Source organism: Diabrotica undecimpunctata, chromosome 8 (assembly GCF_040954645.1).
Source record: "Diabrotica undecimpunctata isolate CICGRU chromosome 8, icDiaUnde3, whole genome shotgun sequence".
Classification (NCBI taxonomy): Eukaryota; Metazoa; Arthropoda; class Insecta; order Coleoptera; family Chrysomelidae; genus Diabrotica; species Diabrotica undecimpunctata.
The window spans coordinates 113,615,646-113,687,734 of NC_092810.1; the positions used below are offsets into that span (position 1 = coordinate 113,615,646).

Below are 72,089 nucleotides of genomic sequence, written 5' to 3' on the forward strand. Positions count from 1 at the left end.
ATACAGAGTTATCAATAACCCTGTACCGCATCAAAGATATACTTTAAAAATAAAACTCCCTTTATTTTATATTAAATTTAAAATCCACTTCAGTACCTCATTACAAGAATACAAAGTTGTTTTAAAGGGTTTTTAAAAAGTTCACCAAAAGACAAAAAGAAAGACCATATTGCAATGAAGTCATGTTCTAATCAAGTTCGACGCCCTGTATAATTATAGAGAGATACAAATGCAAAGACTTGTTGTACTCACAGTTTTTAAATAATTATCAACATTCATAAAAATTATTGATGTTGCTAATATTTTTAAATTTAATACAGGGTATGTCAAAAAACAAATTCATTATTTGCTCCGTATTTTGAAATGCATCACCATTACAAACTTAATTCAACGTAGTTTAATTTTCTATGATCATACTTATTAGTTTTGGAGATATTTTAAGGTATTATAAAGCCATTATAAAAAACTGATGTGACACTAATGACCCGAGCAAAAGGACAACTGGGACATCCATGTCCCATTACATAAATTGTGTGAAATCAATGACGGAAAAATGGATTTTATTAAAAATTTTACTTACTTTTAACAACAAACGTTTTCAGGATTGTTTTGTAGTTTTATTTTGCAGGCAAAAACACTCAATAAGTATCATAGCAACAAAATACAGAACCACGTTGTAAAAAAACACCTATTTCTGGAAAATTTAGGGTTATTTATAATCGAATTGTTGTTTACAAAATGTAACATAACAAAATGTTTCGTAATACGGTTGTATTTGAGTTAAGTGAATTAAGGGGACAAATAGGCACCACTAGAACCTTTTTAAAGTTCGTGGGACGTATAGGTCCCCACAGTACTGAAAGGTATAACTTAATCCACAATTAAGATGCAACGATCAAACTTAAAGTTCGATTTTGACTTTTAAATCTTTGTTTTTGAGCTGAAAATGTATGCAAATTATTGTATTATGACAGGGTGATTTATAAATAAAAGGCGAAAAATGTATTATACGGAGTATATTTATTACATAAAATAAAACACACTAGCTCATTATATACAACAAACATCTACATCAGTAATATTACAAGCGCAAAATAAGAACAACATCAAACACGTATCATTTGGCATAGCGGTCGAGTTCAAAATATATCCCAAAACGTCAAAATAAATAATAATAAATAAAAATAAACAGTATTCAGGCAATAATTTTAGCATTTCATTGTACAATTTACATTACTCAAGTTCTTGCTTTAATGTAAGGCCAAAAATTAAATAATGTAATACAGTAGAAACAAGCATACAAGTATTTATGGCAGTCGGAGTGCTATGGTCCTACTGCAACCGTTAAGTAAGTGTACAAAGTGGATACATAGTAGCGGTAAGGTTTAATAAAGTTTTCCTAGGCCATAACCATGTCCTGAAAAAAAAAAAACAAATCGGTTAAATATTTTTTTCTGTTATAAGTTTACTGTTATAAAAATATAAATACATTATTTAAAAACAGGCATTAAACAAACAGATATTTTTCTAGGTTCACCAAACCCTAGTCCTTGCGAACTGGTAGAATTAGATGAAGCTAATACAGCCCTTTCAAATGGAGCCTTTAGACTAGTAATTAATAAAGAGCACTATGCAAATAGACAAATATCATCATCATTATTCTGGCTTTACAACCCTGCCTGTGTCCTAGCTTCCTCAAGAACTTCTTTCCAGTCATCCCTATCCATCGCCTTCCTCTGATATTTCTGATGTCTTCATCGATGTTATCAAGGAACCTTGTCCTGTATCTTTCTCTTCTTCTCTGACCAATGGATATATCAAGGAGCGTTTTTCTAGTTAAGTCATTTTGTTTTATCCATGCTTTACACACCTCAGTTTTGTATCGTCTAACACTCATAGAAAATTTAGCAATACCAATTTAGTTGGAATCTGGCGAGAACCGAGCAAATAAGAATATCGAAGACTTATGACAATTCGCAACCTTTAACAACCTAAAACCGACAAATACTTTGTTCCGCAAAAAGATATAAACAAATATATTTGGAGCTCAAGATGTCAATGATTCTTTGTAGGATATACCATTGGTAATTATATAATAAAAAATTCTATAAAGACACGTGAGTCGATAGAGTCAGCGATATACACTCAGACAATTTATTTCTGCACGTGCACCTAATCCAAGAAAGAAGCATAAGAGGTCTACATAGACACATATTAAGTCAACATCTATTACAAGTTCCCACTAAAAGTAACATTAATACAGAATGCGAAAACATTACAATTTTATTGGAAAATATAGCAAAGGAAGCGATGAGGAAAAAGAAAAAAACCATGAGAACAAAATACTACGATAATAAAAGAAATAATTAAAAAAGTGATAAATAAAAAATGGAATGCATTTTTAAAACTGGTACATAAAATATAGAATGAGCAAAAGACATATATAATTAAAAAAAAAAATTGTTACACAAGTAACACGACAAGCGACAAGTATAAGTTTATGACAGATATCGAACATGATAAACATAGAAGACAAACATAAGCATATAAAGTATATAAAGTCGTAAGACGTTTAAATCAGATAGAAAAAGAAGACCAATGGATAAACCACTACAAAGCACTCTAGAGAAAATAAGTAGCAGTCCAAAGAAATAAAACAGATTTACACGACAAGAGCGAAATCGAAGGAGTCGATGAGAAAACTATCTGCTCGCTGGTCTTCAACTATCAGGAGTACTTGTGGTAGTTTGAACTGAAATGAAATGCTCTCAACCATGTGGCCCTCATAGTAACATAATATACCAGAGTAACAATTTACCAAATTTACTAGAAAAGTAAATTTGTCGATAATATGCTTTGATGAATTCTGTGCTAGAAAGTCTTTATTTTATCTATGATTCGTCTATTTGGTTTGATGGGATTCACGTTTTACTTTTGGGTACATTAAATAGTTGAGTTATTAATGGTAAATCTACTGTAATAATCAGCTCATACTGTTGGTTAATAGTCTAAGAAAACAGAAAAAAAAAGTTTAATCATGATAAAAAGAAAGCACTTATAAGATATACCTAATATGCAGTCCGCGTATATGATAAGAATATCACATATATGTTGAAAAAGTCTTTGCGAATAAAGAAAAAATGAAAAGACCATGTACTGGACAACTACTACATACTGATCATAAAGAAATAATTTAAACGAAATAATGAGATGTCACATTCATGGAATTGATTTAAGAGATTATTGGAGATTAATCTAACTGTTGAGGTCGTCTGCAGAAAAAAACAAAAGATGATGATGACAAATAATTGACTGCAAACAGAGTCTGGTATATCTCAGCAATTTTAAGGATAACATATTGAATATTCTACCAACTTAAATTCTTCATCAGCAAATATTGTTGATACAAATAAAGTGTCATATATTTACCTAAACCAATTGCCGGAGCAGCTACATGAGCGACCGCTGGAGCAGCAATGACTTTCTGTGCAACTACGGGAGTAGCTGGATGAGCGGCGTGTCCAGATCGTGTTACTACAGCATTGAAACCATTGTGATCATCGGCAGTATATTGTACGGTACGTACAGTACCATCTGGTTCTACTACGGAGTATTGTCCCTTGACTACGTCACCATCACGAATTTCTGATTGGCTCTTCTGGTCTCCTGTATGGCCGTCAGCGACGCCATAGTTAAATTGGTATTTGGGATAAGCCTAAAATTAAACCCAAAAATATTTAATCTAGTCGATGATACATAAATCAGTGAATACGTTTAAGAATATGAATATCTTTTATAAAAAGTTTTCTTAAAATATGTTGAGGTTAGGAAATATATGTACATAATATGTTTAGGCTACTAGGTTTTTTTTATCGAATATAATAAACCGGCATATTAATGCTTCGTTCACCTAAAAAACTTTCAATATTATCCAAGTCAATAGTATCAATAAGTCTTATATCTTATACAACCCTTCGAAAACATCTACACTCTGGTAATATTATGCAAGCAAATCTAAATAGAAAACTGCCTTAGCTTATGCCAGTACAAAGCTGAATTAGACAAGGTAATTCGTTAAGCCCTGCTATTTAATATAATAGTGGAAGAAATAAACCAAGCAATATATCAGGGTCATGGTTATAGAATGGGAATGGAAAACAGAGATACAATTAATGTGCCATGCAGACGACGCTGCACTACTTTCCTAGACCAAAGATTATTTCCAAAGATTAGCGTATATTTACAATACAACAAGCAAAAACTACTAATTTGTTAATTTCAGCAGAAAAAAACCAAATGCATGACAATATTGATACACCTTCTAAGATGTATAACTATCGTATTTTAACTGTAGAATTTTAATTCCTTTTCATCTTTCCATTAATTACTTCATTTCTTTCACATTTCTGATTTTTCTTCTTATTGTTATATTTATTTATTGATTTATATCTGTCCGGATAATATTTGGCATTTCTTCTTTCGTCCATCAGCTTCAGGTTTTCATATGTCATCCATGTTTTTGATTTTTTGATTAACTTATCTGCCTTAAGTGTTTTTTCTTCATATTTTAAACTATTTCTGTAATATTGTAATATATCTCATATATATAGAGGACCCATATATATCTCATATATATGGGTCCTCACTTTTGTGTTAAAACTCGATGTCTTTTAAAAGATCTTTTGCCGATTTTGGTGGTGTATAACTGGGTTCATCATAGTTCTCTAACGAAGCAGAACTGCTGCTGCTGCTTTATCTTTTTCTGCAATGAAAACGGCTTCAGAAACTATAATTCTATTAAAAGGTCAAATGCCAATGACCTTGAAGCCTTTAACTACAATTTCACCTCCGTTTGACATTTAAGAAACGCTTTACTAAGCAACTCTACCAAATCATACTGTATTAAAGCTTTTTGATTTTCATTAAGCCATACACGTATCTCTTAGCTATAATAGATTTTAAAAGCGCCCACGAATTTTTTTCTAAGGGTTGGAACTTATAAGTCGTGTAAAACGGCAATGAAATGATTACTACATGATGTTCTCCAGCCAAGTTAATAATGTCTAAATTGCGTGTGTGACTGTAATTTCCATCCAGTACGAGAAGAATTAGCGCCTCTTTACTTGGTTTAACAAATTTGAGAAAATGCTGAAACCATTGATAGCATTCATAAATTGATCAAGCTGGAGCTCCCCACGCATCAGTTGACTGTTTCTAATTTTCTTAGGAAAAAATAACATTTGTGTAATATATTGCACATATATTATAATTAAAGTAACAAAAGACCGATGGCTACAAGAATCCTGTTTAGAAATTGAGAAACTGGAGCAACAACACGACAGCTTCCATTTGCATAAAAAACTAAAAGAATTAACAGGAAAAAGCAGAACTTATGGGCAAAATATATTACAAGACTCAGGTGGTAGAATTTTAAGTGATAAAAAAGAGCACTGTACCGAATAGGAAAATTACATAATAGAATTATTTAACGATGACCAAAGAATCTACCAAGAAATAACATCTAACCGAGATACTGGCCCACCGATTCTAATCTCAGAAGTTCAGAAGGCTATCGACCAAGCGAAACGAAGGAAGGCTTCTGGTCCTGACGAAATACCTGCAGAATTGTTAAAACTATTAGATAATGAGAGTGTTGCGATTATCACATCCTTCTTTAATAAGATATACAGCAGCGGCAAATTACCAGACAATTGGTTAGAATCGATATTTATAACTATTCCCAAGAAAAAGAATGCTAGACAGTGTAGCAACTATCGACTAATGAGTCACACGCTCAAAATTTTTATGAAAATATTGCATTGTCGCATATATAAACTTTGTGAGGGGATAACTGGTGATGAGCAGTTTGGTTTCCGAAACGGTATGGGTACTCTAGAAGCTCTTTTTTGCCTGCGAATACTCTTACAAAAGAGCATTGAGTTTAGGAAAAATATTTACGTTTGTTTTATATATTTCGAAAAAGCCTTTGATAGAGTACCACATACATTATTATTTCAATGCTTAGACTCAGTTAGTCTGGACACGTATGACATTAGATTGCTTAAAAATCTTTACTACAATCAGATCGCTTGTGTTAAGGTGGACCAAGAGGTTTCAGCTAAAGTTTCTATTAAGCGTGGTGTCAGACAGGGATGTGTTATGTCACCGATGTTGTTTAATGCCTACACTGAACCAGTTTTTGAAATAGCGTTAAATAATCGCCGAGAAGGTGTTAAGATCGGTGGTGAAATTATTAACAACATCAGATACGCCGATGACACCGCAATAATGGCAGAGAGTCTAGAAGATCTTCAAACCCTGTTGAATGCTGTAAACAACGAATGCACTGAAAAGGGCTTAACAATCCAAAAAAAAAAACAAAATGGATGGTGGTCAGAAAAATTAATATCGAAGACTCAGTACTAAGATTAGATAACAAAATCCTGGAAAGGGTGGAACACTTTAGATATCTGGGTAGCTGGATTGACTGCAGGGTTAAAAGTGACGAGGAAATTTCGACCAGAATAGAACTCGCACGAAAAAACTTTATTAACTGGCGTTCTGTATTATGCAGTAGAAGTCTGTCGTTGACCACACGTCTAAGAGTATTGAAATGCTACGTCTGGTCCACTTTGTTCTATGGATGTGAAACCTGGACAACAAAAATAAAAAATCCCCTGTCATTGCTCATAGTGTATCTGCAAGAAAACATTATGATCATTATCAAATGATCATAATATAGTCCGGGTCCATATTGACAATACATGTTTGAAGGTTTTATGTATATAGACGAAACCATGTAAGCGTCCCGATACTGGATAACACAACTGGTATCAGAGAATTACTGGGAGACCACTTTATGTGCCGGGTCCATATTCAGACCATTTCCTCTAATAATAGATTCAAGATCATTGAAATAATAATAGAATTAAAGCTATCTAATATTTTTAATAAAGATATATAGTCCAAGACGTTTATACTATAAAAAACGGGATGTGGCACTCCGGTAGTGACCGAAGAGGGGAAGCATAGCTTTCTTATCGGGGTCTACATACGATATCACTGATTTTTTTATTGGCGAAACTGAGTATTGACGAATCTTGAAACTATACATTTTTATCTTGATTATATACATCACTATCGCTATTACTATTTACCATGATTTTATCAATCAGCCTTCAAGTCACAATAAAAATATTTGGTCGAGAAGAAGGGTGGTTAAGCGCTCACTCAAATTCACCTTAATCTAACCTCTTCGTTTTGATAGTGTCTCATTATTTATTAATGCTATTATGTGTAAATAAGGGCATATTAATAAATGTTCATTTAGTCAGTTCTGGGTGCGAATTTTCTTAGTTTTTCTGTATCGTATTTGCTTAATGTTTGATAAAGATATCTATTATTTCTTGTACTGGTAAATCTCGTACACCAGCTTTTGTATTCCGAAACTTAGGACTAAGATCTTTTGTGTTATCATTTCATCATGGAATATGTATATATATCATAATAGTTCTCAAAAATATTCAGAAATATTTTCAAATTTAAGTGATTGCTTTATTGCTAATAAAATCATTAAAGATAGACAGGTCATAAATTTTGGAAACGTGTAAAATAAGAAATTAAGAAATTAATAATTATCTATTAACGTAATGTAGAGATTAAGTTTTAAACTTGCATAATAACGCTTGCTTATCGTATTCTAATAAATATTAGTGGATAGAAATCAAACGCATTCGTTTTTATTATATAGAGGTGGCCACATACGCAATATTTAAATCTCAATTCATTTTATATTTTCTATTACAAAGAAAATATGTTTTTTTTCTTGTCGGATAACTAACTTAATTATTAAATGATTTATCACTACAAACGAAAATACATAATTCTAAAGTAATCAATCTCCCAATCTTATTGACATTAATTTCTTATACAATACGTTCTTCTACCTCGGCTATCTTGACTACGTTTTCCTTTAATTCTTCTAAATTTTATTCATAACATGGTCAAAATATTCTAATCTTCTCCTCATTAAGGCGTCTATATTTGTAGTTCGATTACTTATTTGAATTATATGTACATACCTATTCATTTTGCTGGTTGGTCCAAAGGGTATTTAATGTTGTCCTATATATACAAAAGCTTCTAGTTTTTACACATGACACCAGCTTAAGCCCACGCCTTAATAACGTCTAGTACAAAAAAGTAGACAATTCTTTTTTTTTTTTCAAACTCCACCTTTGTTCTACACGTGTTTCGAGTTATGCAACTCTCATCAGAAACACTTGTGGTAGTTGAAACTAAAATAAAATGTAATATATTTGACCGTTGTGGTAACATACCATGCCTGAATATGCTAGCAGTGACCTCTATAAGAATTCAGAAGACTTTTCTGTGATAGCGAATTAGGTGAACGGTAAATCCAAGCTTACTAGAAGCTATTGGACAATGTTAGGAATAATCTTCAATTTCGACAATACATTTACAGTTTATCCTTGAAAAACACTATCTCTTGCACTCTTTACGTAAAGAAAAGACGGTAAAATGGCAGTAGACGATTGCATTTTTTTTTTGTTTCGATTCGATAAATTCTTTTGGTGCATAACCTTCCTTATGTCGACGTTACGGCAATTGCAACTTTGTATAAAAAATGCAATATGTGTTAAATAAAATAAATAACATCGGAAAATAGTACGAGATTTTTATAAATATAAAGAAAACAGTAAAGATAATAGTACTGATGATAGAAGAACAAAAACAAAACAGAAAAGAAGTCAAACCGAGAGCAACAATGTATGGAGATAAAGAGAGTAATATATTGACAGAAGAGTAAGAAATACTAAAAAGACAGACAAAAGTTTTAAGGTAAAGTTAAAGGGAGTTAGGAAAAAAGCAAACCCAGAGATATCATTAGACCAAACAGACAACAGAGAAAAAAGTCCACCAATAATAGCCGAGATTCGAGCAGCAGTAAACAAATTCAAGAATAATAAATCATCGGGATCGGATCAAATTGCACCAGATCAACTAAAGGAAGAAGAAGAAAAATTAGTAAAAACACAACATGGGCTGATATAGCTGGTCAAAAATATGGTTTAGTACGCCGGGGCGTAGGAGTGTTAAACATTTTTGCATATTTTTGTGGTCCCAATGAATATTTTCAGCAAAATTCAGCTTGTTCGTATAATTTTTAGAAGTTCAATAGTATTTTGATCTGTGGCGATTGGAGTACTGAAAAAATGAAAAATTGAATCTGTAGGACTCATATAACGTTTAGATATGTAGAACAAATAATATAACAACTTCTACTAAGGAAAGTAATGCACAACACAAAGTCCCGTTGAGTTTGGGATACAGGTTATTACAAGTTATGTTTGGTCAATAATATTATATGGTGCAGTAATCTAGTTAAGAAAGAAAAAAACATTAAATCTTATTAATAAATTTGAGATATAGATTCTTCACAAGTACTAAAATTACATGAACATGTCACAATAGAAGATATTAAAAAAAAGACACATAGAAAATACATTAAATACCGTAAAACCAAGAAAGGTGTCATGCTTTCAACTCTTTGAGAGGTATGAATAACTATATATTGGTCGAGAACGGTATAGAATTTGAAACGTAGCTGAAAAATGTCAACAGACAGTAAATAACACCCTTATATTGAAAAGTCAATGATCAAGAAGATGAATAGGTAATCCCAATATACTGGAGGAATATGGAAATACAAGAGAATGAAGAATTGATTCAAAAGTTTTTATTTTCATAGACAGTAGTATCAGTATTTGATTATGTCATTAGATTACCGTATGGTTTTCTACCACTAGTTTCCTATTTCCTATTTTCGTACACCAAATTGTTCCATTGGTTTTGGTCTTTTATCGTGATCCTACTTCATATACCCTTCCATATTTTGGAGTATGTTGACTTCGTTTACGTCTTGTATTCCTTTACATATGCCGATAAAAATGTTTTCATTAGTTCATCTCTGCTTTGAGACTTCTTTTTCTTTTTAGCTTTCTATGCTTAACAACATACTTCCAATTTGTTCCGGCTATTCTTTTTATGTCATGTACACATCTCATCTGTAATCTTCCTATTGGTTATCTACTTTTGTAAGGTTTATAATGTTGTATTGTGGCGTTCCAACGTTGGTTTTTTGTCTAGCAGTATAACCTACAAAGCCACTTTTGAGTTTGACAATTTTCGTTGTGGTATCCTCGATTTTTGTTTTTGATCTTACCCAATTGTTCCTCTTTTTATCTGGCAGTCATTTACTTAACATTGCTCTTTCCATTGCATTTTCTGTTGTGGCCAGTTTATTCATATTTGCCTTGGTTAGGCCCAGGTTTGAGATCTATATGTTATAATAGGAAGGATGCACTAGTTTACCTCTTTTCTCCTCAGGTATTTAGGTATTTTGCTGTTTTTGCTGATCGTTTTATTAAGTTTTACGTATGCTTGAGTATGGCGTTTGTTTTTAGTTAGTAGTTGTCTTCTTTTCCTCATTAGTTGTTTAATTTCATTATTTATTTTGTCTTCTTTGGTTCTTATTTTCTTGTAGTCGACCTGTAATCTGGCTTCGAAAAGTTTTTAATTGTTTTTGTTAATGTCGTCAATTTGGTCTTGATTATGTGAAGGATTTGATTCATACTTACTTGCTGAGACCCTTTGGAATTCTTCCCCATTTGTTCTTACTTTGAAGGCATCTATCCACGTTGTTTTTTAAAGATTTGTTTCTCTGTTTTGTGTAATTATTTATTTGCGCTCGCACTATACGGTGGTCACTATCAGATGTTATGTTGTTTATTGTTGTGACATCTTTAAATGTTCTTTTGTCGTTTGAGAGAAAAAAGTCTATTTCATTTTTGGTAGTTTGGTGCGATTCATTCAAACCCAACTTTCTGTTGGGTTTCTTTTTGTAAAGAGTATTCATCGCATACGTGTTTTTTTTTATGCGAAAATGGTTGCGTTTCGATTTAATTTGAGCTTCTTACCACTCCCTGACACGTGTTTCTGGGTCTTCCCGTCATCAGAGAGAGCTTGTAAGAAAACTCAAACTAAACCAAAACGCACCGGCTACTCGGCAATTATAGACAAAATAATTACCAGAGTGTGCTACTAGAGACATCTAGTGATGAAAGATGAAGTTAAATGTGTCGATAGCAATTAAAGTAAATTGTATACTCACGCTTAATCAAGCCATTAAGAGCGATGCTGGGAATATTTATATTCCACTAAGCATCAACAATTTACCCATATAAATTACTATCTTTCTTGTACTCATTGCGTCGAGTAAGGACGATAAATATGCGAAAATGGTTGCGTTTCGATTTAATTTGAGCTTCTTACCACTCCCTGACACGTGTTTCTGGGTCTTCCCGTCATCAGAGAGAGCTTGTAAGAAAACTCAAACTAAACCAAAACGCACCGGCTACTCGGCAATTATAGACAAAATAATTACCAGAGTGTGCTACTAGAGACATCTAGTGATGAAAGATGAAGTTAAATGTGTCGATAGCAATTAAAGTAAATTGTATACTCACGCTTAATCAAGCCATTAAGAGCGATGCTGGGAATATTTATATTCCACTAAGCATCAACAATTTACCCATATAAATTACTATCTTTCTTGTACTCATTGCGTCGAGTAAGGACGATAAATATGCGAAAATGGTTGCGTTTCGATTTAATTTGAGCTTCTTACCACTCCCTGACACGTGTTTCTGGGTCTTCCCGTCATCAGAGAGAGCTTGTAAGAAAACTCAAACTAAACCAAAACGCACCGGCTACTCGGCAATTATAGACAAGATAATTACCAGAGTGTGCTACTAGAGACATCTAGTGATGAAAGATGAAGTTAAATGTGTCGATAGCAATTAAAGTAAATTGTATACTCACGCTTAATCAAGCCATTAAGAGCGATGCTGGGAATATTTATATTCCACTAAGCTATCGACACATTTAACTTCATCTTTCATCACTAGATGTCTCTAGTAGCACACTCTGGTAATTATTTTGTCTATAATTGCCGAGTAGCCGGTGCGTTTTGGTTTAGTTTGAGTTTTCTTACAAGCTCTCTCTGATGACGGGAAGACCCAGAAACACGTGTCAGGGAGTGGTAAGAAGCTCAAATTAAATCGAAACGCAACCATTTTCGCATATTTATCGTCCTTACTCGACGCAATGAGTACAAGAAAGATAGTAATTTATATGGGTAAATTGTTGATGCTTAGTGGAATATAAATATTCCCAGCATCGCTCTTAATGGCTTGATTAAGCGTGAGTATACAATTTACTTTAATTGCTATCGACACATTTAACTTCATCTTTCATCAGTAGATGTCTCTAGTAGCACACTCTGGTAATTATTTTGTCTATAATTGCCGAGTAGCCGGTGCGTTTTGGTTTAGTTTGAGTTTTTTTACAAGCTCTCTCTGATGACGGGAAGACCCAGAAACACGTGTCAGGGAGTGGTAAGAAGCTCAAATTAAATCGAAACACAACCATTTTCGCATATTTATCGTCCTTACTCGACGCAATGAGTACAAGAAAGATAGTAATTTATATGGGTAAATTGTTGATGCTTAGTGGAATATAAATATTCCCAGCATCGCTCTTAATGGCTTGATTAAGCGTGAGTATACAATTTACTTTAATTGCTATCGACACATTTAACTTCATCTTTGTTTTTTTTTTTGTTGCAAGAAGTTTTTCTTTTCTTGTGTTTCTTGCGTCATATCCGAAATTTTCGATCTTGTTTTCAAAGTCTTCAATCTTTCTTCCGATTTTGGTATTATAATCTCCCATTATAATAATTTTTGATTTTTTGCTGTTTTCTATAGCTTTTTTAAGGTCTTCGTAAAAATAACTTCGCTTTAAAACTAATATGACTAATATCAATATGAATTTCGAACTTAATATATACAAATCCAGATATTCTTCTTTAGAGATGTAGTATATAGTAGTAATCTAAGAATTTTGATGTCTTTTTCTTATCTTACGATTATTTTTGTTCATGTTAATGTTTTTAGTAATTGAGCGTCGACTGCTATTGTTAACTTTTAAAGCTTTATATAATTTATAAAACTTTATTTTTTTACGAATTTTTACTTATTTATTTTAAGTACTTTAATATTAACTACCTGGAATATAAAAAGAGTATTCAGTTATTAATTATTTAGAGACAAAAATTATGTGGATGTATTTTACATAAGAAATACAAAACTCACATTCTAAAAGTTTAATTCTGATGATAAAAATTGGCGTCTTATAACCATAAAGCTACAACGATCATTTTTAGATGTTATATGAATTAAATCAATACTAATTAGATGCTTTAAAGATCTAATATTTTTTCCAATTTATGAAAATCTTTGTAAAGGCCTGTCTAAGAAAAACAGTTTCGTTACAACTCAAATTCTATTTGCTACTCATTTTTATGCGTTTTAGTCTACATAGTTAAATTCTGTATGGTCTACATAGTTAGTTCCTCTTTTGATTTTTGTTACTATATTTTGTTAATCAATAAACTTTTCTATATTTAGGTATGTTCATAATTTTTAGAAAGTGATCTTTGCGATCAAGAAATAAAATTCACGTGCATGGACAGCTTTATACAAAACCTAGTAGTTCTTCAAACGGGAAACTATGGAAAGTGAAAGAAGATCAAGCAACAACAAGAAGATTCAAGTTGACGAGTTAAGATGTTAAGATCAAGGCAATATTGTCGTTCGGTTCATTTACTTTCATCTTCTCTTAAGGTCAAGAATGATTCTTGAATTTGAAAGTTATGTAAATGGTGTAATTTGTTTATTTTTGGCCTAAAGTTTTATAGGAATTAAAATAAGGATATCCAAAATAAGACGTCCTAAATTCTAAAGAATATACTACCAATGTAGGTACGTATGGTCAGAAAAATAAAATGAAAATGAAAGTAAACATTAACTAAACAAAACTACCATTACAGTTTATATATGTGCGTATTTTCTACGCTATTTGGTTACTTAGTGGCTTTATCCAATATTTCCGTGTAAATATCGTTACTTTTAATAATATATTTTTTCAAATTTTCCTAAATCTAAAGCCTAAATTTTCTGCGATTCGACAGAAATGATTTAAAGTATGATTTTCTTTGGTGTTCTTTTATTATCCATCCTTTGTACATGACCATACCATGATTGTCTTTTTTATTTATATCTGTTGATTTCCCCATCCATTGTGTAACATTAACTTTTTAAATTTAAAGCAGCAAGATATTTCCAATGATTTTCGAAATACATATATTTCAAATACTTTGATTTTTCCCTTGAAATTTTATGTTACCTGTCGAGTTTCTGCTCTGTAGAGTAAACAATCTTTAATAAGAGATATATATTTAAATAAGTATATTCGCCGTATGAAAAAGTTATTAAATGCTCTTTAGGTAAATGTACAACAGTTGAGCTTTTACGGGAAGATATTTCGTCTTTTTAGTGTAAATTTATAACAAATCAAATCTCTTTATATTTCTAGCCATAGCAAATCTAAATTTGCTATGAAATTAGCTATGTTACACTGTCATTGGTATACATATAGTATAAAGACAAATATCTCTAGAGTCTACACACATTTCCCTACATTATCTCTTTCACTGCCTCCGAGCCCTTGCATCTCACATCATATAGACAGTATTTTTCTTCTTTGAGTGCCGTCTCCCAATCGGTGGTTGGATATCATCATCACTAGAGTTACTACTGCTGCTCTGAAGAATTCTATTGAACTGCATCTAACCAGACTCTTAACTTTTTCATACATGACACTATATTTTTTCCTATACACCTTCCTCCTCTTATCTTTTCCTGTATTATTAATCTTAGAATTTCATATCGCTTTCTCCCCATTACAAAGGTCCCAGATACTTTAAATTACTTATTTTTATTGCATTTATTATTCTTATGTTTTGTTTATTTTTGTTATTTAACTAAAGTTAGAGCAGGAAACCAATTCACTGAAAATATTCTAACCCCGAGAGGAATTAGACAAGGCGACAGTTTAAGCCCCTTCTTGTTTAACCTACTCATGGGCAAAATTATAAACAAAGTAACTTCTCTCAATCTCGGATACAGAATGGGCAACAAAATAATTGGTATGGTGTATTACGCAGATGATGCAGCAATTATTGCCGAATCAGAAGATGATCTTCAGAGACAGCTCTTTCAGTTCTTTTAAATAAGCCCCAACTAAATATGACCATTTCTACCAACAAAACTAAATGTATGACAATAGCAAAAGATCCGCTTGGATGTAAGTTAGTGGTTGAAAACAACCCCATAGAACAGGTGATGCAATTCAGATATCTGGGCATAGATATATTAAGCAGACATGACCCAGTAAAGGACCTAAGGAGTCAAATAAACAATGCATCCGCATTGTCGGGATATCTGCGGGAGATAGTCTGGTCAAATCCGTATATGCGCACAGATGGTAAAATTAGAATCTACAAGACTTGCATACGAACGATCATGACATATGGCATAGAAGTGCGCGAAGATACCAACAAAACGAAACAGATGCTAAGGGTTGCCGAGATGAAAACCCTAAGAACAATAGTGGGCAAAACAAGAAGAGACAAGGTGAGAAATACAAACGTTAGAGAGCAGTGCAAAATTGAAAATATTATAAGATGGGGAAGCAGCCTAAAAGGATGTGGTACAGTTATGTAAGACAAATGGATGAGCATAGACTCCCAAAAATTGCCCTAGAAAATAACTTGCCCGGTTCAAGACCTCCAGGAAGACCACCTAAAAGATGGAGGGATAGTTGGCACTCCCAGGAAATTAACCAGAGGCAGCTTCAGAATTAAACCGATCGAATGATCTCCAAGAAGTAGAAGAAGAAGAAGATGTTTTGTTTATTACGTTTTTTGCCCTTTTTTTTGCAATACTTTCGGTTTCATTTTCTTTTGTGTTAGTTTTGCCTTTAGTAACGGCACATTTTAAAATGACTGTAGCTTCTTTATGTGTTCTTGTTTGATTGTGATGTGATGTTTCCAAAAAAATAATCACTTTTATTTTATGACTTTTAGGGAAGAAATTACAATAACCCATGCTTTCACAAAAAAATTGTAGCAAATAATGTAAAGTGACTACAAGGGAAGAGGTTAAAAGTATAAAGAAAAAATATAAATAAATTATTAGATAAAAAGAATCTATCTAATTTATGGACCCAGTTAAAACATCGATTCAAACATTATTTTAAATACTTACACTAAAAGAAATAAAGGTGTTACTTCTTTATAAAATATAATGATAACTTACTACATAATCCACAGGAGGTGCAGCTTTGATCACGGGAGCAGCTTTAACAATTGTCGGTGCAGCGTATGTATGCGCTATCGCAGGTGCAGCGATGCTGTGTGTAATAGCAGGTGCAGCATAGGATACAGCAGGAGCAGCGGCTGCATAGGAAACTGCTGGAGATGCATAGGAAACTGCTGGCGCGGCGTATGAAACTGCTGGCGCTGCGTATGAAACTGCTGGCGATCCGTATGAAACTGCTGGCGATGCGTATGAAACTGATGGGGCTGCTAGGGCGTGGCCACCGAGGATTCCGTGGGAAGTAACTGTTGAATATGCTGCTGGAGCGCCTAGGAGTCCAGCTTGCGTTGATGCCACTAATACTATTAATACTGTTACCTGGAAAAGGAAACAAGCGAAATAGAATATTATTAGAGTATAACTTACTAATAACGTGAAATGGGTATAAAATAACAATTTATAAAATAAATATTTTAGAAATAATCTATTTTATTCGGTATTATACCCAATAGGATAACTTTATTTATTAATTGTTTCTTGGTAACATAGTTATTTTTCCCCATTAGTTATTAGCAATAGTCTCTAATCTTGTTTTCAACTTAACATTTTTTAATTATTTTACATTTTTTCATAAAAGTACCCCATTTAATTTAATTCTCCCAATGATAGTACCTGATTCGTGTTATTATATCTCTAAAAGGTTTCGTGAAATGGTGAGTGTGTATGCAGTGTAATATTAATGGCATAATTAGTAGGAGCAAATTTAAGAGACAACTTGAAGAATTTTTTTAATATCTATATATTGTGGTATTGTGTTTTAAAATTATATATATAATACCGCATGACATAATGTGAAGAAGTAAATAATTTAAACAACTTTTCAAAATTAAAAAACATGACTATTTTTTATAAAATGCTTGGCTAAGGCTGTAGTATTTAATCTGTTGGTTTTAACACTATTTTTGTGTGCAACAACCCTTCTATGTAGATATTCGTGTATTTGCTCAATATATATGTTGAATTGCAGTCTTTACAATTTATTTTATAAATAACATCCGAAGTCGGTGGGGATTAACACTATATATAATATCCTCAAGAAGATTGCAGATTTTTTGAAACTAGCAAATTCAGAAATGTACACGGGGCATTGTTTCCGTCGTTCTTCAGCTACTATGTTCGCAAATTCTGGAGCTGATCTAGTAAAAGTTAAACGTTTAGGTGGATGGAAATCGTCATCTGTTGCAAAATCTTACATTGAAGAGTCAATAAGCAATAATATTGCTGTATCCAAGTGTATACTTGGCGGACCAGAAAATCAATCCAGTACCTCGAATCAAGTGTTTAAGCAAACGACTACAAGTTATGATGCTCGAAAAATAGTTATTTATTGTACAAGACGATAAAATTGTACTTTATCTTCGAGAGCGTTTTTTAGCGTCGAGACAGCAGTCGAGACGCCAATTATGCTTGAGAAGATAAAGCGATTTTATCGTCGTGTGCAACACAACATTTTTTTCTATAGCAAGACTTCAAGTTCAGGTGAAAAATAGAATTTCAAAGAAAATTGTAATTTTTAGCACAAAAATCGCAATTGTGTTGCTCCATTGCTAGGGATATGAATTAACAATCTGTCATCTGTCAACAAATGTTACGTATTAATGACCAGAAAATCAATCCAGTACCTCGAATCAAGTGTTTAAGCAAACGAGTACAAGTTGTGATGCTCAAAAAATAGATATTTCTAATATAATGTTAATTGTAAAATTTCAGTTGTTTTTAATCCTTAATGTGTTTGAATTTGTAAATTTTATTGAATAAAAAAAGTAAAAACATTTTATCTATTCTTGCTGTTAAAGTATCACTTTATCTACCCTTGCGGTTAAAGTGATACTTTATCTACTCAAAACAGTTGTTATAGCAACACTTTAACATTAGCTATAGAAAAAAGATACAGGCTTCATCGATTAGGCCATTCTATTTTTTTATGAACTAATATAGTCTGGAATTTAGGCGTGTTATTGTAATTACAGATTGCTGGTGATTTCCATTTAACTCAATTTAATTTTTGAACTGAGTTTAATCTTCGCTTTTCACTTATGTTTCAAATTAGAACTATATTTAGTATAATATATTACCATATCAGTTAAAATAATATAACAATTTTAATAATTCAATTAAATATTGTTCATAAATCAAGAGTAAACTGCAAAGAACTTGTGATAATATCTCTAAATGACATACGTCTAAATTCATAAGCCGATTATATAAATCTATTAGTAATTCTGATTTGATAATGACACCAGTTTTTTCTCAATTATTATTTAATTAGGTGAAATTAAAATGGAATTGTATCTGGGTAATAAGGTTGCACTTTATTAGCGATAATGGCATTAGAGAAATCTACCTTGACTTGATTAAATAATATGGATTAATATTGTTATGGCGTAAATGGTAATGATTTTATTATAAGTTTGTGATATACAGACAAATGCATTAAAAAAATACTAAATAAGATAAGATTTAATATATTTTATGAGACAATTGAAGGAAGGCAAAGGTCAAATTTGAATATTATATACCAAATTATTGCATAAAACTTGGTCATTAGAAGAATGTCTTGTAGGATACATATAGGTTAAAAATGATAATAATAGTTTAAAAACTATATGTTTATATATATTATATTTATATAATTATATATATTGTTCTGTTACTGCGCGAAAGGAGAATCTGCTCTTCTTAAGGTGCCGTGCATTTCTGCGTAGGCGTCCACCGTACATCGTCTTGTCAGGTGAGATGTTAAATAGTCAGGATGAAATAATTCTGTTTTTAGCAGCATTGCGAAGCACTCAGTTTTAATGGTAGAAAATTTACTTATCTGTATTTTAATATAATCAAATAAAAAAGATGTCACAGAGTTAGGATTTTTCTTTCCATCACACTCAGTAAATGTATAGCAATAACTAGAGTCGTCGTTAAACGCATGAATGGTACAACACACGGTACAACCAAAACATTCGTTTGTAAAATTGGGTATTGACATTTAGCTTTGGTATTGGGAAATTTTGAGAATAGTCAAAATTCCAAAATTAGGTATGAGAAATTTTCTTCTTTGAATTAAGCAATATACATATCACGCATCTGTTTTAGGTTTGCGAACAGAACAGGAAAACTTAGTTTTAAAGTACTGATAATATGTTTAATAAGACATCTTCAGAGTTTCCTTTTTTCTTTCTTTGAAAAAGGCCTGGAACAATGATTACTATACAATGATTTTAATTTAATACAGTGTTGTCAAAATATTGCAAATTACTTTTGTTTCTACAGTAATGACTTTCATCATGGGGTATACTAGCCAAGTGCTCCCCATTAACACAACAACGTCATCTGAAATGTTTCTGGGCCTATTAGAATGTTTTTCTTTTTTTTCTTCAAATAAATCACCCAATAATATCTTTTTTTGAATAATACGTATGCGTTTTATTGAAATTTAAAACAAGTCCAAAATAAACTTGCGAAACATTGAAACATTGCGAAACTTAAGTGTTTCCTCTCATAGATCATTATTTCCTTCTAGTTTCTGGATCTTTAACTACGTTCATACAGCTGTATAACTGGTATCTTGGAGACTGTTGTTCTGGCAGTTTGTAGAAGTAATCAAAAAGTTCTACTTGAAAGTCAAGAGGCAGATTTTTGTGGGATTTGTTTTGGCAGCAGTCAGTAACTCAATTGAATGACTTGGAACTAGCCTTCTTTCCTGACAGAGATTTCCTATTTTTCTGTTTATGGACCACTTTCCTTTTCCTCTTCCCATCAGAACTATTAACTTCTTGAACATCTTCATAATCACTATATTCTCCATTACGTATCACGGTTGTTATCAGAATAGAACTTGATATAATATTACTATAATAGAATAAATCTTATCAGAATAACAACACCGATACTTTAACCTCACTATAATATATTATTTATATATTATGACAAATTATGACAAGAGACCGAGACAAATGAGAAGGGATAAATAGCTCTGCAAGTATACAAAACACCTGCAAAAACAGTTTATAAACAATCACATGTATGAAAAATCATCCTGCATACTAATATTCAAACAGTTCCACCAACCTCATTTTTAAGGATAAATACATGAAAGCTATATCATTGTAAAGGGTAAAATATGGCGGACCTAAATAGTCATTCTGCGTAAAAAGGGCACATAAGCCTATGTGCCTTTCTCACGTCAACCGCCTCATTTAAGGTATAAAGGTAAGAATAAAAACCTGCCAACAAAGACGGTATGCCCATTGGATCTGTAATCTATATGTCGCAGAAGTCAGCTTACGTGACGGGTGGAATCTGTTTTTTTTTGGTTAAGAAATATTTTTCTCTACAGAAAACTCCAGAAGCAGTGTTACTCATATTAGATGGTTTCAGTTTCCATTAAAATTTACTGAGATGTTAGAACACACAACACACTATTTGGTACCGTTAAATAGAGCTATTTTTAAGTACTTTAAAGCAATTGTCACTCAATGTAACGTGTTTATAAAAACTAATTAAAACAAGGAAAATAAACAGGCTCATATTTGGCAGACTATTAATTGGCAGACAAAGCTTGGTCAAAAACAATACCTGTAAGCAATGAGATCTTTGGATTTCGCGCCACCTGTATTGTACCATTGTACCCTTATATAATTTCAGACTACGCTTTTTAGTATATGTTCACTAGGCAGATAATCCTTAATTTAGTCCGTCTTGTCAGGTACCTATCAGAATAGTTGCAAATATTCCCCAACCAGGCTCTTTTTATCAAGCACCTTCCAGAAAGGTTGCAAATAATTCACAACAAGACTCTTCTCATCAGACACCTACTAAAAATGTTTCTCCTAAACCTGAACCATCAAATATCCTTTCATCTGACCTAATACAATCGGATATATCAAAGACTTTTAGTGATCTGCTAGTTTCAACTAACCCAAATAATGACATTACACCAGAAAAATATTGGAAAACATTTCTCCAGTAACCAACGTCTCATACGTTGAAGCGATTTACAAAAGATCAGAGCTTCGGTTTTGAATAATAGGAGCAAGATAAACAATCTAAAGAAAAAAGTTTAACAGAAACGTAGAAAGGTAGAAAAAACAAATAGTAAGCAACCAAGAAAGAGCCAAAACAACGAAACTAGATATATCTGACACATCAGACGGGGAAAGGTAACCAGAACTGGATGCTGATGATGTTGATGAAGTTAAAGAACACAATAATGACTATCGTATAGAATGTGGTAAAGAATATAAATATTCTAAAAGAGTTGTTTACTGGATAAAGTGTGCTCGGTGTCAGTATTGGTTACACAAATACTGTACGAGATACGTAAAAAATTGTGATTTGAGCGGAAAGTTCTTACTTAAACACAAAAAAATGTAATGCTGTCGTGATGTTATTTTATTCATCGTCTCTTCCCAAGTAAACCTAAAGTTATATAAAGAGTGGACGAAAAGTCTAGAAACGCCTAATTATATCTTAACTAGATAGTCCTATACAAAAACCGGGATACGACTATTCTGCAATATGGAAATTTTAAATTTGATGCTTTTAATGTTGCCATGTTTACTATTTTTTGATATTATCAGTCACATACAATACTATAAAATATATATTGTATAATTATTAGAATCCTCACTTCAATGCGGGTTCAAACATTATGTAACAGTTGGTATTTTATCTAGTGCCAAATAGTTTTGAAGTAATTAAGTAAATACCGAATGCTGTGATTTTAACATTAATTCATAAAAATAATAGTTTGACGTTTATTGAAAAGTTGTGTAAAATAAATTGCATTATTAACTAAAGCTGACAATTTCATGTGTTTTTATAAGATCTACAATAAAGATGGTTTAAAAAAAAGAGCGAATTGCTGATTTATTGATGAGAAGCTACTTAATGCCTTCTCTAACCATTTTTATATCCATAAGGCGACGGTACAAAAAAATTGTAAGGCGCTTTGAACAAACTTGATGAGTAAAAGATGGCATTTGAACAAAAGAAGCTATTAGCAAAAACTACTATAACTTACCAAACTTAAGTTTTATAGTAAAGTTTCATTGAAGATCCACATACATTCTCACACAGAGCTGCACAAATGCAGTATGTAGGTCATTATTTAGTCTTACGTAAATTACATAACAATTGATTTAAACCCTACAAAATCCAGTTGTTGCAAGGATTAAATGAAGATGACTACGATCGTAGATTACAGTTTAGCAAGGTAATGATGAACGAAATTGTAACTGAAGAGAACTTCGTTAATAAGATATATTGTTCCAATGAAGCAATATTTACACTGTGTGGTAGTGTAAATCGCCAAAATTTAAGGTATTGGAGTAAAGTAAAGTACACTATTATACGTGAAAACCATACCGAAGACCACAAATACTAAATGTATGGTGAGTTATGGTAAAAACCTAGTCAATTTGGCTATTTTTTATGGAAGGAAATTTGGCAAGCGATAATTATGAAATGCTACTTAGTAATGTAATTGTACCTATCTGAAAAATAATTCTATTTAGTTGTTGTCATACTATGTCGATATATGCGTATTATCAATATATCCGATGGTTAAGAAACGTACGGAAAATTGGAGACGAAATGGAATATAGATGACCAAAAGCGTGAAAGGTGTAAATTGATGAAGTAAAAGAGATGTTTTAAATATACGATGAACTTTCATCGATTTCGACAGCTTATCACTAACAAATCATACATTAGCTATAAATACAGAGAGATAAAATATACAATAAAGCTTACGGGACATAACTGTTTTAAGAACGACTTCTCAAAAACTACCAGGTAATGATTTCGTTATTTATACAAAGTCATGATTGTTGAAGTTTTAGCCACTTGTCAAGCTAGTTGACGATAACGTCAAAGTAAGAGGATAAGAAATAATCTAGAAATTTAAAGCAGGTAAAGACCGTAACGAAATATGTTCGTATATATTTATAAGCATTTTGTCCCTTTTCTGAAATTATTCGGGAGTGAATCAAAGGCATACAAGCAGAAAAAAGGTCTAGAATTAATTATTTATATTGATTTTCAAATAAATACGCTATAGAACAAAACAAAAGTTTACAAATAACGATCTGCGCAAAACCTTATTCAAAGATCCGTCTCTTCTGCTTGAAAAAATATCAAATATTATAAAAACGTACGATTTGTATCTATACATATAATTAATAAATGTAGAATTAAATAAAAAGTCAGAGAAGTAAATTTTACTCTACGTCAAACTTAGGATATGGCAAATGTATGGTCATTAAGCATTACTAACAATACCGTTACGTATCGCATTTCCAATTAGTGAAATCAAATTAGCATAAATTTAGTGGTTTAAATGCTCTGTTAGTCCCATTAACATATTTTTCATTTTTTATGAGCATATTGGCAAATACACATACAGTAATTATATGGTATGATTATTCGCTTTATGGCATCTTTACCCTAGAAAATATTTCATTATATTACGTAATGTGAGAAATTTTTGGACTAATATTAATAATCATTGTGTTTATTTAAATATGTAAAACCAAATACTCGGAGTGTAAAACAAAATATTTTTATAAAAAATAATTTGTCTTATGTCTTCTCATTTTTTATTTTAGGTAAACTGCTTGCTTTATTTTCTTACACCTCTTACATCTGCCCTAACCTTACTTACAACATCGCACAACATATTTTGGACACCCAGGATTCCATATTTCACTTATCATTTGTTTCGTATGATTATCACCACAATTTCTTTTACTATTCAGTTTATATTTTATATTCTGTATACTATAATATACAACATCCAATTATGGATCCGGTGCAAGAGGACACTGTCAAGCAGATGTGCAACTTTGGTAAAAACACATCTCCTGGACCAGATGGCATACATAGGAGATGCCTGAACAAACTCCCAGGGGGCATAATCCCGCTGCTCACTAACATAGTCAATGCATGTCTTTTGCTGTGCCACTTTCTTACTCCTTGGAAAGTAACCAGCAAAATCATGATCCCTAAACCGGGGAAACCCCTAACCAGCACAGAATCCTACAGACCAATTTAACTGCTAAACACACTAGGTAAAGTCTACGAGAGAATCCTTAAGGAGAAACTTGTAGAATTCCTAGACACAAACAACATCATCCCAAAATTCCAATTTGGATTCAGAGCTGATCACTCCGCACAAAATGCATTGGCTCAAGCAGCAACTTTCATATTCAGAGCAATCAATGAAAAAGGCAAAATTGCCATAGGCATTTTCCTAGATGTCCAGAAGGACTTCGATTAGGTCTGGCATGCAGATCTGATCAAAAAAGTCCGCCTTGCTGGCTGTTAACAACTTTTCTAAAAACCATTCACTATTTATTAAGCGAACAACATTCTACCCCTTTCACTTCACTTGCTGGAGTACCACAAGGCTCAATTTTAGCTCCTATTCTTTACACAGTTTATAACAGTGACCTCCCACACCCCTATCAAAACTATACAATCCTCCTATATGCCGACGACACAGTACTGCTCGCCTCAGGCACAGAAAAGGGAACTATAAGGAGCCGCTCTGCATTTAGTAGTTCTTAAGCCCAACTTGCAAAAGTTGTCAAATGGTGCAAAAAATGGAGAGTCACTTTCAATTCTACCAAGACACAAACCATCCTCTTCAGATATTCGGGAACCTCCAGGTTCGAAGACGATGGTTAACCAGATAGAGCTTTACAAAGTCTTTCCAAAATTCAGTCAACTACTTAGGTGTTCAATTTCGGAGGAACCTCAATTGGGAGACTGAGCTTAACCTCGCCCTTAACAAGGTGAGAGGAAAGGCTAAACTCCTTCTAGCTGTATCTGGTAAATCTTGGGGGGCACACAGTAAGACTCTCCTCCACACTTATAAAATTTACATCAGACCCATTATTGAGTACAGGGCGGTTCTTTTCTCCCTGTTGAACAACCATCAATTAAATGGCATTATGGCCACAGAAAGAAAGATTTTGAGAAAGATCATAAAAAGGCGTGCTGATTTCCCGTCAGTAATCATACATCAGCTGGTTGATAGTCCAGAAATCGAGAAGTGACAAAATGAGCCACCAAAAACTTCCTCGACTAACATCAACACGCATCACAAAACACCACCAAGAATCTACTGACTGACTACTGCTTCTAAGCACTACCACTAGTCAACCCTTCCTCCTAACATACACAAAATTGCAATCGTAGACTAACGTCTGCTCCCAGGCTAGGGAGCCCTCACCTTGAAGAGGTGCACCGCCTAAATGGGGCTTAAATAACAAGTTTTCATTCGTTCAGTTTATATATTAACCCTTTCTTCACCTATTCAGTTAATACATTCAATCGATCCTTTTCTCTCTTTAATATCTAATTATTAATCTCTTCGATTTTACTTGGCGTTATAATTTTTAATTGTCAAGGAGTATATTTCCATCTTTTCTACAAAGCATCTTCAATTAGGTTTTTTTTGGTATTTTGTCGGTTCTTTATATTCCTGGTACAGTCTCTGCATTAGATTATTATGATAGTTTTTAGAATGTTGATTAATTTGGTCTAAATATTAATTTTTTTGTTTTCCACGATTTTATCGTTTATATATCCTGCGATTTTTGCTACTATTATTGTTCGTTCTCGTACTTCTCCGTCAACATCTGCAAAGCTTACATCTTAGAGGCCTCTTTGATGTTATAATGCATTTTGTTTTAGAAACAAATGTCATCATGTTAAAAGACTTAAAAGTTGTTGAATTACATTGGGCTCTTTTTAGATCCTGTTGTCTGGTGTAGCACTACATGGTCTGCTTATCATCATCATTCATTCTTTCAATCATTCTTCCTTAACAACTATATGTGGGTCCTAGCCTCCTTAATAATTTTTCTCCAGTCTTTCGTATCCACCAAGCCTTTCTCCTCCAAGCACGTACTATGTACCATGTTTCTCATATATTCTTCGATGTTAACAATTTATTAATCTTATAACTATAAAGTAAGAAGTTGTATCGTCTTCTCCACATATCACAGTCATTCACTGCTCCATAAATTCTCCTTAGCATCTGCTTCTCAAAACATCCTAAACAATTTTCATTGTGATTTTTCCAAGTCTAAGTCCCTAATATGTTAGGACTAGGCGTATTATTGTTTAATAAAGCCTTATGTTTATATTTTTTGATATATTTAAGGATTTTAAAAGATAATTAAGACCAAAATAGCACCTACTGGCCATAAAAATTCTGTGGGTAATCTCTGCGAAAATGCTTTTTTTAATGTTGACAAGTGTTGACAAGTGTGCAAATTCGTTAACTGCCTAAATTACATTATCTTCTATAAAGAGTGGTAGTAGCATTCGCGGTGGCGTGCTTACCTTCATGTATTTCTTTTTGTTGGTGTTTAATATAAGACTTGTTTAGTTGGCGGCTATTTATAGGCAATATGACTCTCGTACATCGTTTTCCATTCTTCCAACAATATCATTATCGTCAGCGTAGCCAATGATTTTCACAGACTCGTTATACACTAAGTTTGTTATTGTGATTTTGGACACATGTTTATTACTTTGTCTAGCCCCAGATTAAACAGTATAGAGGAGAGAGCGTCACCCTAGCGTAGACCGTTGTTGGTTTTAAATGTTATTTTTGGGAACATTGCCAACTGATTTAGTATTCCTAGATCTTTTATTGCTCGAATCTCTCTTCTATGTACTGATTTGCAGGATGCTTTTTAATCGATATAGTCGATTTATGGTGACTATCTATGCCAATATCCAGTGATTTTTTAAATTTGTCTAATGGTAGAAATATGATTAATTGTTGATTTACTTACTACCTGATATTTTCCATTTACTTTTTCTGCGTATGGCATCATACTGTCGCATAGTAGATTTATTACTTTATTTGCCGTATGTGATGTATGTAGAGCATTCAAATATATCATCATTCTTGTGTATTCTGTAGATTATTTCAATTTTTTAATTACCAAGGAGCGATTATTTATGTCTTGAATATGTTTTCAACATCCGTATGTTTATATATGGTATTATTATTGGAATCCATACTTTAATACGAGTTTAACCGTATGTTACACTTGGTATTTTATCTAGTCACAAAGGTCTTAAATATATAAAACTTCTTAGTGCCATATAGTTTTGACGTAATTCAGTTAATATAGAATTCTGTAAAGTTGGCAATAATTCATAAAACTAACAATAGCTTGACGTTCATCAAACAGTTTTGAGAAATAAATTGTATCAATGACTAAACTTTTTAAAACCTCCACAATAGAGATTATTTGTAATGAAAAAGAGCGAATAACTGTTTTATTGATAAAGGTTACGGCGATAAAAAAAATCTTATACTGAAGTAGCCAACTTGTTCAACAAACTTTTCCACACTATTCCCTCATCCATATGGCTACGGTACAAAAAATTGTAAAGCGCTTTGAGAAAACTCAAAGAGCATTGACGAGTAAAAGATGGCCTTTGATCAGGCAGACCAAAAACTGTTGTAAATTATAATAAATCTTTAGATTTCATGCATAATTTCACAAAATCCACACACATTCTGACGCAGAACTGCACAAATACATGGTGTATGTCATTCTTCAATCTGACGTGAATAACATAAGAATTTATTTAAAACCTACACAAGTTGTTGCAAGAATTAAATAAAGATGACTACGACCGTAGATAACAGTTTAGTGAGGTAATGATAAATAAAATTGTAACTGACGAGAACAAGATATGTTTTTCAGACCACAAAGCAATATTTCCTTACACTGCGTGGAAATGTAAATCGTCAAAAGTTAAGGTACTAGTGTGAGAAAATCCCCACTGGTTACGTGAAAATCATACTTAAAGAACACAAAAACTAAATGGGTGGTTGGGTATAGTGCATACTCAGTTAATTGGGCCGATTTTTTATGAAATTAAACTTAACAAGCGAAAATTGTGAAATGCTATCTAAAAATGAAACTATACCTGCCTAAAAAACCAGTCTGCAGCCATTGTTAATAAGATATTGTTTCGGAAAGACGAAGCTCTAGCTCATTCTGGTGTAAATGTTCGGCGTTATTTATATCAGACACTTCTGAAACAATGAATCGGTAAATTAGATAGTAGTAAAAGACCTCATCGTTCACCAGATTTGAATCCTAAAGATTATTTTTGTAAGGGATATTTAAAAAGTAGAATTTATAAATTTAAACCAGCGAGTGTTGCATAGCTAGGGAAAAATTATCGATCAATCCATATAAATCATGACATATTCATGACATATCATTAAAAATATATGAAAATATATAAAAATATATGAATATAAGAAAATCCAACATAGAAAATGTATTAGTTTGGAGGCTGCTAAGATCAAAATTTTTAAAAGAAGTACCACGAAAACTCTCAAAAAAGAAACATATTAGCAAACAATTACAAAAAAATGAAAAAGTTCTGTAATAGGGACGTATATTAAATAAAAAAATTGTTTCACGTTTAAGAAATCCAAATTCCAACAGGAAGGACAAAGCAATATTACACTGTGTGGGAATGTAGATCGTCAAAATTCGAGGTACCGGTGTGAGTAGAATCCCCACTGGATAGGATTTGAAGTTCCAAAAAGAAACCTTCGATGTCCCTTCGAATGATAATATCGCCTAATACTTAAAAGAGTCTATCGCAGACTAATAAAATATTTTTGTAATAATGTGGAAAAGAACTACAAATTTTGATACCAATTAAATCAAGCGAGGTTAAGTTTTTAACATTCAAACCTTGTTGAGAAACAAACTTAATATTATTTAAAATAGTTTATTTAACGCCATTATTATACGGAAATCAAATACAGGTACCTTTGTGTGTTTTTAATTTGAATTGTGTTTGTACTTATATTTTAATTGTTAAAGTAAATTATACAACTAAATGTTACATGTAGAATATAGCCGCAACCCACATTGCATTCACAAAACATTACTTGATGTTATTAAAAAATCAGACTGCCGTTAACCTTAATCAAGTAAGATATAAATAACAACCAACTACTAAATTGTATTTTACCATATTTTAAATAATTGTAGCTCTCATCTGATGAATGCAATGAAAATTGGCGAAATATAATGAACTGTTGAACAGAGTACACTTTGCTTTCAATCAGTTGTATACCCAATTAACCTCAACCCCCATATATATATATATATATATATATATATATATATATATGTATATATATATATATATATATATATATATATATATATATATATATATATATATATATATATATATATAAAAGAACGTGCTAATGGGTAAGCAGCTGCAGCACCATGTTAAATGGAGTTATAATTTTTTTAAAACAAAACAAAAATTGATTTAACGAATTATTCACAATATTTTTACAGGACAGATATATTTTATATATTTAAAATGAAAAACTTGAAGCTCCATTGATAGGTACAACGTATTTCTATATCAGAAACGATAGAAAACCATAACTTTTAAAGTTCTACATTAGAATCTACATTATGTCGATGTTGTTTTCTTTTTTTTATTAAACTATCTAAAAACAGTAACGGTGGATAAAGCTCACTTAAGTGGCTGAGGTCAGATTTCTTGTTTATGGTTGTCTCTGTTTCGGATATAAAAGCTATCTCAAGAAACAATTTTTTGGAATAATTGTTTTTAATTCCTCATACCTTGGCTTTTGTGTAATTCATTTTGTGATCGTTTTGCTGAACTTGCATCGCTAAACTACACCTATCTGGATATTTCTTCGAATCACTTTTGTGGGAGGTAATACAGTCCTTCAATCGCCTTGATGAACTTTTATTGTATTTAAATTAAAATTATAATTTGTGCAAGGAATACACACAAGGAACTATGTTAGACATAATATTGCCTTTGAATGTTTTATCTTTGAGTTTAGAGAAGACTGAGTTTATTGTTAGATCTGTTTTATTTGCAAACTTTAAGTCACCAACTAAGTTTCAAATTCGTGTCAGTTTTGGTGTGACATTTTGTGTATATGGTAATATGTAAAATTAGTTCAAAATAGGTGTAATAACGTTAGTGTTACTTTCCTGATTCACATCAGCAGTGTTAATAGAGAAATGAATTTGTGTAGTTTTATATGTTTCAGACGGGGTGCTAACCAAAATTTTGTTTAAAATAGCTGGATAATTAAATAGATATTTAAATTTCTTTCTAAGGCTATCGATTTTTTGTACCAATTTACCAATATTCTGTTAAGGTTTAAACGAATCAACTTTATGTCCAAAAAGGGGACAGATTGTGATTCGTCTTGCACCATTGTAAACTGGATGTATGGATCGTAACTGTTAAAAACTAACAATAGTTCCTCTGCTTTATCTTAAAAAAAAAACGATTTAAAAAACGAATTAACTAAAAAAAAAGAAATACATACAAGTCGGTGGCTGAGTAGCCGAGCACACACATATTTCGGACAGAAAATCATCAATTCAGGTTGGTGGCTCTCTGTTCGAAATACACACTTTTTCTTTTTAGGGACTTTTATTTAGTCCCGCAGTCACGGTAGAGTAAATTCAATAGAGTCCGAAAAGTAAAAAGGAAGACAAGCCGATATGTGTGCTACCCCTACAATTAGGTGGCTTAACTACAGAGGGCTTAACTACATGAAAAACAGAGGGTGTTACATTACCCAGGGCACCCAAAGTAACAATCAGATCATAAGCCTCCTCACGTAAGTCACATGTTGAGGAGAGGATGGAGGAAAAGTCCGAGGGGTCAGATAGTACCACTTCAATAGCGAAGTGTTACTGGTTTAATCTTTGGACATCTGGATCCCACTCCATAATGGTATATACATGTGCATAAGGAGCAGGGTTGATCTCTGTGTGTGTGCTTTATCTTTAGGGATGGCCAGTTTTAGAAAAATAAATATTATTGAATAGGAAAGAAATCAAGTCAATGAAACTACTAATGTCCATCTTACAATGTCTACTTATATCCCTTTAATATTTATGTACATATCTAACACAAGCATCTAGATATATATTGCTAGAAATAGATACCTCGTCTAAACTGACAAGAACTTAGTTGTTAAGTAAAAAGGTGCCATTGAAAATTTAATTTACTTCAAAAGAATCTTTTATAAAAGATTTATTGTTTTATAATATGCTAAGATTAAAATATCCGTAATAACAGAAAATATATTCTCTTTGTATGCATTTATAGTCGATATTATAAGTCTTACTGAAAGTGTAGAATTTTAGGTAAAGAATATTATTTCTACACAGTACTATTATATTTATTAGGGCTTTTCTTTGTGATTTCGTTAATGTAATAATTATTAAATATAATACCTACTACTGTATTGCTTTGTGTTTGTATTGTATTATTTGGATCAGTTCTTAATAGTGTATTTGAGTAATCATTATCTAAGAGCTCTTTATAATGCAATCCATCTTCTTATAATAGAGAAGTTCCCCTAGATATCATAAAAACTATCGCAACATGTACCAAAACAACAAAATGGAAAACAGAATAGATGGACATCTTACAGCACCTATAGACATTGGCAACAGAATAATACAGGAAAATTCATTGAGCCCTATACTCTTCAATTAAATCATGAGTGAAATCATCAAAAGTGTCAACAAAAGAAGAAGATATAGAATAAAAAACAGAAAAATAAAAATACTCTATTCAACAGACGACGCAATAGCCCAAGATGAAAATAGTCTGCAAAGACTAGTCCATAGATTTAACATAAGAGCAAAATAATTTGATATGACAACCTCATCTCAGAAAACTAAAACAATAGTAACTAGCAAAGAACCAATCAGATGTAAAGTAGAAATCAATGGCATCATTATTGAACAAGTAATTAAAATAAAATACCTTGAAATCATACTGTCTCGATATGAAAAGATGGACAAAGAAGTGAGATATTAAGTACAAAGAGCTAATAGACTGGCAGAATGCCTTACTATCACTGTATGGCGAAACCAATATATTAACACTAAGTTAAAGTCAATAATTTATAAAGCTGATGCCAATAATGATTTATGCATCACAAACAAGACCCGATACAATCACAACACAGACTACTGGAGAGATCAAAACAGGAGTGAAGAAATTAGAAGAAAATGTAATGTACAGTGTGTAAACGAATAGACACTAAACAGAAAAAAGAACGGAATAACTACATAAGCAGAATGGGGGAGACCCGTGTAGTAAAAATAACAATAAATAAATAAGTCGTTAGAAAAATTATCGGAAGACCGCTCAAAAGAAAGAGCGACGACCTTCCATGTAGGTGTCAATCCGCCAATGAACATGAATAATTGCTTATAAAGATTAAAATAAAGAAGAACAAGAAAAACAAGAAGTAGGAGAAGAAGAAAAAGAAAAAAAAAGAAGAATATAAAAGTAAAAGAATTTTTAGATTAGGTCCATAAAAAAAATTGCAAAAAATAAAAAATCAATTAGGTAATTAATCAATTTTAAACGATGATATAAAAATAATTTATTTTATCAAGAAACGAAGGATAGATTGGTAACGATAAGTAAAAACAATGGGAGTGAAATAATGCCAGAATTAGTCATGTAGTCCATTCTGCATTGGAGACGAATAGGGAGAAAACGACAAAATTAAGTAATAATGTTAAAAAAAATTATAAAGATAGAAGAATAGAAGATCTATGCACAGAATATAGAAATACGTAAATAAATATTACCAAAATATAGGGATCTCAAAAAAATATGTCCTAAAGATAGAAAAGAATAATTTATAATTTTATTGTTTATAAGATATTGAAGATATTATGCTTTTAACTTGTATACCCAAGACCTTCATTATTTGTTGAGCTAAGTGTATAATAAATACCTCTATTAAATCGGAAAATAAAGGTAAAATATTTATAAAGTCTCACATAACATACAAAAGTATTGGCGACGTATCTAAAAACTAATATAAATTAAAGTTTTAGATTAAATAAAAATGTTTTTAACATATATAGCAAAAAACCTCGGCGTAAATTGCAACTGATCTAATTATACCATAAATGGCTGTAGAGTAATTTGTGAGGTAACGCCTGTGATTTATGTCCAGTTAAGTTTAAAGGAAACCCTACCTTCGTCAACATTATGTCACACTAGAAGTACTGCACAAAGATAAAGCTAACACTGAACTGCCCACCCATCCCGAACGGATCTTTTATACTCAATCTTACCCCGTATGTTTAAACCTCTAGCCAAACTTGAATCGACAACGAAAAAATTAATGCACATTTGCTATGTTTGATTTTTAGGAAAAAATTATGCAGTAACTGCATTTGTCAGTAATTGGAACTCGAAAGTTACCATATAGTTAGCTGATTGCAAGGTCGGCATTGAATCAAAAACTTTTTCAAATGTTGTGACGGATCTAGACAAACTTGATGGTAATTTTTCTTGTCTGATATATCTCGTTGGGTGTGTCTCTTTTGTATATTTCGGTTTGCATGTATGGTATCGAATTAGGTTAATGCATTTTCTACTGCATATTATTAGTATTGTTCGATTTAACTAATTTCTTATAGGGCAGAATGATTATGATTACGATACGATAATCATAATGAGTCATAGTAGACAAAATAAAATGGTTATGTAATTAAATGGAAAAATAAAGACGAAAGGTTGAAAATTCAGAAAAAAATATTTTCCAATAGGTTTTTCTTTTTGGCATATACGGTATAGTTTGTAATTAAATTTGATGGACAAAAAGTTTTCATCAATTTTTGTAGCATTATATAAAGTTTAAATATGATTTAGCTATTATATGACTTATTTGTTTCTTTTTTTCTATACCCAAAATATTCTTTAATTTGTATACTCAATATATAAAACATGAACTTATAAAGATAGGAAGTACAGCTAATCAATATATATATATATATAGATAACCAATAGATTATACACAAATATTTTCAAAATTGCAATTGAACTAATATTTTACTCTTCTTTACTTCGATTTTTCTTTTGTCGTGTTCTAAAATTACCAATTTATATACTTTATAAGTCATGAATTATACTTCCACAACAAGAAATAGAAATAACAGATAGGGAAATGAGAACGGCCATAAAAGCACTCAAAAATAAGAAAGCACCGGGACCTGGAGGCATCTCACCTGAGCTTATAAAATACGGATCAAAAAAATTACATCGGATGATACAATGGATATTTCAGAAAGTCATAAATGGAGAACAGCTCCCAAAGGAATGGACGGAGGCATATATAACAGCTATATTTAAGAAAGGAGATAGAAAACGATGCGAAAACTACAGAGGAATAAGCGTAATATCATCAATAGGAAGATTATATGGGAAAATACTGCGAGAAAAGATAGAGCAAGCGATAAAAGGCAAAATCGGGGAGGATCAGGCAGGTTTCACGGCAGGAAGATCATGCATAGGCCGCATATACACACTGGAACAACTGCTGGAAAAGAAAAAAGCAAAAAATAGAGATATACATTTTGGCATTTGTGGACCTGAGAAAGGCGTATGACTCTGTACCAAGGTCAGAACTATAGGAGGCAATGTACAAATTAGAAATACAGATGGAACTCATAGAAGCTACAAAAGCTCTGTATAAAGAAAATAAAGTGTCCATTAGCATGGGAACAAGAATCATAGGAGAGTTCACCACAACAAAAGGGCTCCTGCAGGGTTGTTCCACATCTCCAACCCTATTCAAAATATACTTAGAGAAAACCTTGACTACATGGAAAAGAAAATGCATGGAAGGCATGGGAGTACCGGTACCGAACGAATACCTATATAAGTTAAGCTTTGCAGACGATTAAGTAGTAATTGCACAAGACCAAAACGACCTCAGCTACATGATGAAGAAACTACAAGAAGAATATACCAAGGCTGGCCTAGATATTAACCTCGCGAAAACAGAGTACCTATCTACAAGTGAGGAAGACATAGAAGATATACAGATTGATGACAACGTAACAATCAAAGGAAAGGATAAATTCAAATACTATGGGTTTATAATCACGAAAAAGGTAAAACAGGAAGAAATTACACAAAGATTAGGACAAACAGCAATCCGACAACTTAACTCAGTATGGTGGGATAGACACCTAAATATGAAGACAAAAACACAGATTTATAAAACATTAGTGCGAAGTATTATGACATATGGGGCTGAAAATTGGATTATAAACAAGAAATACAGCAGTAAGATAGTAGCAACAGAGATGGAATGCCTGCGAAGATGCTGCAGAGTAACAAGAATGGATAGGAGAAGTAATGACGAAATATAGCAAAAAACATCAATATAAACAGACATACTAACATATATAGAACAAAAAAGACTAAACTGGTATATACATGTAAGAAGAACTAGCGACAGTAGATATATAAACAGAATAACCGAATGGAGCCCCATAGAAAGGAGGAAAAAAGGAGCGAGAGAAAAGATTATAACAAATAAATTAACAATTAAATTTGACGGATATCAACCGGTAGAACAAGCCGAATTTAGAAAAGGGTACAGCACCTGTGACCATCTATATACTTTAAAAATTGTAATAGAAAAGACTAACGAATACAATCTCCCATTATGTCTGGCTTTTATAGATTATGAAAAAGCTTTTGATAGCATAGAACTGTGGGCAATAGAAGAAGTATTATTCAACAACCGGATCGACTCCAGACACAGAATATTAATACATAATATTTACGAACAAACTGAAATGATAGTGACGTTGGGTAATGGAATCGAAACAAGCCCAGTAAAAATCAACCGAGGAGTAAGACAAGGAGATACGATATCTCCAAAATTATTTACAGCTGTCCTAGAAGATTTAGGTCAATAGACTGGGAAAATGGGGGAATCCCCATTAACGAAAGATACTTGAACCATCTTAGATACACAGATGATGTAGTACTAATAGCCGACACATGGAATGTACTGAATACGATGATTAAGGAGCTACACACAGAGTCCCTAAAAAAAGGACTGAAAATGAATTTCAGCAAAACTAAACTGTCAAGCAACGATGACAAAACTATGATAAACATCCAAGGGACAGAGATAGAACACGTAGATGAGTATACATATCGGGGTCAAAATATCAAGGTAAGCCAAGAAAATCGGACTACCGAAATAAGCAGATGTGTAAAAATGGGATGGGCAGCATTCGGAAGACTCTCATACGTACTTAAAAATAAAAATTTACCTCAAAGACTACGAACCAAAGTGTTTAATTTCTGTATCCTACCTGTACTTACATATGGAGCTCAAACCTGGACATTCACTAAAATAAACATGAAAAATAGTTTATTCGATTACATGAAATCGACTATAACTTGAGAATATCTATCAGAAAAAATCATAGCACGTGTTGAATCGAGGGAATTAGTCAAGGTATGAGTGTGAGAACTTGGGGAAGATTAAAGAAAATGGAATCGAGATATCGCAAGTTTTAAACCGAATGTACCATTAATACAGGGAGTCACATTTGATATACAGGGATAAGTTGAGCAAACGCTCATCCTCCTACGGTTTCTCACTCAAAACTTCTCTATATTTACACATAGTAACTTAACTTAAAATTAGTTTACTTATATCTAATACATATCTGTATCTGTATCTGTAGAGTAGGGAGGGCGAGTTAAGCAGCACTTAGGCCACAATTGACCTATTGTGCGTCCTCCTTGGGAGCTGTCACCCTTAGCTCATTGTCCATCCTGCCATTTCTAGGAAGGTGGACAAGTCACCAGGAGACATCTCTCTTATGTGGGCAGGTGTGGGTCAGGACTCGCCGAACGCGTACTCTCGTATTAACGATAACTCTGGGCATTCACATAGGACATGCTCTACAGTTTCGTCTTCTCGTTCACACTTCCTACATAGAGGTGTGTCTGCTAGCCCTAGTGTGTGGAGGTGTTTGCTTAGTTGACAATGACCAGTTAAAAAACCAACTGCCAAACGTAGATTTTTCCGGGTCATTCCCAAGTACTTCTTTGATGTTGACTCTTCAAGGTTACTTAGTGTTACCTTGGCAAGTTTACATCCTTTCCCTTTTTCCCATCTTTTTACGGTTTGCGTATGGGAGTGATATTTGACAATTTCCGCGATTGTTGTAGTTGACCAACCAAAAAGATCCCCAGGGCCTAAGAGTCTTAGGCCTGACGCCTTCCTAGATAATTGGTCAGCAATGCGGTTGCCTTTATTCCTGTTGTGTTCTTACACCCACCTCAGGATGATGGTATTACCATCCGAAGCTTGAGTTAATGACTCGTGACACTCCATTACTAAACCTGATGTGACACGTGGTCTATTCAAGGTTAGTAGTGCTTGTCTGCTATCTGTGCAGATCATTATAGTTTTCTCTGCTATACCTTTTCGGGTTATCTCTTTTGCGGCTATGGAGATACCAGTCAGTTCTGTCTGAACTACGCTGGCATTTTTGCCCATACCCCACTTTATTCTTAGGTTTAGTGCTCTAGAGTATATCCCGCATCCTTAGCCTTCTTTCATTTTGCAGCCATCGGTGTATATGCAATAGGCATTTGCCACGTTTGTCTCCATACACTGTCTTGTTTCAATTTTGTAGGGTTTGTTAAAGACAAACTTTGGTTCAATTGAGTAGCAGTGGTAACGCATCTAGCTCTCCCGCTAGAAACGAGTTCTCAATTGTCCTATTCCTACATCAAGGTTTGCACCAGCTGAGCGCAGTCGCATCATTGTCACTAGCGCCACTTCTTTGACATATATATCTAGAGGCGTGATGCCAATGATCAACTCCATTGCAGCAGTTTTTGTTGTTTTCATGGCACCTGTTATATTTATGCAAGCCATCCGCTGAATATGGTTTATTTTGTTAATCGCTGTTGCCTGTAGCACTTTTGGTACCCAAGCAATAGCTCTGTAAGTTAGCATTGGCCTAATGAAAGTGGTTCTTCTTTTCCTGGTAAAGAGGACCATCTCTGTTTTCTTATGATTTATTATCTAATACATATCTAGAATATTTATACATTTTGGGTCTGTTTTCGTATAATCGCTGGTAGCACTACTTTATTTTAAGCTTAGTTTGGACCTCATCACATCTACATGATGTGAATTTATTTAATAGATCATGGATGGTATTGAGTGATGTTACACCAGGTTTTGCATAAAATTTCAAATAAAGTGTAGATGAAGGCAGAATGCGTTTGGCTTAGATTTTAGACCATTCATGGATCCATTTGTTCGTTATGTTATGGTTATGTTAAACATAGTATTATCAACTTTTTCTTGATAGATTTTTTAAAGTGTAGTCGATTTGGGCTTAGTTTAGGTTAGGTATTTTTTATTGGGGTTTTTATTTTAATTTTTATGTTATTTAGGGCTTTATCATGTATTGGTTAAGTGGTTAAGAATATATTTGTATTCGTTTGTCAGTATCTTGATTCAATGAAAATTTGGTACTTAAATGTTGCTTAATTCTGGTAGCCCTTATGTTGGAGTTATTGAAGAAAGAACGAGAGCTAAGGCTGAATACCTAATGAAGATGCTCTCTATGTAAATATTTGTTATAATGGCCCCTAATATACAGTAAAATAAAAATAAAACTAATGTAAGTATAAAAAAATAAACAGAAAATTTTTAAACAAGTTTCAAATAATTAAATGAAAGTTGGATAAAGTAAAACTATTAAAAAATTATCAACAACGTCTAAAAAGTTGGAAGTATGTATTTGTTGATAATGAAAAATATGAATCAGTTACAATATTTACCAAAATACATAATATTATATTTTATATTACATACTAGAATCAACTGAAGATTTATGACAAAAATTTCGTGGACAAAAATCCTGTAGTCCATTTTTCTTTACACAATCACAATTGTTCATTAATACACCTGCTCGCAACTCAGCACGGATTGTGGATGGATCTATGACTACTTTTGGTATTTCTTTATTTTTACTCTTCTCCTCTTTGCGGCATTTGCTGGAGGACGACAGAACAGATGTAACAGATTTGCAGGAAGGGGACGGAGAAGTATCTCTATGTGTTTCTTTATTCTTCTGCTCATTTTTATCGCATTTCCTAGCAGACGACTTAACAGATGGAACAGATTTACAAGAAGGAGCTGGTGAGGGAACTCTATTTGCATCTCTATTCTTTTCTTTTTTATCGCATTTACTATTAGACGATTTTACAGAAGCAACAGATTTACAGGAAGGGGCCGGTGAAGTATCTCTATGCATTTCCTTATTGTTATGCTCCTTTTTGTCGCATTTACTAGCAGAAGACTTAACAGATGTAACAGATTTGCAGGAAGCAGCTGGAGAAGGATCTCTGTATAATTCTTTATTCTTTAAACTTTTAACACTAAAATCAAACAAACGAATAAACTTTTCTATTAACAAAATCTTTTTGAAATTTGAACGTGCATTACAAATTCATTTGTGTTGCCTGTTTTTACACTTTTGTTTTTATATTGTTAACAACTGATCCAGATGTTTATTAATATGTCAAATTGAATTTAAAATCAATTAAAAAACAAACTGAAATTGATTTTTTTATCGAATGTTAAATATTTTAGTTTATGCTAGTAATAGAGCTGGACAGAATACACAAAATGTGCATGAAAGTATGCTTGCCACAATATTCACTTAGTATATCTTTATATGTGAAATTTTTCACTTACGGTTTAACGGTATTACAGTATCACAGATAGCGCAGCGGTCCAAATACAGTGATCAATATTTCAAAACAATTACAAAAAAAAATGTTTATTTTTTTATTTATAATTATATCCAATTTTTTAAATAAAGTACGGACTTTGTTTCTGTAATTGGTATATTTAATATTTATGATCTGTCACTTGACTTGTAACTCTGGTTAGCATCATAGCCCAGTCTGGTTATGCAAAATTCATCGATTTCACGGCAAAATTTTTTGCAGATATCTGAAGCTTTTAAGACATAGATAGGGGTTACTATAAACGTCCGCACCAGAAGAGGGGCAAATGCGGATTCTGATCACTACCTGGTCGAAAGTAGGGTAAGGGCTAGAATTTCAAAGATCAAAAAGGAAAGAGGCTCTAAACATGAACGATACAAGGTAGAAAGACTCAAAGAAACAAACAAAAATAAAGAGTATAAAGAAAAGATAAACAACAAACTAGAAAACAGAATAACACATGAAAACCTAAATAAAGAGTGGGAAGAATGCAGAGACATCATAAAAATGGCAGCTAAAGAAGTACTAGGCATAAAAGGTAGAGAAAGAAAAACAAGAACGCATGACTGGTTTGACGAAGAATGTCAGATCATCACAGACAAAAAAAAAACAGAGCATATTTACTGATGCAGCAGGGGCACAGAACCCGACAAGCAGAGGAAGAATATAAACGACTACGCAAAGAAGAAAAGAAAACTCACCGAAGAAAAAAGAGAGAATATATGAACAAACAACTTCAAGAACTACAAGAACTAAGTAAATCAACAGAGACAAGAAAATTTTATCAGAGACTAAACAAAAGCAGAAAAGACTTCAAACCGAGAACAACGATGTGTAGAGATAAGTTTGAAGGAGATCGGAGAGAGACGACCCCTGACATACCATTAGACCAAGCAGACAAAAGAAAAAAGTCGACAATAGCCGAGATTAGAGCAGCAGTAGAAAAATTAAATAACAATAAAGCACCGGGATCGGACCAAATAGCATCGGAGTTACTAAAGGAAGGAGGAGACGCACTACAAAAAACAATACATGAATTGATAACAAAGATATGGTCGAATAAACAGCTACCAACGGAGTAAAACAGCGGTATTATTGTACCATTACATAAAAAAGGAAATCAGTTAGAATGTGGAAACTACCGTGGAATCACGCTGCTGAATGCAGCATACAAAATAATGTCCAATGTCATTTATAAAAGATTTAGACCACACGCTGAAAAAATAGTTGGCAAATACCAAAGTGGCTTCTGTAGACAGAAGTCAACAATAGACCAGATATTTGTTCTGCGACAGATCCTCGAAAAAAGAAGTGAATATAACATCGACACAGATCATCTCTTCATAGACTTTGAAAGCGCATATGACAATATAAACCGAGAATTCTTAATAAAAGCAATGAAAGTATTTAATATACCAACACAACTAATAGAACTGATAAAAGAATCTCTAAAAGTAAAAAGTAGAATCCGGATACAAAATGAATTAACGGAAACAATAGATGTGAAAAAGGGACTACGCCAGGGAGATGCTCTATCATGCATCTTGTTCAACATCGTATTCGAGAAAATACTGAGGGACACAACAGTCAATACACGAGGAACAATCATTAATAAAAGGGTGCAAATACTAGCATTTGCAGATAATGTTGACATAATCGCAAGATCAAGAAGAGAAATGATAGAGGCATACAACCAAATAGAACGAGCTGCACAAAATAGTGGTCTTAAAATCAATCAGACCAAAACAAAATATATGCAGGTAAGTAAAAACGCAGAAATAAGGCAGCCACAAAATATAACAATAGGAGAATACAACATAGAGGGGGTAAAAAAACTTTATATACTTGAGATCCCTAGTCACGTCTGATAATAACGTTACGGAGGAAGTGAAGAGGCGAATATTTATTGCAAATAAATGTTACCATGGCTTAATTAGACACCTAAGATCAGATAACGTCGCAAGAAAGACAAAATGCCAAATACATAAAACCCTAATAAGACCGGTACTCACATATGGCTCAGAAACCTGGACACTCACTAAAAGAGAGGAAACGTTGTTAGCCACCTTCGAAAGAAAAATCTTGCGACACATATATAAGGGCACAAAAGAAAACGGAATATGGCGAAGAAGATACAACTCTGAACTATACAAAATATACCAGGATCCGGATATTATAACATTCATTAAAATAGGACGGCTGCGTTGGATAGGACCTGTAGAAAGAATGGAAGAAGGCGCACTACCAAACAAAATATTCAAACAGATGCCAGTAGGAAAAAGAACAAGAGGAAGACCGAAACTGAGATACTTATAACAAATAGAAAATGATATAACAACCTTAAAAATAAAAAACTGGAGAAAAAAAGCACGAAACAGATCAGAATGGAGAAGAATCCTGGAACAGGCCAAGACCCAAAAAGGGTTGTCGAGCCAGTGATGATGATGATGATGAGGGGTTACTATATGACAAATAGATGAAAAAGTATTCCTGTTTTTACCTTGCGTTTTTTTTAACAATAATTTATGGTCACAATTTTATTTTTGATCTATTTTTGTCTAAGTTTTTTCCCTTATATTTTACATAAACAATATTTTATATTATTTTTTTTTTATATCAAGAATATCTTAATTTTCCCATTTTTTTAATTAAAATTAATAAATAATTTATGAAGATATTTGCAAAAAAGCAGTTTTTTTGCACTAATTTATAAATTTTATTAATTTTTTTGTTAACAAAATAAAATGTTATTAATAAATCTGAAAATCGATCGGTCAAATAGTTTAAAACTTATTTAATTTATTTATCCCTGAGGCTAAATATTAACACTATTGAACTTGCTCTATTAATGATGCTAGACACATTTTAGCAAATTTCGTAGGATTCTTTAAGACATAAACTATCTCAGAAGTTAAATGCATATTGCGTTTTTATCAAAATTATTTACAAAATAAACGTTTGAAAAAGGGGTATGTTTTTTTACTTATAAAAAATTGTAATAACTTTTATATTTTTCAAGCTACAGACTTGTACGTACAATCATTGGATAGCTGGTAAAAAAACTCACATTAAAAAAAACCTTCTATGACCAATAGGAACGAAAAAGTCTATTTTTTAATCTGGGGTAGTTTGTCGAACTATGAATAACTACATAGTTTTCACTGATCGGGAAATATGGGGAACCTCGGAAAAATTGAGTTCATTTGAAATTCACCATAAAAACTTACTTTTTTTTTAATTTGGCTGGAATAGTCTGTCGCAGTAGGAATAATAAAATAATTTTCACCCCCTGGAAATCTTGGAAAATCCCGGAAAATCAGCATATATTTTTTTTTTCATTTTATATCAATAATCTAATAATACTTATATATTTTATAAATTAAATTTTAGGTAATTTTCAGGTAATTAAATTTCAGGGGATTTTTCGAGATTTTTGGTAAGTTTTTAAAGTGAATTTCAAATGTACTCAATTTTTCCAAGGTTTCCCATATTTCCCGGCCAGTGATAACTATGTAGTTATTCGTACTTCGAAGAGCTAGGCCAGATTAAAAAAAAATAGGCTTCTAGCTGCAAAGGAAGCCGAGATAATGTAAATTTTTCCTCCGTGTTTTAATTTGAAGTTCCGATCTCGAAAAAAAAAAACGGAGCTGAAACAGTTATCCCCTCCACTTTCCTATGTCGATCTTTCGAAAGTACCTTCGTTTAGAAGGGCTGTAAGTTTCGAAAAATTGGATGAATTTTATAGCTATAAGTTTCAATATAAGGTTAAGATTCTCATTCACAATTTGTGCAAGTTTTACTTCTTAATGTTTATAAACAATGGAGAGATTTTTTTAAAAATAGTCCCTAACTTCGTTCCTATTGGTCATAGGCGGTTTTTTTTAATGTAAGTTTTTTTACCAGCTATCCAATGGTTGTACGTACAAGTCTCTAGCTTGAAAAATATAGAAGTTATTACAATTGTTTATAAGTAAAAAACATACTTTTTTTTCAAACGTTTATTTTGTAAATAATTTTGATGAAAACGCAATATGCATTGCAATATGCAAAACGCATAACTTCTGAGATAGTTTAAGTCTTAAAGAATCCTATGAAATTTGCTAAATGTGTCTAGCATCATTAATAGAGCAAGTTCAATAGTTTAAATATTTAGCCTCAGGGATAAATAAATTAAATAACTTTTAAACTATTTAACCGATCGGGGGGAAATTTCGCAAAAATTTAAAAGACGGTAATTCCTCGATGTTCAAATGTATTATTAACATTTTATTTGTCGATAAAAAAATTAATAAAATTTATAAATTAGTGCAAAAAAACTGAGTTTTTTGCAAATATAGACATATAGATAAAATATAGACAAAAATAGACAAAAATCAAATTGTGACAATAAATTATTGTTTAAGAAAAACGGAAGGTAAAAATACAAGTTATCTTTCATCTATTCGTCATCTAGTAATCCCCACCTATGTCTTAAAAGCTTTAGATATCTGCGAAAAATTTTTAGACTTTTTTTTTAACCAGACTAGTCTATCTAGTTTCGAGTGAGGGTTCAAGATCTTTTCTTTTTTAATTAAAAATCTTTAATAATCAACATTATGTCATCAATTTTTAAATTTAATTTAGTTTAAATGTGTAAATAAAGTGCTTTTGTACTTAGTTCATAAGTGGCTTTTTGCACAAAAATTACTGATGATGGTCTGCTACGTTCAAAAACGTTTTGATGTTAACTAATTTTTTTGATAATTTTATAACAAAAAATTTACCTAACCCGTCCTAACAACATACTACCAATCAGCACAGGCAAGCGTGGTGAAGAAAACCAGAAATTCTCGTAAACTGAGAAATGCAGAAAATGGAAGGCCCATAGTCTCCAGAAGTCCTTTGAAGCTAGGCTATGGTAGAAATCTAGGAGGTCGAGGAACAGAGGGTGCTAAGAATCCACAGAGTCAACCATGCTACCAACATAAGCGAACACGGCAAAGAATATGATTTATGGCAACATATACCAGAACATTGATTAAGGACGAAAACTTTGTAGAACTAGGTAAAGCATACAAAATGGAATATACTTATACTTAGGTTATCAGAAGTACGACAAAAGGGTGAAGAACCAATGGTACTTTCGTGAGAACACCTATAACATTATAGAGGAGAGCCTTCTAATGCTTGTTCTTCTTCTTCAGCCTTAAGTAATCCAATATTGGACATAGGCCTCCCCCAAATCAATCCAGTATTTTCTATTTTGCGCCACTTGCTTCCAGTTGTGTCCTCCGATCTTCTTAATGTCATCAGCCCATCTCATTTGTGGATTGTCTCTGCTTTTCTTTTCTAATCATGGTCTTCATTGTTATATTTCGTGGTTCCATCTTTTATCCTTCAGTCGAGCTTGTGTCCTGCGAAACTCCATTTTAATTTGGCAGCATGTTTTCCTGCGTCTTTTACTTTGGTTTGGCTTCTAATCCATTTGTTTGTTTTTTTGTCTACAAGTCTCACCCCGAGCATTGATCTTTCCATCGCTCTTTGTGTCTTTACTATTTTATCCATGTTAGACTTGGTAAGTGTTCACGTCTGTGAGCCATACGTAAGAATAGGGAGGATACACTGATCGTAAATTCTGGTTTTCAAATATTGTTCTGTTTAAGTGCTGCTCAAGACCCAACTCAGTTTTCCAAATCCTGCCAACGCTAACCTTATTATTCTGGTAATTTCGGCAATTTGAATTTCTTTGTTACCTTTCATTAACTGTCTTAGGTAGATGTGTTCGATTACTGTTTCTAAATTTATGTCCTTCAACGTTATTGTTCTAATGTTTTTTTCAAGTTCATCTTAAGACTTATTTTTTCCGAGGCTTAAAATAGTTGCGTCATCATGGTCTGTAGTTCGTCGAAACTTGTAGCAAATATTACAATGTCATCAGAGTATCTCAAACGCTGTGACGAGATAACATCTGCCTGACGAAATTCTCTGTTGCTTGGTATAGCTTTGGTTTTCGCATCTATTTGTATTTTCATTGTAGCTTTCTTGTAAATATTATGTATGAGCATTCTGCATCGGGAATCTATCCTGCAGTTGTTGATAGCTCTCTCTATTGCCCAAAGTTCTATGGAGTCAAATGCCTTTTCATAATCAACGAAGCCAATGTATAAGTTCAAGTGAACTTCATTGGCTTTCTTTATTAGCGTTCTGGTGGTAAGAAGATGATCCGCTGTAGTATAACCCTTTCGGAATCCTGCCTGCTCTACCGGTTGATAGCTATCGTTAACTTGTTAGTTATTACTCTCGACTTATCCGACTTAAGTCGGACTTATAGTGAACTAAAAACACATAAATAATATACTTACAATTAAAATCATGAGTAATAGAGTTATAAGAGAGATGTATCTTATCTACAAAATTAACAAACAAATTTGACTGAAGATCACCCAAGTATTACATCTACAAGTACCCACAGAGACGAAGAAGTTTAATGGTTCTACAACGACGTTAACACTGTAATACATAAGGTAATCTCCAATGATACTATACTAATAAGATATCTGATCACCAGAATATGCCACTAGTAGAATGCTTTAGATTTTGTAGTGTCATCTCATTTGATTAAGAGATAGAAACAAAAAGGGATAAAACTCTTAAAGAATTTCTTATATGCCCCATAAGAGAAAAATGAATGATAAGTACACAACGAACAACAGAGCAAAATGGTTTAAGCAAAAACATTAAAAATTTATTAGAAGGAACATAGGAAACTTTAACACTAAACAAGTAACTAATATTATACATCAGTCTAAACGGTCTAAAACGAAAGTTAAAAAGAGGATTAAGGAATAATTATATTGAAAAACAAAGACATGCCACATTATATGTCAAAGAAATCCTTAAAATCATCGAAGCGTACTACAGAATATTATAATAGTCAAGACAATCTCATTCCAGAGAAAAAATTACAGTGAACCAGAATCAATGATCAGAGGAACTTCCTGATAAAACCGAATAAAAAAATTAATTTAGCCTTAAAAGGTATAAAGAACAACGAGACGACTGGAAAAGATGGCATTGTAGGTGAAATAATAAAATTAGAAAGCATCAAGGTAAACTCTTTAATATGCCTGCATATTTGAAGGCATTACACCAGAAAAATGGATATAACGATATATTGTATGTGCCGTTATAACAATGTTGCATAAAAGGGAAGATGTAACAGAAATAGAAAACCAGAGACCTACTAACTTGCTATCTCATTTATATAAGCTCTTTATGAGAATAATGACTAACACACTGAGACCTAGCTAGATTTTCACCAACAACTAGAGCAAGCTGAATCTAGGCTTTGGAACGAATAACCACCTACCAGTAATAAAATCCTGGATAGAGACAGTTATGAAATACAACAGACTGTTGATATTAATATTTGGATTTGAGAAAGCATTTGACCAAGTCCAGCATAGCTTCATATTAAGAGCGCTTACAGGGTGCTATATTGACTATAGGTGCACAACTCTTTTTCGGAATATATTTAATAAAGCAATATCTGTAGTCACATTGCACCAGAGCGATCCCTGGGGGAAATGTATTAGACAAGGGGACAAGTTTCTGAATAACTTGAAATTTGCAGCGAACGTTCTTATTGCAGACCGGTTTCAGTTCTAGCCTATAGAGTAAAGAAACACTTACCATAGCCAGAAAACCAATAAATAAAATACAAGTAGAAGAGATAGCAATTGAGAGGTAAATGTTCAATATATTCCTCCAAGCCAGAGTTTCAAAGCAAATCGTTAGTAGAAAAACTTTTGTTACGGACTCGGTTAAAATAATTACACTAAAAATGCAACTGGACAAACTATGTTGTCAGAGTCAGGGATGGAATAGGGACGCAGAAAATTTTAAAATGGAGACCTAGACATGGTACACATGGTAATCGAGGTCGTCCTTCAACAAGATAGTCGAACGACATCAAGCGCATCCACAACTGGATTCAAGGTGCTCAAAATCGGAAGCAATGGATCCATTTACGAGCAGCCTATGTTCAGCAGTGGACGTAAAAGGGTTACTGATAATATAATGATAAAATCATAATATTGATAATAACTAATTGCAAAAGAAATAATTGCATAGCTATTTTTGTATACCTGCGTACACTGCTGGGCCCATCTTTTTGCAGATTTTGAAGTATATTTGAACAATTGACGCAGCAGTCTCCACAACAAGATTGACTACCAATATATTGCTGATTTTGCATTTTTGTTAAATCTCCTGCAAAATTTTCGTTTTTTCCATGCTTACAGCTTCTTTGACTTTTTGTAGTCTTAATACTTTTTTCAGTTTTGGCACTTTGTATGCTATCTGCACTGTCTGCTCTGCAGGCGTTTTTATCATGACTTTCTCCTTTTATATGACACCCTTTTTCAGAAATAGTCATTATTATTAATACCTAAAATTTATCGTTAAACAAATTCGTCAAATAATTGATTGTAATATTTGACATTTAGTCTGTCAGTGGTTAGTTGTCAATGATAGTTTATAGTATGTAGGTCAAGTTGACTAATAATGTGGCATTAAGAGAATATTGCCATGATTTACATCTTTTAAAAAAACTTTTTTTGCATATCATGACACTCTGCTTGCTAAAGCTGACACATATGTTTCGGCAAATTTTACTGCTTTGTGCTTATGGTGAATCTTGATATATCCATATCAAAGAATTATACGACTTTTTATCTTTATTAAAACTGCGAAATTCTAAAGCAAGTTCAATTTCTATGTTTGTTGAGTTTTGTAACCTTAGCGAACATATATCTTCTTTTATTTTACTACTTCGCTTTTTAACTTAACAATAATCGAATATATCTACAACTACATCCTCTGGCCTGTGACATAAAACATTCACTAGAAAGTTGTTCAAACTGCAAAGTCTGCTGATTATCTCACTATTCCTACGTTTATAAGATATATCACATCTTTTCCACCTATTGCGAGTGTTTATTTATTATGTACTTTATTTTATTGTTCACCTCATATTTCAGATACCACTTTTCATCTACTTTAATCTCTTCCATCCAGTGAGGTCCAAAGTACTGGACATATTATAGAAGAACAGTGTCCTCTACGAATAATATATAACCGAATATGTATCGAAAATACTTTTGGTATTAAAACAAATATTAAATAGTCTTTAGGTTTTCGAGGGCAGAGGTGTCATTTTATTTTCTTCTACATAATATACTCTTTATATAAAGACCACAACGGCGATGAAGGTGTATAAATAAATTTGAAACATCGCAGTCGACGGAACTTGTCAGCCAGGCTTTTAAGCGTAATATAGAAGCATAGATACCGAGTGACTGCCGGTATATGTAGTTTCCTGTTACTAGTCAACAGCTTTGGGTGAACGAGTTATTAGGAATAAGGAGAATCAAGAAATTACCTCTAAAGCGGATGAATCAAGAATGATGAACGACGTGGAGATGCGGGAAGGAGAATCGGGAAACAACCGCAATAAAGCTCTGTAAGATATCAAAAAATTGTCTTCATGGCAATGACAACAAGAAATTAATGTAAACATCACTGATCACGGTAATCGGAATCTGAGATTCGGCAGAAGAGGAATAAACTACGAGGTCGTCCTCTCTGAGGTCGTCAGCAAATAAAAGCTCTGTAATTTGCTAAAGAAAATACCTATACATTTGCAAATCAACTCAAAATAAACAAAAGAATAGTTAAGCGTAATGTAAGAAGTCTACATCAACAAGGAAAAGCTCATAACTTAATACAAGAAATGCAATGCTTAAAGATAGATATCGATGGATGTCGTGAAGTTCGATGGCCTTAAAGCGCAGAAGTGATGATAGGTAGTGATGGAGACATTCTGGAGATAAAATCCCAAAAAATTGCAACATCAACAATAAAACCGAAAGATTACTTAAATAGTTTATACCGATAACGAACAGAATTGCACTCATAAAATTAAACGCCATGCCGTGCAACATAAATGTCATTAGAGAATACGCACCGACATCTAATAGCACAAAGGAAGAAATAGACAGCTTTTACATTAAATTAGACAAACCACTAGACGAAATAAAAAAAGGAAGTTTAGTAAGTCGGAACAATTAGTTTAGGCTACTTCAATACGAAGGTAGGGAAAGGAAGGGATGGAAAAATAATAAACGAATATGGAATAGGAACACGTAGTGAGAGCGAAACAAGGCTATATCAGTTTTGTAAGTACAAAGATATCGTTATTCTTTTTCTTCTTCTTCTTTTTTTTTCTCTTTATAAGCAATTCTGCCTCTTCATTGGCGGATTAATACCTCCATGGAAGGTTGTCAGTCCATCTTTTGCGCGGTCGTCCGATACTTCTTCTGCCGATTGGTGACTTATCTGTTGCTATTTTGACGACACGGATCTGCTCCAATCTGCTTATGTGGTTATTCTATTCTTTTTTTTTTATTTTGTGTTCACTCATTTATACACTCTACGTTACATTTTCTTCTAATGTCTTCACTTCTCTTTCGATCTCTCAGCGTATTTCCTGTAATTCTTTTCAGTACTCTCATCTCTGCCGTTTCCAGTACCCTTTGCGTTGTGGCTGTGTCGGATCTTGTTTCTGAGGGATATCATTATTGGTCTTACACTGGCTTTATAAATTCTGGACTTCATCTCTGTGTTAATGTGTCTGTTTGGCCATATGGTGTTATTAAGGCATCCTGACAGTCTATTTGCTTTTTGTACTTGATCTCTCACTTATTTGTCCAGGTCTCCATAGCTAGACAGTGTAATTCCCAGGTATTTTATTTCTATTACTTGCTCAATACTGATAAATCAATTTCTATTTTACATCTAGTTGGTTTTTTGCTGACTACTATTGTTTTAGTTTTCTGAAATGAAATTGTCATATTAAATTCTTTTGCTCTTATGTTAAATCTGTGGACCAGTCTTTGAAGACTATCTTCATCTTGGGCTATCAATATTGCTTCGTCTGCGTGACAGAGTATTTTGATTTCTTTGTTTCCCATTCTGCATCCTCTTCAATTTTTAACGGTTTTGATGATTTTATCCATGATCAAATTGAGGAGCATGGGGCTTAATGAATCCCTTATCTTATTCCCGCCTATTTCTATGGGTTTGTAAGTTGTCCATTTATTGTAACTTCCATTTTGTTGTTTTGGTAGATGTTGTCGATAGTTTTTATAATATTTAGGGGAACTTCTCTATTATACAGAAGATGGATTACATCTTTGAGTGTTACTCTGTCAAACGCTTTCTTTAGGTCAATCAGACACAGAAATGTTGGTCTATTATACTGTAGTGATTTCTCAGTAATTTATTCTATAACAAATATTGCATTTGTACACGATCATCCACTATGAAAACCGTGTTGTTCATTTGAAAAATTTTAGTTGTAAGTTTTAGCGTAGTATTTAGTTGTAAGTTTATACGTCTGTAGTTTTCGGGCTATTTTTTACCATCTTTTTTGAATAGTAGAATTAGTTTGCTCGTTCTTTATACCGGAAAATTTATACGAAAATACCGGAAGATATTTTATTGTGTTTTATAATTTTATTAATTAATGTTGTTAATTGTCCTATCATGCTGCTCCACAATATTTTAGTAACTCGTTTGGTATCCCATCTTTACCTGCTGCTTTTCTGTTCTTTATCTTTTCAAGTATTTTCAGAACTTCCTCTAGGAATAGTTCTTGAATTATTTATTATATATAATATTATTAATATTAAGTTCTTGATTTGTGGTAATCGCTGGTGTTTCTGGTTCTAGCGTCGTTTGTTCTTCCTCTGCAGCTTTCTTCGACTTCTTTACTTTCTGTGATATATATATGTTTCTGCTTTTTTCGGTCATTATTTTTTGTAATAGGTATCTTATGGAGTCATCCCGTAAGCTTTCGACTTGTATCTTTGTGGTGTATTCTGTTGTTTTGTTATCACATATATGTGTTTTCATTCGGATTTTGCACAATACCAATATTTATGATCGCTTCCTATTTCTGCTTATGTTAGTACTCTTACATCCAAAATTTGAGAGGTCGGTAACTCTCTATTCGACAGAATATAGTCTATCATTGATCTTTGTCCTCTACTGTTTTCAAAAGTGTATTTGTATTGTTCTTTGTGAGGAAAAAATGTATTATTAATACGTATCTCGTTTATGCTGCAGAGGTCCGTCAGAAGGTCTCCGTTTTTATTTCTGATATTTGACCTGTAATAGGAGTATAGAAATTGAAGGATTGAATCAATATTTTGATGAGAAGTAGTGGAAATAAAATACCATTATTACTAATGTGCAGCTACATTATGCAGCTATGGAGTCTTGGACAAAGAAGTGAGAAATCAAGTACAAAACGCAAATATACTGACAGGATGAATTAATACCACTATATGAAGAATCAGACACAGTAATACTAAGATAAAGTCAAGAATTTATAATGCCAGTGTAAGACCAATAATGACATATGCCTCAGAAACAAGACTCGACACAGCCACAACACAAAGGCTACTGGAAACGGCAGAGATGAGAGTAAGAGTACTGAGAAGAGGAAATACGCTGAGAGATCGAAAGAGAATCGAAGATATTAGAAGAAAATGTACCGTACAATGTATAAGCGAATAGACAATAAATAAAAAAAAATAAAATTGAATAACCCCATAAGCAGAATGGGGGAGACCCGTGTCGTCAAAATAGCAAGAGGTAAGTTACCAGAAGTATCGGACAGCCGGTCAAAAGACTGATTGACAACCTTTCATAGATGTATTAATTCGCCAATGAATTAATAATATTCTTCAGGAATAATTCGCCGTAATATTCTTCAGGAAGAAAAATCCGGTCCTGTTTGCGAATGAGTCATTTTGCTACCCCGCAGTCTCTATCGCACGGGAGGAATGAGTGGCCTCTAATTGGAAAATAATTGAAAATGTGATTAAATTTTCCTGACGAAGCAAGAGCTAGAATAGAATAGAATAGAATAGAAAAAAGCTTTATTCTCAGGATTCACAAGTTACACACAAATATAAATTGTCAATAGAGAGAATGGTGTCAATTATAATTTGTAATGGTTGCTGTAACAACCTACACTTAACATAAAAGTAATATTAAAATATAAGGATAATAACAGTGACATTTAGATTCAGATAAGAGCCCTCAGTCTCCCTGCAGGTCAACTTGAAGGTATTCTTCCACTTTGTACGGTTCAAGGTGTATAAGCAACTGTTGAACAGACTTTCTATATTTATTTATGTCAGTTTCTATTTTGATGCTATAAGGCAGTTTATTAAAGAATTATTAAGTCTGTGTATTAGTCTGTGTATTGGTATATTATAGTTTATGAGATTGTTTCGTGTATTAGTATTATGGTTTGTTATGTGTTTCAAGAATTTATGTCTATTTTTAAAAATGAAAGGTAAGCATTCATATATGTATGTTCCAGCCATTGTTAGTATGTTTAGTTTTTTGAAATTACCTCTACATGAATCCCTGTATTTCAAGTTAAGTAGAGTTCTGATTTTTTTTTTTATAATATAAAAACCTATTCAGCGTTACCACTTCCCCCCCAGAAAACTATTCCAAATCGCATTACAGAATGAAAATTTGAAAAATTAACAACTCGTTTACATTTTTCGTCCAAATAATTTGCTGTTATTCTGAAAGAGTAGCAGATAGATGCCAACCTGTTACATATCTCATTTATATGCACTCCAAAATCTAAATTTTGGTCAATATGTACCCCCAGAAATTTTGTGCTTTGGTTTAGAGTAACCATTTTCGATTGAATTGAGACAGTTTCTGGTAAGGTACTATTATTTGTTTTAGTGACGAAACAGATATAATTTGTTTTTTCTCTGTTCAGTTTGAGTTTATTCATATTGAGCCATCTCTGTGCTTTATCTAATCTATTATTAGCGATATTTAATAAATTATTCAAGGATGACCCTATAGTTAAAATGTTAGTGTCATTTGCAAATTTCACAATAAGAGTATTCTGATTGTTGTCTGTAATGTCGAAAGCTAAATCATTTACATAAAAAACAAAGAGAAGAAGACCCATAATACTTCCCTGAAGAATTCCCACCGAAATGAGTCCTTCATCAGAGAAGCAATTTCTTCCCTCGTACTCAAATTTTACTTTCTGTTTTCTGTTTGATAGGTATAATTTCATCCAATTATAACCTGGCCCTCTAATGCCATATCTGTAAAGCTTTTCCATTAGTATTTTGTGATCTAAAGTATCAAATGCCTTTGATAAATCTAAAAATATGCCCATGGATATATCTTTGTTTTCATAACCCTCATTTATCTTTGTTATAAAATCATAAATGGCAGTCTCTATAGATTTTCCCTTAAGGTACCCATGTTGTGCATGGCATAACAGTCCCTCACTATAGAAAAAACTGAGAAGCCTGACACACATGACTGTTTCAAAAACCTTAGAGAATGATGGTAAGAGGCTTATCGGACAGCTATTTTTAAGTTGTCTGGAAATATCCCATTTATGAAGGTATTGTTTATTATATGACATAATGGTATAGCTAGCTCATATGCACACATTTTTATTATATTTGTAGGTATTCCATCATATCCTGAAGTGAATTTATTTTTCAATTTTTTTATTAATTCAATTACTTCATTTATAGTTACTGGCGTTAGAAAAAATGAGTTTTTGTTAAACTCTATTTTGGTGCTGAATTCTATTTTTGGTATATTTTCTAAAAGATGTGTAGCAGCATTTAAAAAATATTCATTAAAATTATTACTTACCATGACTGGATCTCCTAGTATAGCTACATTATTATCGATACAATTTACCTGTGTGATTTCTTTAACGATTTTACATAGACTTTTTGACTTATTTTGACTATTATATATTTCTTGCCCATACTGCATTTTTCGTGAATCCACAAGCATTTTATTATACTGACGTTTTGTTTGTTTGTGCTCATCTTTGTAATGGTCATCTACTCTACTTAACATTAGCAAAAGGTCTAAGCGACTTTTATATTGATTTATTTCATTTGTATTATGGTATTTGATATATTTTCTATGTTTATTTATATTTTTTTCTGGAAAGCATTGGTCAAATAACAAAGAAATGATTTTCATAAATACAACCCATTGCTTTTCTATATCCCAATTTGGTACTGAAAAAAACTCCTCCCAGTCTTCATCTTGAAGCATTTGCCTAAAATTTTCTTTACTGTGGGAATCAAAAATTCTTTTCCTAATTTTTATATTTTCTTTTTTGTTTACATTAATACTGAAAGTTATTTTTTGACCAAGATGATCAGAAATATGAGTATCTAATACTTCTGCTACATAGAGTTCACAGTTTGTAAAAATGTTATCAATGCACGTCTTTGTAGCTCTACATATGCGAGTATATTCAAAAACTGATGGCAATATATTAAATGTTTGTAATAAATAGAGAAAGTCTGTTTTATCTTTAGTTTGACTCCTCAAATCTATATTAAAATCACCTGCAATAAATACTAGAGAGCTCTCACCTGAAATATACATTAAAACATTTTCTAGAATATCTAAAAATTCCTGCACACAAGACTTTGGAGTACGATATATACAAAGAATTAAAATTTTGCAATTTAAAAAACACACTTCTACACATGAACATTTAAAAACATATGTTTTTGCCTTAGCATTTACATCTTTTCTTATTATCCATGATAAGCTTTCTTTTATATAGATTGCTGTGCCCCCATGTTTGCCTTTATCTCTACAGAAGGCAGAGACTAATTTGAAATCCATAAAATTGTGATTTTGTAATTGGGTATTTGATTTCCAATGTTTACTTAAACAAACTGCGATGCACTCTTTATGTTGTAATATTTCTTCTTGGATTGTATCCATACAATTTCCCACTGATTGAACATTTTGATGGATGATACTGCTCTTTATAATTGAGGATCCTCCTATTTTGGTGGCATCCTCTTTTTCATGAAAAACCTCGAGACTACTGCTCCATTTGGCCAAGCCTCTCGTTTCCACGCTTCTCTACAATCGTCTTGTCTGATGGTACCTTTCATTGAGGCATAATGTTCCGGGTGGGATGATGAATGCTCTTCACACTTTACGCCTGGGAAATTTGGCTCCAAAAAGGCCTTTGGCCTTTGGCCTTTAGTTGCTCAGGTTTAGTTCCTGGAGTAAGCCTAGTGACATGAAATGATATAAATTTTGGAACTGCTTGAACCTGGGAAGTATTTTCATTTCGGCCCACAACAAAGCGACGGGTTCTGCGTTTGGCTACTTGCCACTCATTATTTTTATTAGGTGTGCGTACCTGATTCCCTAATTGTTGGATATCTTGCAAGTTATTTGTAATCAACTAATCAAGTTAGTTGTTGTACTAACTTAGCTTTGTAACTATCATTTGCATCTATATTATCCGTAGCATTTACAACAATTAAAGACTCTTTTGAGTTTGCACTTACGATTCCGGCCATCGTGGCAGTATTCACTCCTTTGTTTACAGTGTCATTTTTTTCCATAGTTTTAATCTTGTCTAGCAATAATTGATTATTTATGTGTAACACATTATTTTTGTCTCTTACTTCACCTAACAATTCCTTTAAATACTTGTTTTCCAATTCTAGTGATTCAATTTTTTGATCGGCATTTCGTGGTAAACTAACCTCACTTTTACAGCAAATGATTTTATTTCCATTTTCTACGATAATTTTGCCTTTTGCCCGTTCAGCACAACTTTTATGATAAATAGAAAAACATATTTTACAGACATATATTGTACACGATTTGTTACAGCATTTCATTACTACATTTTCTTCATTTTCTCTCGGTAAAGATGACGAACTGTCATGATCGGCAGCCATATTTCTCTAAAAAGGAAGGAATCTTATTATTGTGTGGTTCTTATTTTGGCCTGCACAACCATCTGAAAATATATGGACCTCTTTTACATATTCAGAAACCTCATTTTCAAAATAATTTTTCAGGAAGGTGCACACTTCATTGGGCACTTTGTGGGCCTCGCCCTCGTGATAGGAAAAAAATTTAGCTTCTCCTGTTTTTAAGTTGTGTATACTGAATTCAAAAACCCATAACTGCCGATAATAAAAAATTTCCTGTACAGGTATGTCAGGTATCGGCAAATTTTGCATATAATCCATGGAGATTCCTAGTATCTCGTCCGTCCCTGAAGAAAGTTTTTTAATTTTCTCTAGTTTTTTATAAAATTTCTTAGCCCTATTTTTGTAAACTAATAGTTCTGCAACAGCAACTCGTTTTGCAATGTCGTTGAGAGTGATACTTTTAACTTTCTGGCCAAGTTCTTCACAAGCAGAACATACATCAACTTGATGACGACCAAAAGAGTATGTAAAATTTTTATGAAAATACTTCAAATAAAAACTGTATTTCACTTTAGATTCCGGAAATTTTTCGATAAACATTTTATGCATATGTTTGACATGCAAAGTAGCAGGTAAATACTTTTTTAATATATTAGCATAAAGGACTTCCTTTACATCAAATGATTGTATGTGCTCACGTATTTGAAAATACAATTCATCTGCTATTAAATTATAATAATAATAGTCTCCCGTTTTATACCGCTCTCGCGGCTTTGGGAGTATAGCAGGGTAGTCTGCTATATCTAGGGCCTACGGTATACAAGGAAGGTAACATGGCCAGTGCTACGCTTCAACCGTTTATTATTACCCCTGGTTTTACCCAAGGTACTCATTTTTATTCAGGCTGAGTCGACCTGGGGCCTATAGACATTTTTAAAATGTCTAGATGTTCTTGCCGGCGGTGGGATTCGAACCCCGGACCACCGGCTTGCGAGTCAAGCATCCTACCGCTTGCGCTACGCAGGCCCTGCATTAAATTATGCCTAGATTTAACAGATTTACCTCTATTATCTCTTGGAGTAGATCTAGTCACTAGTAGATGGCATAATCTTTTGACATGCTTTTCGCCAACACCATATAAACTTAAGAAAGCTTTCTTACATACTTGCTTATGTACTTCTTTTAAACAAACAGGAAACAAAAAATTATTGGGTCTCTCAATACGTTTAATGGCATTCTGAGATTTTCTCATTCTCTTAATGGGTGTTACTTCGATCATATTTTGTAAGTATGAGTCTTGTGAGTTTTTGTCATCAAAGTCATGTAACGACGTGAACAACGCATTCGTGTCCATTTCCGAAAAATGTTTACAACAATTCTTGCGACAAGTACAGTCGATTCCAGTTTTTCGCGCCATAACATGTTTTCCCACGTGATTAATATGGACTTGACCCTTAACTTTAGCCTTCTTAATAACTGCACTTTTATACAGGGCCCGATTAATAATACCTTTCTTTCTTTTCCCTTGTTCATTTTCAATAATGACACTGGTTTCACTATCAGAGCTACTCATTTTTGTATAAATAATACACAATGGAACCTAATCGTACTAAAGATAAAATCGTCAACTGATCTAAGAAACTAGGAAGGTCCACGACCGTAACCACTAAATCACATGTCCGGGAGCGCAGTTTGTTTCGAAAACGTCACATTTCCGGAGAAGTGGCTTTTTCGAAATAAACAGAGAAACACGCCTGTCAAGATTAATAGTAACGAACAGCGGCGATGTTGCGTTTTCACGTATATTAAAGCTTAAAGGATATTATGAACAAAATGGCGAAGTTAACTCATTTTGTCAAATTAATGGAGATGTGGCCTTTTCGAAATAACCGATTCAATTATTTCTAAGGCAATATTGAGGGTAGGAGTTTATCCTGACTGGCCAATCTTAGGAACTAACGTCACCTTATAGAACTAGGAACTAACGTCAACTAGAAAATAGAATAAAATGGGTCAATGTGGTTTCCAACATATATATTTATATATAGATAGTTTTCTATAGATAGTTCAATATCAATAGATCAAATATATATAGATCAGTAGGTAAATTTCTAGAAAACCAGAAATATTCGGAGAGATTCAGAATAGGAATATAGGTGGCAATTGATGCGTACCCCAAAAACATACCTAAAAAGTAAATATGAGTCTAGAGCAGCAAAGATAAAAACTCGTAGAACTATTATACTGTAAGCTTCTTCACTACAAATTATTATTTTTATTTTCTCAATATTAAAGATTTGAACACATCCAGATGATTACATTTTCTTTTTATGAATCCACGTAAGAAAAATAAACAGCTACCTTAAAAAAGAATTTTAAATTAAAACTTTTTTGCTTCAACCAAATTTAGGTTATACCCATATGCATCTATAATTTTTTAGTATATATTTTTTGCCTACTCCTATTATGATTAAAATAATACAAGGCTGAACTGCAACTTCTGCCTACATTGTATTTATTTAGCTCCCACATATTCCGGCAAATTCAATAGACGAAAGATTCTAATCACATTGTTGTCAATATATAATAATATTGTTATGAAATTTGCTTGAAGATGTAACCAAATATGAATAAATTCTCATCAAAAGTTCTACATTTTTCTTAAAATGATTTACTTATGGTAAAATGTTGATGATATTTATTACATATTGTGTTTTTGAGGACGCAGTATTATTTTAAAAGTTTTGTAAAAAGCAGAGTTTTGCAAGCAAGAATATCATTATAAAATTAGTTACATGTAGCACACAAGTTGCGATGAAAAAAAAATAGTCAATATTTATGTGTCGCGAAAGAGCTGGCAATAGTTGATAATAAAAAGGTTTTCGTTTACAATACCTAACGAAGACCACGTTGCTCAAGTAAGGGAGCTTTATTGGATAAATATATTATTTATTACCACTTGAAAAGATCTTTTGTTTAAAAAGTTTTGGATGAAGACAAGGCAGTCCTTACATTCCAATTATAAAGTAGTCTTAAATTTTTTTACCTCCAAGCTTTATTATTCACGTTGTAAATCAAAAACCATAACAAACACATTTTTGGTTTGAAGCAACAGCTTCATGTCTCTCACTTTTCAAGTTTACAATGTTGTCTGTGGTTTGCTGATCTTTTCTAAAGCCATTTTGCTTACAGATTAAGAAATTGAAATTTTCTAAAACCCATAAGAGCCTAAAAATCTATAATACCTAGGATAGCAATATACCTGGATAACAATAACCTTTACCTGGATAACAATATTTTTTAGTAATTTGCATGCTGTCGATGTCAGAGATATGGGTCGGTATGATTCTGGGTCATATTTAGGTTTGTCAGTTTTTAGGAGAGGAATGGGTATTGCCTTTGACCAAATAGCTGGTCATTGATGGTGGAGCCAAATTTTGTTAAATATGTTCAAGAGATACGTTATGTCTAAAACATTAAGATGCTTTAGAAATGCTAAAGGAATATCATCAGGTCCAGAACTAGAATCCTTCAGGTTAAGAAGAGATGAGTTTAACTTTTAAAAAGAGATAGGATGGTTTAATGAATAATTTTCAACTTCAAACGGTTGAATGAGGTTTTGTTTGGTGAATTCTTTGGCTTTAAGAAAAGTGGCTATATACTGTTTATTCGATTATCTATCAAGGAGCGTTAATAGATTTTGCAAAAAATGTATGATATGAAATTATTATTTTCTTTTAAACCCGTGAAATTGTGTGAAGCATGTAAACCATATATTTTTCCAAGCATTAGAAAGAGGGGCATTGCTATTAATTTCCGATACTTACTTATTTAATGAAAATGTTTTAGCAGTTTTGACATTTAGCTGTGCTCTTACTTTTAGCATTTTAAATTTTATTTTATTTTGGGGTATATTATGCTTTTTGTGTCGGTTTAAGTCTGATTTACTTTCACGGATTGCTGTAGTATAACGTTCATTCCACCACGGTACAGGACATTGATTGTTAACAAACTTAGATTTACCAATAAACTTCTGGTCAGCGTTTAAGGTAAGTTAATTCATTTGCTCTTATAGTCAATGTCTATACAGTGTGTAAAAGCCAAATGGAATAAATTCATTATTTAGGTTACTGTACATATTTATAAAAAATCCCGAAACACGTCAAATTTAAATTATAACTTGACATTCTTTATCTTGAAAATGCAACCCCTACCTTCAACCCCCTTAGAATGACAGGTACAACCCCCAATTTTTAAAATAGGAAGTATAGGCTTGTGATGTATTGTTTGAAAGGTCTTTTCATTCTCCATTCAAAAATGTTGTCGCTTTTAAGTTTATTAAGATTAATTAAGATAAAATAAATTAAAATCATGTGGTTACCGAAATTCGCTAAAATATACTCAAAACTTATTTTCCGTTTAGGTCTTGATAATGAGAAAGTGAACAAAAACCATAGCAATGTGGTTTTTAGATGGTAACCATTAAAAAACTTTAAAGAATTTCCGTGGCAACGTTATTTTAACACGCATTAGTAAATTGTTTTATTTAAGTTGTCAGTATTTTAATTTAAGTAAAAAGTTCGTTTAATTCAATTATGAAAAATGGTTAGATTAACGGAAATGCATAAAATAACAGTTTTACAAATGATTGCTTACGGAGATAACACCCGAACACAACAGGAAGTAACTCGCCTATTTCATGAGAAATTTCCTAATTTACCGCCTATATCCCAAGGAACAATAAGTAAAATAGAGAAGCAGTTTAGCGAGTTTGGTCATGTAAGGCAGATAAAAAAAAGCAGCTGCCAATGCACTGAGTGATGAACTCAAATTAGATGTGTTGCTTGAGTTTCAGGAAAATCCACATACATCGAGTAGACAGGCATCCACTACATTCAATGCTAGCCATACATCGATAGTAAACATATTAAAAGAAAATAAATTGCATCCTTATAATATGATACCTGCTCAGAAGCTCATGGAAGACGATTTTGATAGGAGAACTTTTTTTTGTGAGCAAATGATGGACATATTGAATAACAATATTATCCAATTAGAAGACGTTATGTTTTCTGATAAGTGTACTTTTTCACTTAACGGTCATGCTATTCGGCAAAATTGCCGCTACTGGGCCACGGAAAATCCTCACTGGATGAGAGAAAAACACACTCAATACTCACAAAAGGTTAATGTTTGGGCAGGGATTGTAGGAAACAATATCATTGGTCCCTTTTTCATTGAGGGCAACTTGAATGGCAACAATTATTTGGCACTACTTCAAAATGATGTCATTCCAACGTTGGCAAATTTATATCCTGATCCAGGAAACCCTCAAGTTCCAGCGAATACGATATGGTTTCAACAGGATGGAGCACCACCACATTACCAACTTAATGTCCGGCAGTACCTCGATACAATATTTCCCAATCAGTGGATAGGGAGGCGAGGATCGATTGAATGGCCAGCGCGATCACCTGATCTTACATTATTAGATTTCTTTTTATGGGGCTATGTGAAGAGCCATGTGTACAAAACTAAACGTTCTGATTTAAATGACTTCAAAGAACGAATAACGCTTGCGATTAGGTCGATCACGCCTGTTATGTTAAATAATGTTAGAAGACAGTTTTATTTAAGATTAGGATGTTCCCAAGACGTTCGCGGTGAATGTTTTGAACATCTACTTCATTAACATTTATAGTTATTTTTCGTGTTCTATATTTTATTACGTTTTGCATTACATTTTAGTTTTTGATTGTATTGTAGCGAATTTCGGTAACCACATGATTTTAATTTATTTTATCTTAATTAATCTTAATAAACTTGAAAGCGACAACATTTTTGAATGGAGAATGAAAAGACCTTTTAAACGATATATCACAAGCCCATACTTCCTATTTTAAAAATTGGGGGTTGTACCTGTCATTCTAAGGGGTTGAAGGTAGGGGTTGCATTTTCACGTTAAATAATGTCAAGTTATAATTTAAATTTGACGTGTTTGGGGATTTTTTATAAATATGTACAGTAACCTAAATAATGAATTTATTCCATTTGGCTTTTACACACTGTATATCGTCTGTTATTTACGAAGTGAAAATATTATTATCGATATAATCGAAAATTTTTTGCCAATTGGCATTCTTTATTCTCCACTCAGGTACAAATATGGGATCTGATGAGAAAAATTATTGTTTCTAATGAGGTGGAAAATGGTTACTACCATATAAATATATATGGGTTTTTTAATTTAAAAAATTTGGGTTTTGTGAACAGATTTTGGTATTATATTGCTTAATCTGTAGGAGGAGAAATCAGCTTACCAAAACTGCATTTTATGGAGGTGCTTACGTTGACGCAAGTATTATCAGAGTTTTTACTTAGATGCTGTGGCTTTATTACATTTGGAAGTACTAGAGCAAACTCATAAGTAGTGACAGAAATCGAGCTTAAAGTTTTATTTGTAAGATTGGCTCAAACGGTTGTTTTAGAAAAATGTGGTAATATATTAGCTTTATCAGAGTTTCCTGCAATTTTATAGGTGTTTATAGGTTGGAGGATATTGCTTCCGAAGTTTGTGAAAACTGTGTTTGGTGAAAGGGTGAACTTACAGTTAGAGCATTACTGGGATTTTGCAAGACACTGGCTAGCAATATGTCCCGAAGCTTCGCATTTATAGCAGGTTAGATTATCCTGAGAATAAAAGATTCTCTAAGAAGTATTTCCATAATTTACTGTAAACCAATCTATTCTTAATATACATTAATGATTTACCAAGTGCGTTACAATATATTACAGTTCAATACAAGAAACAAAAGTCATATCGTTTAACCTTATTCCAGGTTGTGTGTTACACAACTTAATACAATAGATTATAATCTGTATAATTGTTTTTCACTAATACACTCTTCAAATTACCACACAGAAGGTTGTACACATGGCGCTCACCCGTTGACACGCCAGAAAACATCACAAGAAACCAGATTGACTATATTTTAATAAATAAAAGATTCAAAAAATCAATAACATCAGTGAAAACCTACCCTGGTGCAGATATTAAGTCAGACCATAACCCACTTGTCGCTAAGTTTCGTCTGAAATTTAAAAAAATCCACAAACCTAATTCTATAAGATACGATCTCAAACAATTAAGAGATGATGACATAAAGCAAGAAGTACGGAAATATCTGAAAAACAACACATCTAAGTCAGAAGTAGTTAATGATGTTGACATAGAAATAAACCAATTAGAAAACATTGGGAAGAAAATATTAGACCAATACCTGCGAACCGAAAAAGAGAGAAAAGAAAAAACCATGGATGACCGACGGTATATTACAGATGATGGACAGAAGAAGAGAATCCAAGCGGAAAGACTACGTTGCATATCAATTTCTAGACAAAGAGATAAAAAAAGCTGTCAGAGAAGCTAAAAATAGAAATCTGGAAGAACAGTGTGAAGAAATCGAGATATTGGAACGTAAACACGATTCGTTCAACCTCCACAAAAAGATCAAAGAAGTAGCAGGCATCTATAAATCAAAAAGGCCTGGACACTTAACAGACGCTCAAGGAAATCCAATAGTTAATATTGAAAAAACAAAAACAACATGGATGAACTATGTGACAACAACATTTGAAGACGATAGGAATGTCACTATCACACAAAACAAAAATGACGATACGGGAACACCTATTCTAGAAGCTGTTATAAACAACATTAAGGAGGGAAAAGCCGCAGGACCAGACGAGTTCTACTCAGAATTTTTGAAAATTATGGATTAAGACGAAGTAAAAAGACTTACCTTGATCTTCAACAATATATACCAAAGTGGAAAAATACCCCAACAGTGGCTAAAATTAACTTTTATAACAATCCCTAAAAAACCCAATGCCAAAAAATGTGAAGATTATCGAATAATAAGCCTTATGAGCCATCTCCTGAAAACTTTTTTGAAAATTATACATAAAAGAATATATAAAAAGTGTGAACACATGACAAACGCACAATTCGGCTTCAGGGATGCATTGGGTACTCGAGAGGCACTTTTCGCAATACAAGTTCTCTTTTTAAAGATGTAGAGACGTGAATTGTGATATATATGTCCGTTTTGTTGATTACCAGAAAGCGTTCGATAAAATAAAACATGACGAACTGATGAAAATATTAAATTCAATTGGTCTTGATAGCAGAGATCGCCGTATAATAAACAATATCTATTACGAACAAACTGCAGCTGTTAGAGTTGGGAATCAGTTAACAGACGACATAAAGATAAAAAGAGGTGTGCGACAGGGATGTATATTGTCCCCATTATTGTTCAATACATATTCAGAGCACATTATGAACCTAGCGCTAACGGACATAGACGAGGGAATACTTATAAACGGAGAACGATTGAACAACATAAGATACGCTGATGATAATGTCATTTTTGCAGACAGTCTTAAAGATCTGTCAGACACTTGTTTGGAGACACTTGTCTCCAAAGTGACAGAAGTAAGTAGCAGGTTTGGACTTGATTTTAACATCAAAAAACCAAATACATTGTTATAAGCAAAAATAAGATACCACCTAGTGGGACCAATCGACAGAAATTAAGATAAGGATCGAGAAGGCAAGATCAGTTTATCTTCAAGACGAGCTCAATCGATTAAGCCGAAAATTATAGCCTGATCTTTTTTTGGAAATTGCTGCTGGTCTATGCTGTGGAATATGACTTAACGGTGGTAAATTGGTTTTGAATTAATAGGTATCCATAGTAGTCCATGTTTATCTAGGACTGTGGGCCCGAAATTCTCGGGACTGACCTGTCCAGTTGCTGATAACAACGGCATACTCACCTCAATAAACCTTGTATCGATACAAAATTTTAAGGCGATTTAAATTGTCAATAGAAACCAATCTGATTTGCGGCTTAATAATTATATACAGATGACTTATAGCTTATCAGCTAATTACTGCACTATAACTTAACTAAACACTACCCTTAAATCCAACCTTAAATTGCAAATTTTGTTGGACCGAAAAAAACACTCTTTGCTACTGTACCGCGAAGGACGGCCTTTTTGGTTTAAGGATTTTTATCTGTCCTTTTGTTGCCTTTGGATGCAGGTTTATTATCATCATATTCAATATCATCATTCTCCTTCCTGTAAACTATACTCAATATTTAAAGAATTATCTTTTAGAGCAAATATTGCGATTCCTATCTCTTCCAATATAGTTTGGAATTGATTTCACCCCTAAAATTTAATTAATTGTCGGTATTTTGCTTTCTGTATAAAACAAAAAAGTTAATTTAATTTGCTGTTGCCATTTTTACCTCATGGTGGCAATTTCGTACATTATGTTTTCAGAGCTCGCTGTTAGCGATATAGTTAAGATATAGTTGTAAATTATAATAACATAAAATATACTATACGCATTCCTTATTATGTATTAAATACGTATGTTATATTATGTGTTAAATTTTAACGCATAAAATTAATTATTGTAGCGACATCTAATAATATTTTAAAAATATAAATAAATACACAGCAACTTATCATTAGATATCTTATTTTGGAGATGGCATCCATCTTGGTGAAATTAATTTAGTTACATAAAAAATGCATTTCTGCTTATACTATTTATTTTACAGGAAAGTGAACGAGGTTAAAATAAAATGTCTAGTCTATGCCAGTCAACGTCATATAATTTATAGAGAGCTAGGACGTCAAGAAAGACTTAATTTCGCTAAAGAAGTCATTAGTTATTAAGAAAGGACTGTATATTTTGAGATCTTTGATGTATGATCATATTTAACTTTTGTACGTATTACGAATAAGGGCACCTGACATATGCAAAGAAAATATGATCCATTTGTCCATCCACTACGAAATAACATTGCAGAAAAGTTTATTAAGATCGATGATAATGCTGATCCTACTGCACATGAAAGATAAAAAATGTTCTTTGGTACTGCTATTTCCTGTGACTTATCAGGCCTGCAAATTCAGCCGATATGAATCACATTGAGTATATGTCCCATATTATCTCATTAAGGAATATCGTTCTTCTTCTTCTTCAAGTTCCACTCCTATCGGAGATTGATAATCATTCTGGCAATTATAATTTTGTTGGATACGCGCCTAAATAGTTCAATTGAACAGCATCCAAACCATTCACGAAGATTGCATAGCCACGAAATTTTAAGTCTTCCTACGCTTCTTCTACCTTTGATTTTGCCCTGTAATAGTTCGAATGATTACAGGAGCTATTTTAAACAGAAATAAAATAAATAGATAAAAAAAAAATGATTAAAATATAAAGTACATAAAATTATGCTATCTACAATCATCACAATAAAAATTCTTTAAAAATTAGGGTCGCGTGTCAATTTATTAGACCAGTTTTTTTATGGTAAATATTCTACTCGCATGTAATTGACAGACGTTAGGTGTTGAAGTAGATAAGTGGAATAAGAATATTTATAGTTCTCAAGATAATGCTGGGTTGTATTTCAATTAATATACACAGTGGTGGAACGTCAAACGATTTTAGAAGACACGTTCGTTGACAAAATATTTTAAATTTGGTTTTAAAAACTGTACAAAAATATCATTAATGACATTAATAGTGTATGTAGAATACTATTTGTAAAAATATTTATCATAATGCTTACAGCTACTATATGTAAGTTATCTGCTTAAATAAGTTTAATCCTTTCATTGATTTCATCTACCTAATTTTCATTCCCCAATTGCATGATGAATGTAAATGGGCAAAGTGACCAAGCAATTGAAATGTTGGACATTGTAAGGCTAAATGAGGAGCTCGCGTGCAAAACCGGATATATCCACTTTTTACACAAAATCATGTTTTGGTGATTTCTGGGTCTAAGCCATGATATATATAGGTCTACATATTGATTTGCAACCAAAACCGTATGAATCCCTCTAAAATCGTTAATTAAAGTTCGACCTTTGAAGCAAAACTGGTTATATCCAAATTTTGCAGGCAAAAGCGGATATATCCAAATAAGCAAGTCTGTGCCTATTCTGTTGCAATTTTCAGTTCGTTACTGACATTGGTTATGATCACACGTGCTTTCAATCGTGCTTATGAAAAGTAGTGTGTTTAAGTTTTACGTTAAAAATCGTATATTATGGAGGATGATAATAGTGTAAGTGAAATAAGTAATGGAAGCAGTTTCTCTGCTGTTTTTGGCGTAACTAAACACAGACTTGTCACTGTTGCAAAGGTTTTGGAGGAAGGAGGTGTTCCGAAGGAGAAAAGGGGAGGTGACAGAGTATCCAAAAAAATCGGTTGCCTGTAAAGTCGGTTTTACGGGCGAAGATTTTACGTGACAACGTCTTTTTCTCGGTAGAATATTTATTGATATGAATATTATTAAATTGCACAATAGGAACAAGGAATTGAATGAAAATAAGAATTGCACAAATTTTAACTATAGAAATATATTTTGTTTACTAAAACATTGTACATGTAAACTTAAACTTAACTAATTTCTATTTGAGTGATTTTGTTGAGGATAGGACGATGATAGGAGAAATATGAAATGAAAGGAAGTGTTTCTGCTGTAATGTGTCTTGCGAAAGTCAAGTCGATGGTTGTTCCTTTTAACGTAGTTGACTTAGAAACGTTTGATACGCAATCAAGATTATACGTACATTTCATGAAATTTAGAAACGAGTTGTCTGACTTTACATTTTTGTTAAAATCACCACACAGAAGAATCGGTATACTAGAACTACAATCGACTGAATTGCGATTGATTGCAGAGTGATTTAATCTAATAATTTACTTAACACTATCAACATTTGTCAATAGTATGACATAACCTATAAACTCAGTTTCTCAACTTTTGTGTCAATCTAACAATTAATCAGTTGAACATTTGAAAATATATTAATTTCTAAAACTTGTAAATTAAAATAATTCATTTTAAATTAAAAATGATAATAATATCATTAATATTAATTTAATATTTTTTATTTTATTTAATATTTATTTTATATATTATTTTATATTTTTTATATATTATTTTATATTTTTTATATATTATTTTATATATTATATATTTTTATATTATTATTTTATATATTATTTTATATATTATTTATTTTATATTATATTATTGATCTTATTATTTTCCACAAAATTTATTTGAAATTTTTTTCGATATATCAATTAGTTGCGGAGATATCGATCATTGAAGTTATTGTTTGCTACCAGTATTTTATATATTTATTTTTTTTCAGTTATAAAAAATTACTATTTCCAATTGTGTCTACCAAGTATGGTCACATGTATTTGCCTACATATTAAATAATGATAAGTACAGATAATGTTATGTGACGTTCACTTCTGATTATATATATTTTAATATTTTTAATTTTAAAGAATCAATTTGAAAATCAAAACACTTATTCAGATCGAAGGTTCAAATTTTTGCTAAATAAATTTGAAATTAATTAAAATTTGTAAATGTAAATGGTAAAGTTGAAAATTAAAACATTTACTAAAATTGGAATTTGAAATTCTTGCTAAACACAGTTAAATTCTAACTCCGCTCGTGGTGATTGGTCGGTTTAGTTCGTTTGTTTGGTCGCCCTGTTTTGACAGGTTAGAAGTTATAATTTGTTATTTTAAATGTTTGACTAGAAATACGCGCTGTTTCTTCTCAATCGACTGAATTACGATTGATTGCAGAGTGATTTAAACTAATAATTTACTTAACACTATCAACATTTGTCAATAGTATGACATAACCTATATATAAACTCAGTTTCTCAACTTTTGTGTCAATCTAACAATTAATCAATCAATCATAGTTTACGATAATGAAATATTAGTGTACAATTATTTACCTTTATTGTTGTAGTTGCTCTAGTGCCGCGCGCAGCGGACCGATCATGTTTGAGTGGGAGAGAGACGCAAGGCATTCGCCGGTCCGGCGGGCCTCTCTCTCGTTCGGCGACTCACTGTAACAGACGTGAGCGGGCGTTACACTTTTTCTTAAATGACTCCGAGCCACAACCTAATTTAAGACGTTGTCACGTCAAAAAACTGCATCAAAAAAAGAAAAAGTACGACAATTTATTGGTTCTTTGCGTGATAAAGAAAGCCACTACAAGAGAAAAAATCGAAACATATATATCTTTCTGCAACTCTTTCTGTGGCAAAGCTGCATAAAATGTATAACAGGCAATGTAATCCTGAAGATCAAGTAACCTACGATATGTTCAGAAATATATTTTTAAATGATTTTAATGTCGGCTTCTCATCCCCTACGGCAGATGTGTGTTTCAAATGCACCAGGTTAAAAGAGCAATTAAGACACACAAGAGACCTAAAGCGAAGACAAAACCTCATTATGGAGTACCGCGTCCATAGAAAAAGGGCAAACACTTTCTATGAACTCGCCCAAGAAAAACCTGATAATAGCATGACCTTTTGTTTCTACCTTCAGCAAGTTCAACCGCTACCCCGAACACCAATCGGGGATGCGTTTTATTCTCATCAAATTAGTTGGTATGCTTTTTGCTGCGTTCCTATGACGTCTCGTAATCCGATATTTTATGTCTGGACCGAAGATTTGGCTGGAAGAGGGGCCATTCAAATTGGTTCTGCTTTATTTCATCATCTTGAAAGTTTGAATTATGAAGAAGTACATCTTCTCAGACTATTCTGCGATGGATGTGGAGGGCAGAATAAGAATTCACATATCATTCACACCCTAATATATTGGCTTAAAAACCAGTCCCTAGATAATTTGACACAAATAATAATAACATTTCCAGTCCGAGGACATAGCTTTCGGACCGATCATTCGGTAAAGTTGAGAAAATATTGAAAAGACATCCAGTCATAACAGCTAAAGAAAAATACATAGACATGTATTCGGAAGTAGGTTCGGTAAAAACATTTGGTTCTGACTGGCAAATGTATGATGTTAAAGAACTGGAAAAAGTGTATATAAATGGAATTTCTGAATGCAAAAAATCCACTTAAAATAATTTGTGAATAAAAATATTGAAACTACTATTAAAGTAAAAAAGTTTCAATTTTATCGGTTCACAGCATCAGGTGACACGACTTGGGAGTCGCTTGTCAAGAAGGGAAAATCAGAAAATATACGGCTAAGTAGGTTACCATTGAGTAATTCAATACCAGATAAGAAGAAAAAAAAGTTTGAATCATTTGATGAAAGAGCATTTTGGTGAAGATTGGCGAAACAGTGAAGAACTTTTGTGGTACAAAAATTTATTAGACAGTAACGGAGAAGAAACCGTAGATATTTCGGAAAATAATGAAACCCAAGAAGATGGAGACAAGCTATGCGATTGCCTGCACGAAGAGACTGCAATACATATTTAAATTTGTTCGTTCTATTTTTGTAAATATTACTTTAACTAACTTGTTTTGTTTATTTAATGAAAAATAAATAATTTTTTACACAGTGTGTCATTTTGTGTGCAAAACCCGATATATTTAATGTTTTTTTGCTAATAACGCCGAGTTGTTTACTTTTTTTATTAAAAAAATATACGTCATTCAGTTAGTAAACCCCATTAAATTGAAACTGTTTTCTCAAATTAATATAATTTTTTAAAATAAATATGTAGGGTATTTTTTTCATCTCCTGAAAAAACTTTAAAAGTGGATATATCCGGTTTTGCACGCGAGCTCCTCAAATATTACGGAAAATAAAATTTGGAAATCATGAATATGTTGTGTTTATCATGATATCCCCAATGCCCCCTATTTCTCTATTATTTCCAATTTGGGATTTTGACGTTGACTGCCAGCTATCACGCCATTTTTTTAAAGAGTTTTCCTAGTAGTCTGAATACTGTTGGTTTTTAATACCTTGCTATTTTGACTAGTTTTAAACTATTCATTCATGTAACATCCATAACTAACTCAAAGCAAAATATTGACAGTCCATGCTATACTGATAAAGAGAAAGTGACGTCATGAAAGAAACACTATACACCAATTAATTTACAAAGCTATTGGGTAAGATAAAAAAAATATTGTTACAAAATTACCGGGAACAAAACGGGTTACTTGCAATGTGACCCTGTAGAAATCTAAAAAACTTCTTTGACCACTCTCTTATCAATAGAATTATTACCTATACCAATAAATATATTGAGAAATTTCTTCTTCTTCTTGCAGTACCGTCTCCTATTGGAGGTTGGCTACCATCAC

The 72,089-nt window shown here is 32.6% G+C and overlaps 2 protein-coding genes across 2 annotated transcripts; both read right to left on the reverse strand.

The window, feature by feature from the left end:
* Positions 1–1,007: 1,007 nt before the first annotated feature.
* LOC140447875 (uncharacterized) lies at positions 1,008–33,513 on the reverse strand. The gene is made up of 4 exons (XM_072540786.1): positions 33,446–33,513; positions 16,302–16,679; positions 3,430–3,715; positions 1,008–1,417 (listed from the first exon to the last, which is right to left on the reverse strand). Exons 1-4 carry the CDS (start codon positions 33,455–33,457, stop codon positions 1,386–1,388), a joined length of 708 nt encoding a protein of 235 aa, XP_072396887.1. The 5' UTR covers positions 33,458–33,513; the 3' UTR covers positions 1,008–1,385.
* A 5,523-nt stretch (positions 33,514–39,036) lies between these two features.
* LOC140447874 (uncharacterized) lies at positions 39,037–48,536 on the reverse strand. The gene is made up of 2 exons (XM_072540785.1): positions 48,170–48,536; positions 39,037–39,689 (listed from the first exon to the last, which is right to left on the reverse strand). Exons 1-2 carry the CDS (start codon positions 48,457–48,459, stop codon positions 39,116–39,118), a joined length of 864 nt encoding a protein of 287 aa, XP_072396886.1. The 5' UTR covers positions 48,460–48,536; the 3' UTR covers positions 39,037–39,115.
* Between the last annotated feature and the right edge of the window lie 23,553 nt (positions 48,537–72,089).

Bases quoted from the DNA above. Each gene is read 5' to 3' on its own strand.
- LOC140447875 (XM_072540786.1), bottom strand. The intron at 3,716-16,301 runs GTAAGTTATCAT...GTTTAATTTTAG, and splicing joins CACCTCCTGTGGATTATGTA to GCTTATCCCAAATACCAATT. The intron at 1,418-3,429 runs GTAAATATATGA...TTTTTTTTTCAG, and splicing joins TGCTCCGGCAATTGGTTTAG to GACATGGTTATGGCCTAGGA.
- LOC140447874 (XM_072540785.1), bottom strand. From the start codon at position 48,459: ATGACTATTTCTGAAAAAGGGTGTCATATAAAAGGAGAAAGTCATGAT. The intron at 39,690-48,169 runs GTATACAAAAAT...GTTTGATTTTAG, and splicing joins GGGCCCAGCAGTGTACGCAG to TGTTAAAAGTTTAAAGAATA.